Here is a 69,792-nt window from a genome sequence, read left to right as displayed (position 1 = left end):
CCATCCAATGTTGCTTTCATGGATGCTTTCTGCAGGGTGGATCTGAAGAGGATCTTGTTTCTGAGAGCAGATGCCCGAGGTCGCGGCTGGACTGGGTGTCAGACCCCAGTTTCTTGAATCCCAACCCACCGCCCTAATAAAAGTTCACCCCGGTTAGCTGCACCGCGGGTACTTTTGAAGCTGGACAGGGGAAAACCTCCAACCCCCCCACAGGTTTTTAACCTTAAAGCGGAGACCATCTCCCTCCACTGGTGCAGGGCAGCTGCAAGGACTTTCCTTGCCCACGGCTCTTTGCACCAGCCGTGGCTGCACCTTCCTCCCTTGACATCGCTGGGTTGAGCATGATTTTGGAAGGCAAAACAACAGCGATATCTGGCTGGCAGCACCTTTGGTGAGCCAAAAGTGTGACGTGCAAGTAAGATCCCAAATGATCATCGTGGCTTAGCCCAGGCTCTCTCAGCACGCCTGCGTGTCCTGTTTTTAGGGGCCTTAGAAGAGAAACCCTGAGACGATGCCAAATCCAGCGTGTTGGGTGTCTCGGAGGGCCACAAGCCCCCTTTCAGGTGGATATTCTCCCCACGGTGGTAGAGCGGTACTTGCGGCGTGCCTGGATTTGGGGTGGAAAACCAGCCTGAATATGATGCTTGTTGAAGTGAGGAGCAGGAGTCTGGCTTTCCCGATGCCTTCTGCACTTTTCTACCCCAGGAAGCACCTTCCAATGGACAACGTCCCCTCCTGGCCTTGCCTCTTTCGTGCGCACGGATGTTTCTGCTCCCAGCTCGTTCCCATCACAAAAAATGCCCAGGAACAACTTTTTTTTTGTCTGAAAGCAGGGCAGGTCCTGCAGGCGCCTGTAAGAAGGTGAAATTTCCCCGAGCAGCTGCGGGGAGAGCGCTCTGCCCTCCTCGCCTCAGCACCTTGCTCGGGGGAAGGTTTATTTGTTGGGTTTGCTCGAATAGCCAGATTTGTATGTGCCCCCCCACCCCCCCCGGCTCGGAGATCCGTGGGCTCTGCAATGCCTCTGTCTTGGCCGGAGGCTGCACATGGCAGCGGCCCCCGGGCTGGGGTTGGCGTCCGCAGCCGCCGGCGGCCTCCTTCAGGGGGACTTGGTTTTTTCAATGACTCGAGCAATAGCTAATTGGCTTTCTTAAACAGACCAACAAAAATAACTTGAGTTTTCAGCTGAAAAATAAAGGTGAAACTTTCTACTTAAAAGTGAAAGAAATGGAGGGGGGGGAAATGAGGTTTTTGTGGAAAATAACCAAATCTCAGCCAAACTGCAACCTGTGCTTTTTTTTTTTTTTTTAAATGAACTATTTTCAGCTAAAAGTTTTTAATGAAAAAAGAGGTCAATCTTATTTATGGAAATTCACATCTTTGTGAAATGCTCTATAAATGCCAGGTAATGATTCCAATTAAGTCACTTACACATTATGCGGAAATTCAAATATATAAATAAATATAACTATAACTGTAAATATAAATATAAATATACCCATGCATGTGTGTAGGTGTATATGTATCTATGCACTACACAAAGGAGCCGTGTGACTCCTCAAGGTCTCTCTTCCACAATTCCATGACTATATTAATATACCGGTATTTTCTACTATTTTGTGACGATACAGCAAAAGATTTCCCAGCACATCTTTGCCTTTTGATTTAGTCATGGATTTTAAAATCGGAAAGAATGACGAGCCCAACAGCTCAGATCCTTAAAGCAGGAGCGTGGGGGGCACTGGGATGAGCACGTGTGTGTGTGTGTGTGTGTGTGTTCGGGGTCCCCCCTCCACTGTCTCCTTGATTTACTGAGCGTTCAGAGGTTGCAATTTCCACATTTCCTCTGAAGTCCAGACTAATTATTTTGGTATTTCACATGAATCCGCCTCTCTCCAAGCAGCGCGGGGCAGACGGGAGGGCTTCCATCACCCGTGGCTGGGTGCTCCGTACGCACCGAGGCCGTGTCAGCCCATCGGCTCTGCTGAGCTCCCCCGTGGGTGGCGACGTCTCTGCATCTTGGTTTGCTTTTTCTTTTCTTTCTTTTTTTTCTTTTTTTGTTTTTAAATTTCTTCAAGGTGAAAAACATCTCCAAATCCACCTCTGCCCACAGGTTGTGGGGATAATACTCATTTTTCTAACCACTTCAAAAGCTCCCTGATAACGAGCTGCAGCCCACGCGTGCTCTCGCGTGCTGCCTGCTCACCAGCGGAGAGAGAAGCCGTGGCCGGCCGCAAAACACAAACCTGGCACGTCCTACCAAGGGCAGCAGGTCCTTCACAGGGGGCAGAGCCAGGATCCTGACCCTCCTGGGAGCCCCCATCTTCATCACTGCCCCAAAAAATGCCCTGGCTGAGCCCCAGCCTCCCTACCTGCTCACAGCCCAGATGATCCTGCTTCACAGGTGCTCCTTGAAATGTGAATTATTGCTTCTTTTTAATCAAGTAAATCCAACCCTTGCTCCTGGGGTGGGAAACAAGGAAGCTGGAGGGGGGCGGCAGTTTCCCCCAAGCTCTCCAGGTGATGGTTTTTCCCTATTAATGGCCAATCTTGCAAAATACACTCTTAAAAAGGAAAGCTTGAAGCCTCCCTTCATGGCCTCTGCTGCAGGACCTCCCCGCTCTCGGTGCAAGTCGTGGTGGGACCATAGCACCGAGCACAGTGGGGAACGGACCTCAGGCTGCTCCTGGTCTCCTCCGTGCCGGAAAACTCGGATTGGCTTCTGGCGCTGTCATCCCTGGTGGGAGATGTGTCAAGTGAGAGCCCACCAGCCACCATCTCGGCTTCCTTGGCTTCTGCAGGAAACTCTTCTTGGAGAACGTGCGCTCCGAGACCACAGACCAGACACAAAAATTCACTTTCTTTGCCATAAATTGTTTGTTTTTGCCTTGCTGTTTGTGAGAGGCAGCTGAAACGGGTGGGCAATCGCTGTATGATCCCCTGTGTATTTCAGAACAGGCAGATGCATTTAAACCCAAAAAGGAAAGCAAATTTCCTCGTGCTCTGTGGATGAATTGAGGTTTGGGGGATTTTTAGACTTTCTCTGTCTGTGTGGGGCTGGATGTGAAGTGGCTTCAGCCCCACGGCTGCACCCATGGGGACCTGCTGGCCCCACTACTTTTTTTGCTCAGCCTGCTTGCAAAAGCACCCTTAATGCCGGTGACGGACAGGGGCCGGCGCTCGCCGGGACGGGGCGTACGGCGGGCCGGGGCTGTCACCCCCCAGGGTGCCGCCAGCCCTCCCCGGCACCTGCCTGTGGTTCCCAGGGTCAGCCGAAGGGCGCTGGCGTGACAGCGCTCTGCCGGCGTGTGACTGCGGCATGACCCGGCGGTGGCGCAACCCCGGCCCGTGCGGGGTTCTCCCATCGCGTTTGCCCGTGCTGTCGGCTGAAATGTCTCTGCTTGGCTGTTATCTCCAGGGGGCCGCATGTCCCTCGCCCCATCAAACACCCCAGGACACACCAGGCGCCTGCGGAGGGTTGCCAACGGCTCGGCCGGTGCGCAGACGGGTGTTGCAAACCAAGGAGCGGCTCATTGTCCTGCGGGTCTGCTGGCATTGCACCCCCTCCCTGGCAGTCTCGGAGTCCCGCGGGACCGAGAAAGAGCACGGCCAGCCTGTCCCATCCATCTTGCCCTGCCAAAACCTCTGTCCCCAAAGCCCCTCCACGTTCCTGAGATGTCCAGGCAGGTGTCGGGTCTATACCCAAAGGCACCACCGAGTTACCTCAGACGCTTGGTCCCCTCCTAAATTTGCTTTTTTCATTTCTCTCTTTTCTTTCCCCCCTCATCCCAGTGCCACGGTCACCTCTGTGGACAATTCCCTGGACCTGCTGCAGAGTCCCTCCGCCTGTATCTCCCCGGCTGCTCCTCCAGGCACTGGCTGTCACCTTCACCAGACCGTCGGCTCCACCGCACCGGCTTCAACCGCTCCCTGGCTCTGGCACCACCAGCAGCTCGGCACCGGGGCTCTGGATCACTGCAGCAGCACCCACGCCTCCCCAGCTCGGGTGCTTTCCCTTGCACCTCCTGGGACGCACAGGGAAAACAAGGCAGCCGTGATGGGAGAGATCCCGTGGCCGGTCCCTGCTCCGGGGTCAGGAGGCATCGCTCCGCCGGCGTCGGGTTTATAACGCCGGCATTGTGCCGCTCGCCGCACAGCCGTGCCCGCACGGCTCCGCTCAGCCGGGCGCTGTGCGCCAGCCAGGGGCATCCCCGGAGCGCGCTGGCGCCGGTGGGGAAGGGCTGGGGTGAAGCTCGGACACAACCGGGAGTTGTTCCCGGGTTGTGGCAGTTCTTATGGAGCTGATCACATGCCTCCTTTCCCATGGCTTCGGGCAGAACCAGCACAGGGCTGGGTGCCGGGATTAGCGGTGGAGCAGGGATGTGCCCCCGTGGCCTCATGGCTCAGGCAAACGAGTGCTGGCCCGATCAGGCTCGGCTGGTCACTGCCCTCAGCCTGGGGTGTTGGGGAGGGTCACGAGCAGCCCCTCTGTTTTGGAACAGCTGGGGGAGATGCTGGTGCTGGGCTGGCTGAAATGCTGCATGCTGAAACGATACAGCTCATCACCGATGTGCTGGGCTCTGCACTGTTAAGGGCACGACTTACTTGCTTTCAGTCATCTCCCCAAATGAATGGACATTTTAGTCCCCAGGTGCCTCAGTTTCCCACATAAAAAGCGAAGCCCCATCCCGCCTCCCTGCCTTGCACATAGTGACGCCGTTTGGGACGCACCGAGCGCTGCAGCGGCTTTCCCCACGGAGCTAAAGCCCTTAATTCTTGCATTTCTCTGGTGCCTGGGTGCCGGCGCTGGGGCTGCGCGGGGCGGGGGGTGTGTGCGTGTACAGGGCTGCCAGACCCGCTGCCTGCACCTTTGGGAGCCGAGTTTGGCCGCCCCGTTCCCAGAGGTGAGGGATGGCGGTGCGGGGCCGGAGGCTGCACCCAGCCGCAGATTTGGCTGAGCTGTGGAGGAAGTGGCTGAGCAGCGAAGCCCCTCAGCCACGCCAGCACACGGTGCCGGCTGCACGTACAGCAACCCGCTTGCTGCAGGGACCGTCACAGCTTTCTTAGAAGCAGCTCTTTGCTGGGGGTAAAACCGGTGGGTTTGCTAAACCAGAAATGCCTGGTGGTTCTGCGGCTCGCAGGCAGCGAGAGTGCAGGCAGCAGGGTGAAGGCAGCTGCGGTGCAGGCAGCGAGGGCACAAGTGCTTGTCGCTGTACCTGCGCTTTGGTTGGGAGCGTGCAGCTGCAGCCAGGCTGGCTCGAGGCCAGGGCTGTGTTTGCAGGGGACCAGTAAGGCTTTTTGGGTTTGCCCTTCACTCGCAACGATACCCACAAAGTGAATCCAGAGCTTCGGGGCGGTGAGAGTACGCGGGAAGGTTTGGGGCTGGGGTAGCTGATTTATTTTTTTTTTTCCCCTATCAATATTATTATTGGCAGGAGATATTCATCCTCTGCAATGTGCACACTCGCCTCTAGCCGGCTCAGAGCTGTCCCTGGGCACGCAGGGAACAAACCCACCCGAAAGCCAGCCCCACACCGTGGCTGCGGGGGAGAGCTGTGCACCAGGCTCGGAACAGGGGGGACCCTCCCAGGGGTGGACTAATTGCACAAGAGCTTTTAATCAGTTATTTTTGAAATGTCCCCATTCCTGAGCCCTGGTTTGCACGTTCAGATGCCTTTAATCCCAGAAGCCGGGCTAAAACCAAAAGCTCCTTCGATCCGTTTATAGTCCCGGGCACTTTCTACGGGGTAGGCGCTTCACCTCATCCTGGCTCTATGGTAACACAGCTAATGAAAAAGAACCCATTTTTGTAAACGGATGTAAAAGGGCAAGAATTTAACATGGGTTTGGTCCTTAAATTGCTCTGGATCCTCGTGGGGCTTTGGGGAGGAATTTTGGACCTCCACGAGTACTGGCGAACACTAGATCATTGGGGATGCCCGTGACTCTCACCTAGAGCAAATAAGTGCGTGTAATTAAGTGCATTGCATGGGCTGGTCGTTAATCTCCCTGACGCATGCTGCCAGCACCACGCCTAGGTAACGTACGGAATACCCAGCAGGTTGGAGCCCCACAACGCCCCTTACACCTGACTGCGGGAACAGTTGGGAGCATTTCAATTTAAAGCCCCAAATGAGGAAAGAAACCCCATCATTTGAAGGGGCAGGAGGGGAAATTTTATCATAAATGTTGATTTTTGTGGATCACATGAGGATGACGACCAGGACCAGAAACCCTGGCTGTGCCAAAGGGGCTCAGGACCACGTCCCTGGGGTGGTACAGCCACGACTTAGGGACAATGGGGTGGCGGGAGGGTGATGGAGAAGAAAAGCCCCATCCAGAGCCTCCTCCAATTCGCACTGCTGATGGCTGTTTGGTCAGTGTGTAAATCAGCACAGCTGAAGCAGAGCTCCCATCTGGCACCTAACGATGTGGGGAGTGGGAGGACACCTTAAAAGCACCTTCCCCCTCCTTTCCTCTTCCTCTGCATCCTGCCTTTTCTCTCCATCAGCCCCAGGGGGACCTAAGCCAGGTGAGGGCTGGGACTCCCACCCCTTTTCTGCAGCGAAGGAGCCATGAAACCCAAAATCAGCCTGAAAAACCTGAAGATTGCTCAAGAGGCTTGTAAGGCTGAAGCAGGCAGGGGTGGCCAGCAGGATGCTGCTGGGGTGACCCACCCCGCTCCCCTCCGGACCACAGTGGGGGCCAGGTGACTGCGCTCCCCGCCGCTGGGGAGCGATGCCACCACCCTGGTAAAAATGACTTTGCTGTAGTAGCCACACATCCTGGGGCTGGAGCTGTGGCTGTGGTGGGTGTCTGGCGAGCGAGACAAGGCGATGCTGTTCAGTGCCACAGACCCCGCTCTGTGCAGCAGTGGGTGTTTGCTAGGCTGAGCTGCTTTTCCCTTTCCTTTTGTGCCAGCATTTGCACAACCTCTGTGCCCTTCACCGCTCTGAAACCACTTTCCCCCCCCGCCCCTTTTGCTTAAAAGCAGCAAACAAGCAATTTTCAGCTGTAGTAAATACAAGCAGCCTTCCCCCCCCACCCCAGCCCCTATTAGCACTGCAGGGATCTCTAACATTTCAGTATGTCTGATTGCCAACTTCCATCGGATAAAAAACTCCATGGAGAATGACAGTGGTGAGCAGCAAGGCGTGATGAACACCAAACTCTCCCAATACCCTGAAGTCGTACATTTGTGCCCTGATGGCCAGCGTTTTCTGCCTTGGGTCCTCTTTGCCTGTGGATTTTGGTTACTCAGGCTTAGTTTGCATTTGTTTTACTCCATCAGGGAGCTCCCTTTGCTTTTTTTTCTTAGGAGGAGAAAAAAAGAAAAGGACAAATATCATCTCATGTTTCAATTTGACATTTCTTCCCATTTAGGGAAAATTCATCTCCAAGGGTGATAATGGCAATTTTCTATGAGAAAGCCCATCAGCTCCAGGCGAGGCAGTGTCCAACGGCAGCTCCCATTCCGGGCGTGAGCACCCGCTCCAGCAGAAATGGCATCTTTAGGTGCTCCTGGAATTTTGCTGTGCCGGTATTACTGTCTTGACTTTATTACTTTAAAAAAAAAAAATACAGAAACTGTCTGCTGTTATTTGGGCAAAGCAGGAGGTCAGCCATACCCGCTGCCTTCCTCCTCGCCAGCCCTCTCCACCTTCCCCGTCCCCCCTCCGCAGCCAGCGCTGTTTATTCTGCTGCATGTGCTTCATATTTTTGCTTAATACTAATTCACATAAAATCCCTGTGAAGAAGAACCACCCATCTACACATATGGAAACAGTCTCGCCACGCAGTCCCCATACCCAGCTGGGAGTCGGAAAGCCGTGTACAGCTCAAAATTAGGATACAGACAAGTGGTGAATGTGGGAGAAAAGGCAGTTAAAAGGAGAAAACCACGGCATGTAAATGGGTTATTACTTCAATCACCCAATTAGGAATATACGGGCTCTCTTCTTCATTTCTTCTAAGGAAACAATATAACTAATTAAAGAGAAATGTCTCCTCTGCTCCTGTCTGTCACTCAACCGCGAGTCCGAGAGAGCCTCCCATGAACCACCAACTACAAACCATAAAATTATTAGTTTTAAAAAAAAACATATAGAGGGGGGAAAAGAGAAACCAACCCCAGCACCCCGAAGCCGCAGCGATATCGCCGGCCTGTTGACGCCACGGATCAGGTGACGCTGCTCTCCCACCCAGCGGATGCCGAGCCGGCGGCTCTGCCGTGCCGACCACAACCACCAGCCAGCCGGAGGCTACCTGCACCACTGGCGGGGTTTTCCTCTTCCTCTCCCTCACTGCTGCCTCTCCTATCCCTCCTCTTCCTCCTCCTGCCAGCCAGCGGCTCCTCCAGGGGAGCTGGGATACAGGACGAGGGGGATGGCTTCCAACAGCATCTTTGACTCCTTCGCCACCTACTCCTCCGCTTTCCTGCGCGGTGAGTACAGTCAGGCTCTTTCGTTCCTCGGCGGCAGGAAACGTTGTCGGGTTTTGCATTTATTTTATTTATTTTTTCGCAAAGAAGCAAACTGGCAGAGGGCTCTGATGCGGCTTTGCTGGCACCTCACTCCTCGCCGCTGCCTGCCGGGGTTTTCTGCCGGCTCTGCGACGCTCCGGCCCGCTGCTGCCTTGGTCGGGTTTGGTGGGTGGTTTGCTTCCATTTCCCCCCCCCCCCCCCCTTTTCCTGCGTGATTGCAGCCCTGGGAAGGGTCAGAGCCGCACGGTGCTGGGATTGGTTTGATGTTTGCTGCAGTCGGAGTCGTTAGCTGGGTGCTGGGCAGGTGCAGCCCGAGGTGCCAGGTGGGGTGAGCAAAAATCTGCCGAAATGTAAATTGCTTCTGAAGAGAAACCGGATTTCAAGGAGAGAAGAGCTGGGGGACATTAAGGCTGCATCAGGCTTAAAATTTTGTTTACTTACGTATAATCCTCTAAGCGTGAATACGCACGGCAACTGTATATAGTGCTTTACTAAATCTATAACTCTGTTGGGTGATGAATTTGTTCAACCTGCCCTTCCTGGCCTCTCTGCACACCCCGGGACACGATGCTCTCGTCCCTCCCGGCTGCCTCGGGACGGGCAAACTGCCCGCGAGAGGGGGTCGCTGCTCCCCAGGTTTCCCCTCTGCTCGATCCCAGCTCCCAGCAGGATGTCATGTCCCCAGAACTGAACCCGCCTTCGTTTCACAACTGCCGTCGTCTTGTCCTAACGCCTCTGCAGCTGTGCTGCTCGGGGTGAAGCGGGTGGGCTGGCGTGGGCTGGAGCTGCTGGGACCGCAGCTCCGAGGCATGTCCCAAGACCTCTTTTGGGAAGAAGCTGGGGGCTTGCTAATGCATCGGGCAGAGCGCTGCAAACCTCGGCCTTTTCCCTTCCTGGTGTGGTTCAGGAGCAAAAGCTTGAGCTCCTCGTGGCTGTGAGGATCCAGGTCCTGAGCAATGGCTTGGCGCGTTGTGCTGAAGCCAAGCGTATCGGGGAGGATAATCATAAACCCCTACTTAAAGAGCAAAATGCAGCAGGTCATCCAGAAACGCGTCACTCCAGACCAGCATTTTGGCGTATTTTTGAGAACACAAAAGGTTATGTGTCCTTTTGAGGCGGATCGGTGGTGTCAAGCTGCATCACCACACCTCCACGGCTTCGAGTCATCTTCAGGGCAGAGGGAGCTGGAGAAGCAGCAGAAAGAGCCGGGGATAGGGATGGGGGATAAATCCGGACTGGCTTCCCCAGCCCCATGCTGGAGATCAGAGTAAATAAGGAGAATAGCCATGTTCAGCTTATTTGCCCTCCGCTCAGGGATGGTGGCAATATAAATGTGTCCTTTGTACTTTGTGCAGCTAATTAAAGGCAGTTCCGTGGCAAGGAAATAAGAGAAGTTTATAAAAAACATTTGCATGGTTCTTTTTAATCTATACTTCTCCCTCCACAAGCCAGATGAAGAAATGCTGGGGTTTAACTGGGCTTGCTCATTTAAAAATAAAAAGAGAGTGAGCAACAGAAATATCACGTCTTGTACGCAATTTCCATACAAATAGGAACTCATAAAAGCAATAAACATCTTTGTTTCAGACATAATTTTTTATTAAATGGGGGAGAATTAAATGATTGCACCAAGGATGGAATATGGCCAAATGGTGAAACATTTGTTTGGTATTAGGACAAGAAATCCTTCTTTTCTTTAAGGAGCTCAGTGTGTCTTCTCCTGCCCGGCTAGATTTGGGTGAGTACTGCAAAACATTCACAAACGTTCATTTAAATTCCTCAGGGCTTTGGGGGATTCAACCGCATTCATAGTTTTTGTTTGCTTTTCTGGGCACATCCATGAAAATGGGTGTTTGTTTGCACAAATATTTAAGGAATGAAACGAAAAATCCCAAAGGTATTCACTAGTTAGTCTGGAAACGCTTTTTTTTTTTAATAGAAAAGGGATTTTTTGGCTTTCCAGTGGGGTGGGCGAAGGAGCCCCACGTGGGAGAGCGGCACCAATCCCCGCTTGCACATGCTGGATTCACAACCGAGTAAAATATCTGGCAGGGACTGAAATAAATCTGCCTCCAGCCAACAGTTTTGGGGATATAAACCCCATTTTTGGCAGCTAGTGCCAGCTTGGCCCGGGGGCTGCCTTTGCGTCTCCTCGCTTCTCTCGGACACCGGCCAGAAGCTGTAAGGTAAACTGGGCTGAACTTGGGGAGACCCTCCCCGGCCGCTCCCAATGGCCAAACGCCGTGGTCGGTGCCAGCCCGAGCTCCCGGTGCCGCTCCTCCGCAGGGCTGCCAAACACTGTTCTGGCCTTTTTTGTTTTGGTTTGGTTTTTTTTTTTTCCCAAGGGAAAAATAATTGTGTCTTTTTCTGCTCCATCCGAGCACCCTGCGGCTCGGCTCCTGGGTCTGGCCGTGCCCTCCTGGGACTGTCGGAGCTGCCATCCCAATGGCAGCTGGTTGCCTCTAAGTCATCAAACCTCAAATGTCATATCTGTGAGTCAGTTCTTCGTTACCGATGGCTATCAGGACTGTGGGGGGGCCTCAGCCACAGGGGCAGGGGCTGGTTTCTCACCAGCCACTGCTGTGTCTTCAGTGGAAATCTGCAGGGACGGTCTCGGGTGTGGGATGCTCTGCGGGGCCAGCCATGGGGTACGACGCTCTGCTGGGCCACCGAGGGAGGAGGAGTGAGGTGCTGGTGGCTTGGGTGCTTTCAGACCTTTCAGCTGAGGGCTGGGAGTTACTTTGCCTCGAGGTGAGCCCAATGAAGGCTTGCTGGTGGCACAAGCTGGCTCCTCTGCTCAGGATGTCATGCTGGGCTTGTTCACCTCTCCCGAGCTCAGGCCACCGATGCTTGACATTTTTCCTTGGCCTTTGTAAATCTAAAAGCACGCAGTAAAAAATTACAGTCCGTCCACGCTCCTCAGTGAAAAATAAACGGTGTCATATCACTCTTTTTGCCTCTTTCTCCATCATGTTGGTGTCCTTGTGGGCAGGTGCCCTCACCCCACCACCTTCCCCAGGTGGCTTCACGCCCTCGCACAGGATGCAAAGGGCACCGAGCCTCGGTCCTGGCATCCAAGGAGGGAATTTTACTATTTTGCAAATGCACGACTGTAGGCATGTTCTCAGCCTTGTCTGGCCGCGATGCAGTGCTCAGTGCTGCTCTGAAGGAACTGGGACGGATCCTGGGGTTTGGTCCCTGCTTTGCTGCTTCTCCTGGGCTCTCTGGGTCCTCGCCTCCGATCGATTGTCTCTGCACCTCCTTCCCTGCTTTGCTAAAGGGAGCAGGTGATCCATGTGGGCGGGGGCAGCCTGAGGGTCCCTGCTGACCCTTCACGGCCTCATTAGCCTAACGAACAGGCAGGGTTCTGCCTAAAGCGGGGGGTGTGGGGGCTCTGAGGGTCCCTGAGGAGCTGCTCTGTTCCCAGGCCCCAGGCAGAGGGTCTGAAATCCCCACCAAGGACATCATCCACCCCATAGGGGAAGAAATGAGCCATGATCCCATGGGGGACCCACCCCATCCCCAGAACGTGGCTGCTTGGGTGGACAAACCTGCTTCTCCTGGCCCTGGTCCTGCCCCAGCAGGTGCTGGAGGAGGAGCAGGAGGAGCAGCCCTGTGTTGGCGGATCCGGTGCCGGTCGCCTTTGGCTTCTGAAAGTGGGCGATGCCAACAGTCCTGGTGCGACAGGCAGCCGTCATTTCTTCTCTGGAAGGTCACTGCGTCCACCCTTTTCCCCTATTTGCCACAAGCTCGGATTAGTCAGAGTTTTGCAATCGCTGCATTGGGGGCTGTGGTCTCGGGCTGCCACCGCGTGCTGGCGCATCCCCCGGCGTGGGGAAGCCGCCCCGGTGCTCTGGTTGTGCCCCGGCAAGGTGCCCCTCCTCACTGCGCCCCCAAGTCACCCGCAGCTTTACTCGCCTGCCGGGGCGGACGCGATAGCCCCGGCTCACCCCAACTAGAGGTTTCTTTTTCCACCCTTCTAGTAACTGGCCACCGCAGGATTCCTGCTCAGCAAACTTCCTTTTAATGGATTTCTGCGGTCCTTTCTAACTACAAAAAACTGTAACCCTGACAGTATTTGGAGTTGTTTTTCCTCCTCCTGCCATGCCGTGCTCTGGGCAATGCCTCCGGTGGAGGCTGGGTGAGCGGGCAGTGAGTAACGTTGCACGTGTAACAGTGTCACCGAGCTTTGCCGTTGCGTTTCCCTAAAGGCGGGTGTTTTGCCTCATCCTCTATCACCGAAAGTGACTTTTTTTTTTTTTTTTAACGTACAGGTAACTAAGCTCCGCACCGGGCGCCTGCGGTGGGGTGGGAGACACAAGCACCGTGCCTGCCCGCAGCCGTGTACGTTATCGGTGCGTGCAGGGGGGAGAAGCAAGGCAGTGCCTGCATGCTGGGGCGAGGAGGGCTGCCCCTGTAGATGCCTGCATGCCTGTGAGCAGTGCGCTCCCCATGGTGTTTGCACACCCAGGAGCATTGCAATCCCCATGGTGTTTGCACACTCGTGGGCTTTGCACGCCCAGGAGCTCCCCTGCGGTCACAGCTCAGCCGGAGCCTGCTCTCACCCAGCACCCGGGTCCCTTCACCCCCTACCCCTGTGCAAACCCTGCCTCTGCCCACCCCCGCAGCTCCCCAGGGGCGGCGGGCACAGGGAGCCCCGGTGCTGCCCCGGCCCCACGCACGCACGCTTGCCCACGTGCCGGGGTTCCAGCGCGCAGCACCGCGTGGCCACGAAATCTGGTTTGCCTCCATTCATCCTCCCTTCCCGGGGAAGGCTTGTGCACTCGGAGCTCGCCGGCTCCTGATTGACTGTCAGTGGCTTTGCCTTCTCCAAGGGAACCCCGCTGACTGGTGGCATGTCTTTTTTTCTTTTTTTTTTTTTTTAAATTAATATATTTGTGTGTGTGTGTGAACAAGAATAAATCCATTGTCTCTCATCACCTTGTTATGATCTAATAGGGGTAGAGAGACAGTGGCGTTCCCCTTTGCTGAGCACTTTAATTCATGATGATTTCTTAGACTTGATCTCCTCCGATATGTCATCAGTGTTTGCGGTCCACTGTTTTGGCCGCGTACGGTTTGGGAAACAAAGAATGAGCTGTATGTTTGCAGGCTCAGATCCACACATGGTCGGCATTAGGAGCAAGAATGTGACTTCCCATCTGAAGCAACGAGCCCGAGCCACGGGCCACGCCGTAAATACTCCCCGAACGAGGCTGAGCAACGGAGGGGAGAACATTGCAAAACCTGCCAGGAGGTCTCCAGTGGCATTGGGGCACTGGTGATGGGGGCTCAGGGCTCAGCCCTGAGGATGCACATCCCCCTCCCTCCTGCTGCAGGGTGCCTTTGCACCCAATTTTTCTCCTGGGTGTTTCCAGGGTGGGAAGAAAATGTTGCTGCGGGAGTGACCTCCATTAGCTGTGCGAGCGTTGCGGGATCCAGAGGGCTGAGCCCTCCCCCAGGGCTTCCCATCACACTTTCATTTTCCTTGGCTCCAATGCTTCATCCCTGATGTGCAGAGGATGGAGGAGGCGCAAAGGCTGGGGCTGAATCCTCACTCCTGGCCCCTTCATCCCAGAGATCCCAGCAGCCTTTAATTTCAGTTCTTAGCCAAAGAACATCAACCTTGCCCTGGCGCTGGTATAACCTCTGCGGACCCCGTGGTGAGCGTGGGCTCCGTGAGACCCCCGCGCTGCCGGCCAGCTTCTGCTGACACCGCTCCAAAAGCAGGGCTGGGTGCCTTGCTGAACGGGGATTTGTGATGCACCATGGCAGGGGAAGGTGGAGGGAGTGGGGAGCCGAAGGAAGAGCTTCTTTTCAGGGTGGGGATACGCCCTGTGTTGCAAGAGAGGGGATCTTGGGGTGCACAAGGCTGGGGGTGCCGACAGCAGCACCCTGGGGTGGCGGCGCTGGGTGGGAAAGAGAAATAAGTGAAGCGAAGGGAAGACGTGCCCCTGGTTACATGCAGGCTATCGGCATTTGCCGGAGCATGGGGCAGCATCTCTGGCATCAGCGCCGGCTGAAACCACGGATGCTTCAGACTTTTTGATTGCAAACACAAATAGTCCTCTGCCCTCTGGACCTGCTGCTGCTCCCTGCCTTGTCCAGAAAGATTTCTCTCCATTTCCACCCATTTCTGCCTCTTCCCTTTGCTTCCCTGTGCCCCTCTGGCCTCGCCAGGGCAGCCGGTGGCAGATGTGGTTTCCCGGCCGGTGGGGATGATGAGGCCCTTTGCAGAAGCATCCCGGGGGGGTGCAGCTCCCTCCTGGGCCCTCTCAGGCAGAGACGGGCGCGTGGGATGGGGGAGCGGGGAGCACCCACCTCCCACGCAGGGCACCGGCATCCCACCTCGGCGCTTCTGAGAGGGCAGGATGTGGCCCTGGTGCACCGGGTGCCGTATGGACCATGGTGACACTGCGATGCACTGACAGCCTAAAGCAACACCCAAGGTGGCCACGATAGCAGTCTGCAGGGTGACAGGCACAGCCTTCAACCACAGCATTATCCTCCTCCTCCTCCTCGGCTCTTGTCTTTCTAAAAATGCTTTAATTTTTTTTTTTCAAGAAAGTGCGACAGCCGACGCGCTGCAATCTGGGGGTATTTTCCATAACATAAACATATTAAAAAGAAAAAGAAAAGGGAAAATAAAGAGAAACAATGATTTTCCATTCCCACTGGAAGCAGTGAGCGCGTTTGGAACATGAGGAACATATTACTCAAGCTATTGTAAAATAAAATATAAAAACAACCAAAATAGGAGGAGAAGGGAGAGTTTAAAAAAAAAAAGAAAAAAGGAAAAAAAAAAGGCCTCTGTTGGGAAGGGAGACACTGAAAAATGGGCGCTTTTTTTAACAATCTCTGTTGTGAAGGAGGGCCCTGTAGAGAGCTGACCTTTGCCTCTGGGATGGCCAGATCCTGGATGGGTGGATAAGCGGCTCCTGGGTTTGTATTCCCACTTGGGGAGGTGCAGCCTCCCCGTGACGGCTGGGAAGTGACCTCCTGCCACCCCGGATGGTCCCAGCCCCCCAGCGCAGAGCATCCCACGAGGGATTTGTGTCCCCGAGGTGCCACCAGTTTCATGGCCACGATTCAGGGCAGCGGGTAGTGAGGAACGTGCTAGCGGTGCCCCCAGTCACCAGCAGCACCAGCCACGCGTCCCCACGGGCCCGCCCCGCCGGGGTCCGGGGCACCGACCCCCCTGGCTGAGGTTTCACCGGTGCCTCGGGTGTCGTGGTGGGGTTTGGCCCCACAACCACGAGCGGTCGGCGTGGGGAAGCCGCGTGTCTGCGGGGAGCCCGGCTTGGAGGAGGCACCTTCCAAGGGTCTTTTCTCCCGGTAATGATGGGATTTAGGGCTCTGGGGCTGCTTTTTTTTCGTGTTTTTTTTTCAGCCGCCGTGTGTGTTTATGGCAGCTATATTGGGATGTGATTTCACAAGGCGGCATGGTTTTTGTTAAAACAGCTTCTAAAAAAATCAAAACAAAATGGTAGGAATGATGTTAGCGGCACAACCCTGGATCAAAATCTGCCCTGGCTCCTCGTACCCTCTGCGCCTCCTGGGTCCCGGCCAGGGCTCAGTCTGGCGCGGGGACAGACAGACAGACAAAGGGTGTCGCAAACTCTTCGTGTGCTGATGGAGAGCGCGCCAGTGCCCGTGCCTGTGGGACAGGGTGAGCTGGTCGTGAAAAGATACTCATTGTGTTAACAAACCATGGTCGGGGCTTTGCAAGAGGTTTCCCACACGGCGCTGGGTGCAGCCCCAGCATCCCGGGACGGAGCTGGCAGCACAGGGTCTGTTTGTACATTAGATGGGTGTTGGTTAAATAGTGTTTCTCTTGCAGCTGGAGGGGAGTTTTCATGGAGGAAAACCTCAGCAAGCAACTGGAGCGGTTGCTTTCTGATCTCTGGAGCGAGCACATGGGTTACTCCCGGGAGCGGCACGTTTCCTAACCAGCAACACAGTCCATGCACGCCTCCCATCCAGCCGCTGCCGCTAGCAGGGCTGTTACAGGAATATCCCCAGCTGTAGCTCAATTTCTCTCCCAATGAGAAGCCAAAAAGCCAGGGAGGAAGCAACACTCAATTACAAATACTAAAAACTCCCGAGAAAATTGCCTATTTCCATTCCTGTTCGTATTGCTTACAAAATATTTAAAGCAATATTGCTCCCTGCGTGCCACGCTCAGCGATGGTGGGTGCAAGCGAGTGGCAAGAAGATGCCTGAGCTGGGCACGGGGCCACGCATCGATGGGGTGCGCGGAAAAGCCAGGGAGGCTGTTTCTTCACAGCCTGGCAGACGTTAAATGCCAGACACGGGCTGCGCCGTTTCCCTTTAAACTGGAAGCATATGCATGGAGATAATTTAAGGACAGAGCACGGTGCCGTGATTTCAGTGACTTGAAGTCAGGAATAAACTACTTAGTGGGGATTTGTGAAAGGCCGTGCCGTTTTCCCTCATTAGGAGAGAGAAAGTGCCAGCCAGAGAACGTAAAGACTAAATCAGATGTTCTGTTCCAAAATTAAGCCCTTGTTCTGCAGCTCCTTTGCACTGCGCTGCATTTTACTGGCCACTTTTGTGCCCAATTACCTTGAACCCTGTAATTAAACACCTTTTTTTATTAGCCCTGGGTCGGTTTGGAAAAATCTCGCCGTATGAGCAAGCCTACCATTTTTTTTTCCATAAAACTCAGCAAAACTGCCAGGCGGGGAGGAGCAGCCCCAGCCGCGACTCCTCGTCCCTGAGCGGGGTGGTGGGACACCCACCGCATCTCGGCCCCGTTCCCCTGGGGGTTACAGGCCATGCACGTGCTTGCAACCTTCCTTCCCTCTGCAGCTAATAGGGGCCTCTAAGTGGCAAAGCCTTTCAGACCCGAGTTTACTCCGTGTTAGTGTTGTGCGTTTGCTTTAGTGCCTCGAGCCGGGCACAACGCTCCACTTCACTTGGTTTTTCCCGAAATATCACGTTTCTGCTCCCTGTTAGCTTTGCTTTCACCAAGCGTGGCAGCCCTGTGATCACAAGCAGGCGCTTGACCAGCTCTTGGAAGCCCAGGGGCTGCTGAAATCCATCACTGCTTGCTTTCTTGTGTCGATTTGGAGACGTTGGGTCTGTTGTAGGAAGGGCTGAGTTTGGGTTGGGATTATGCAGAGGTTTCGTGGTGGAGCGGGTGCTGGTGGGACCTTGGTGTGCATCAGGGTGTTGTTGGGAGCCAGAGCTGGGCAGTTCAGTCCAGAATCCTCCATCCTGCAGCTCTCCCCATCATCTTCCTCCCTCAGGTGGAAGTCAGTGGGATAATAGATGCAAATGAGATAGCTCCGGATCAGGCCCTCTTTGGTTAACTCTATCAAGGCCAAACTGTGCTAGCTGGCACCACCAACACACATTATTCTCCTGTTGGTTGCCGGAGCTCATTCCTGCTGTGATGCCAAAGTTCATCTTCATTTACTTATTCATTTACTTATTAATTTACATATTATTAAAATGCAAAGCCATTGCTCATACTTACTAGAAATATGTGCCTCTCCAGTCTCCAGGGTTTGTTTTTCCCAGGTAGCCCCAGCTGGAGGGGACGTTATCCTTGAGAAATGTGGCTCTACATGATGTGGTTGGATCTGGCTGAGCAGAAGACAAATGGGGTCGGTTAATGGTGATGAAGGCATCCCACAAAAAAAAAAAAATTGAACCTGTGATGGTGGGAGGGACTGGGACCCACAGAGTCAAAGCTTTGGGTCTGTGGTGGGAAAAGCAGGTCACCTGCGATGCTGGCTCCCAACATCTCCCTCCCAGCTGCACCGAGAGCTGGACCCCCTTCACAGGAGGGGTTGAATCCCACTGGGGTTCCTCCTGCGCTGCCTGGAAAGGCGGCACACGCTTAGTGTAGGAGGTGGATTAGCCAAGCCCTTAAGGTGGTATCTTTTAGTTGTTTCAAACCTCTGTCTACCTTGACAGCCAGCAGACACCAGTTAACCCAATGCCCTGCAAAAACCATTGCTTGGGTGGTCGGCCTCACCATCCCACCCCGATTTGGAGGAGGTGAAATATCCCTCATCATGTCCAATAAGAGCAGGGGCACTGGGGTACGCTCCTGAGGTGGGGAATTCATGATCTCTCTCCCCAAACTTTCACCAGAGACATCCCACCCCCCATCCTCGACCACCTCTGCGGTTCCACTGCTGCCGTTCAGCAGGCGAGCAAAGCCAACCCTCACCTCTGGGAGATGAAAAGACCCCAATCCTGCCAAAACCCAACCCACTTGAATCCCACTGACACCAGTGGAAGCAGGGAGCGCTTGCTGGAGGCAGGATGGGTTCGTCCCTGTTGTGTCTTGCGATGCCAAGAATGCAAATGCAAGCCTGCCAAGGCTCGCGGGGCTTTCCTCGGGTTAGCGTCACATCTAGGGGGGCTGGCTGAAATCGGGGGCTCCTTGCTGCCGGAGGTGGGATGCACACGTGGTGCCGGCTCCGTGTTGCGTGGCAGGGTATGGTGCGGGGGGTTTGCTGCGGCCAAGGGGTGGGAGATGGGGGAACCGAAGCACTTGCCGGGAAGGCCCTGTGGGGTGCATTCGGGGTCCTTGAGGACGGCTGCGGCAGGGCTGCGGATTGAACCCAGACACCTCGCTATCCCTTGCCAATGCGTTCTCCTGGGGCCCGCGCTTCCTGCCAGCAAGGGCCTGCTGCTTGGTTGGAGGAGAAAATGTAAAAACATTCTCGAAAACCACCAGTTTTGGAGGGTCAGGCAGGCGCGGAGCAGCTCAGACCCCAGGACACGGCTGAGGTTGCATTTCGCAGATAAGATCCCCTCTCTCCCCACAGACCTGGCTGCTCGTGCGAGACCGAAAGCCGCTACCGTTTTGTCTGGGCAAGTTCTCCATTTCTCTCGTCTCCAGCCCCAACCTGCTGTTGAACCGCTCCAACTTCCCGGGCTGCTGTCTGGGCTGGGGCGAGGAGCCTGCTCGTGGTGTCAGCCAGCTGACCCAGGCAGACAGGCCCCTCCTGCTTACATATGAACTTTTATAAGAAACTTCTGCAAAAAAACCAATGAGCTCATGCTGATGAGCGCGGGACGGGGGTATGATGGAGGCGAGCCGGCGCGGTTCCCTTTCCAAGCTGCTGGAGATGGATGTGGAGCAACCAGTGACTTAACAGCGGTCCCTAAATAACATCGCATTTGATTTGTCAGAGTTCATAGCCAGAAACCAGAAAAGTACCTTCTATGTCGGTTTTAACCTGTGACTAATTCCTCCAAGTCGGGGATTTGGTCTGTGCCTAAAGGGATGCACAAGTGCTGGGTGAATTCGCAGGCTAAACTCTTTTGGGGGCTTGTCTTCTGGAGCTACTCTACAACCACCAGACTTATTCGTGGGGGATGTCGGGGAAATTCATGCTAATGAGAGTCTTTACGGAAGGGCAAATATGAGAGCAAATGTTTGCACCGGAAAAAATAATCCGAGGAAGGAGCAGAAGCAATGCAACCCAGAGCCCATCTAGTCAAAGTGGCCAACCACAGCCCTGCTGTGAAATAGCATCACTCAGAGTTATTCACAGAAGTGAAAGCAGTGAATGATTGCAAAAAGCAAATGAACCTGGAAAAAAATGGTGTGGGCCTGCAGGACAATTTGCAACTGGAACCAGATGCTGGTTTTCTCAGAATTACTTTGCTATAGGCGAGTCATTGATGGCAGAGTTTGAGGTTGTTCCGTGTCGCTGCTGGAGGATCTTCACCGTTTCTCCTGTGGGTTGCCACGAAGTCTGGCGGAATTGGCAGAAATCAGGGATTGATCACATAGGGATGATAAACACCTCGCACAAGAAGAGCTGGTTCTTGCCCAGGACCTAATTTTTTGTGGAAAATGTCCAATGCATCGCATTGACAGAAATGTTTGGGGTGCAGTCATGGCACTAGCATTGCAAAAGGGCTGTCAGCCAGCCTAAACCTCGTCTGTATCTTCTGCCTTGAGCTATAAGGTAGCTAATGAGCTGTGCGTGCCGGTGATTTCATGGGCAAGCTGCTTGAGGAGCAACCTGAGCGACCTGGGGTGATGACTGACTGCAGAGATGCAGGATCTGCCCGCGAGGCTGAGCAGGCAGCTGCCCGCAGGCGACCTGGGCGCTGCCAGCCTTTTGCTCGTGCTCCAACCAAGCAGCATCGCAATGGGCTGGAGAAACGCACTGCCAGCCTCCGCTGGGCGCCGTTGCTGCAGTTATCGGTCCCGTTCTTCCCATCCCTGACCTCTGCCTTTAAATATCAGTTTTGGGGGCTTTTCCAAACCTTTCTCTTGCTGGAGAACAACCATCAGCCACCCTCTGCTGGCACCACTCTGCAAAGCTCATCTGCCTGCAGACAGGTGGGGAAAACCCTTGCATGGATGAAAGCTGGTGGATTAGGCACATTTATAAACCACACATTTATAAAGCACCTCCTGTGATCTGCCTCCCTCCCAGCCCGCCGGCTCTGCCTCCGTCAGGGCTCAGCCCAGGCAAGAGGAATGGGGTAACCACCGCAGGGGGAAGATGGGGAAAGCACTGGGGCTGAGGCAGGAAGGGAGGAGATGCCTGTGCTGGTGTCACCGCTGGCCGCTGCAGCGTGCTGGTGGCTCTCCCGGCGAGGTGTCGCAGGCTGAGGTTTGGGGGGAGAAACTCTCCACTTCCAGCAAGAGAGTATTCCAGGAAGGGCTTTGGAAATTTAGCAAAGCTGCTGTGAGGCATCTCTGCTGCCCTGTGGTCAGCCAATGTGAGGTGGCACGACCCCCGCCATCCTCTTCAGGGCATGATGCATGATGCACAAGGCCACCGTGGAAAGCACATCTGTGGGCTGCCTGGTTAAAGGGGTGTCTGTGTCTCTGAAATAGTGGGGCACCCTCGGGGTGACCAGGCTGGGTTCCCTTTGCAATGCTGATGTCCTACAGGGAAGTTAAACAGATATAGCTTGTTTGCACTTGCCTGTAAAGCTGCTTTTGCTGAGATGTGACCCTAAGATGCTCTATCAGACCTGAACCAAAAGGGAAATTGGAGTTCCCTGTCTGACGCCAGCACCCGTTGCAGGCAGCCACCAGCCCCCTCCTGCCCTCCTGGTGCGGGGTGAGCACCCACTTCTGTCCCACATCCAAGGGGTATTTGCAGACATCGCAGCCCTGAAGCAGCTAAACCTTTGGCCGAGGTTTGCTTAGAGCCAGGTGCTCTTCTCAGGGAGGTAGGTAAGTGTGCAGGAACGTGAGCCGTTCCCAAGGTTCACTTTCTCTCTCTTCACGTTTGACTTCCCCTAAGGGATCGTGTGGCAGCTGGAGCCCAGCACAGCCTTGCTTCACCCCACCAGGGCTCGAGCACCTACCCCAGCCGCTGTTTCGGTGCGTGGATGCAAGACCCTTCCCTGCAGACTCCCTGCTGCCCCACAAGCCTCAGCATAACATGGGAGCACTGAGCCCCCGTTTGCTAGCCAGCATCACCCCAACATTTTGGGCCAGGCTGTAGGGAACAGCAATGAAAAATGCTCTTTAGGAAACCCCACAGCACATTCAGCTGCTGTACGAGGACAGGAGGTCAATTTTCCCACCCCACCAGGGACGGGGACAAGCGATGGGGCAGTTTTGCCAACGCACAGCTATTTTTCTGAGGCAACAAACAGCTTTCTGCAGCCTTTGCATGTTGCAATAGTGCTTTGCTCAGCACGTGCAGGAGGATTTCCCTGTGCCCCGGCCCTCGGCGCTCTGCCCGGGAGCCCTTCCGTGACAGCAACTCCTCCGAGCACCTCTCCTTGCAATTAGAAATCATGTTGTGTTTTTCTGCATCCATCCCGTTGTACTTTTCTCGTCGTCATGTGCCTTTCAGTTCCTCTTTCCACCATCCAGACGTTCCCCTTTTTCTTTCCTTTGGAATTTTTTTTATTTCTCCCCCTGTCGCGTTTTGGGTTTTGAAGGGCTCGGCACCGCCCTGGGCTCTGGCGGCACGGCCGCGGGACGGACGCTGCCCGGGGCCCCGGAGCTCAGTCCCTTCCCTCGTGGTTTTGGCTGTGCCAGGCTCCCGGGGCGTGGGGGAAGGTCAGTCCAGGGGTCCCAGGAGTCCCATGAAACACTCACCATGACTTCAACCATCTGCCTTCCAACATGGGGAATGGGCACATTGGGGATGTCTCCATGCAAGAAAAGTCCTCAGTCCCCATCGGGTCTGGCATGAGGCATCACCCCCCGCTAAACTCCTCCAAAACCCCCGAAGAGAGAGGAACTCCCATGAACTTAAATAGCTCTGAACAAAGCCCGATGTTTCCAGTTGTGCTATCCACCTTTGGGCATTTTTGGAGGAGATGGGATGTCCTTAGGTGCTCCATAACCTTTGCATGAATAGTTCCTTTTCTCTGCATAAGCACATTCTTAAAGGAGCATTGGGCTTTCATTCTCCACTTACTTCAACCGTCGCACTTCTCTGTTCACTTGTTTAAATCAAGCATAAAGCTCTAACTGTTCTTTGAATATTTATGACTAGTTTTTATCTCATGCCATGCATACAAAACATACTTGATTTCTTTCCTAAAAGTTTTTTCAAGTGCAAAGTTTTAAAAACATGTGGCTTTTATTGCAGGCAGGAATGAATAACAGCATTCCACCAGTAACCACATTAAATGGAACAGTAATATTCATATGCGTAAGGGCAAAAGCTGCCTTGTTTCCTATTTGCAGTTGAACTCTGAAATTAATTAAGAACTAAAAGGATCTGACAGTCATTAGGATCTTTTAAAAAGGAGTGGAAGTGGCAGATGGGACCCACGCTCCAAAAAGCTCGGCCACGCTATCAATAGCACAGAGGATGTGAGCCCTGAACATGCTCCTCATTGTCGGGCCGTTGCGGGGACAGGAGAATCGCGGTCCCGAACAATGAAGAATGGCACTTTCGTGACTTCAGAACCACAGGATTCACGTCAATCGCACTCGTGCTCCTAAGTCACTTCGCAGCTTTTGAAAACCCCGTCTCATCCCGTCTGCGCTGCACACGCCCGGGTATTTGTGCTACGCCTGGAGCGCAGGGTGCCCGCCAAAGGCTGGTGCCGGGGGAGCGGCGGGTCCCGGCTCCCCTCGCGCGCTGTTTAGGGAGACGATAAATCCCCTGATGACAGCGGCATCGCTCCTGGTTCACCCCGGTGCGTGCGCTTGGGGCTCACTGCTCTGGTCCCCGAGTGGCCGAGGATGCGTGCGTGGGTGCACGCATGTGTGGAGTGTCTCCCTGGGGATGCTGATTGAAATGAGGACCAGTAATTGAATGTGCTGGTTAAAAATGGGGAGAACTGGGAGGACAGGCAAGCCCCAAAGCTGTAGGGAGAGTCAGCAATAGCTTCTCTGGACGTGGCCATTTCTAGTCCTTCAAATGATGGTGAATGAAACCTGGTTGCAGGCAACTGGGTGGGAATCTCAGGGAATCCCAGGGGACAGCATTTCATGCCAGCATCCAAAACTCTTGCTAAAGTCTTCCTCCTCCTCCTCCTCTTGCTGTCCCAAGCAAGGATCCTGGATACCAGGTGCCAGGGCCACCTACACAGACAGCAAGGTGAATTTGGGCAGCCGTGGCTCCCATGGGGTTAATGGATGTCCCAGCTCGGGATTTGATGTCAGGCTGCAGCCCTGGCGCTGGAAGCGGGTGCTGAGAAGGGTTTCCCCCTCCACGGGTATCGCCCAGCCCCGGGGCACAGCGGCCGCAGAGCAGAGCCCGGCCCGGTGCAGCTCTGCTGGAGTCATCAACAGGCCGGTCTCGCAGCTGGTCCCTCGCCCAAGCGCAGGCTTCCCCCAGATTTATGTCTGGGGCAGCCACTGCTTTTTCTTCCCCCCCTCCAGTTCCCCCTTATTTCTTCCCCTGAGCCCCACAGCTTCCTCCCGCAGGAACCTCTGCCTGCAGCGCCTGTAATTGCCCCGTGGGAGCCCGTTTTAGCGGTGACACTCAGGGGTTAAAAACTGTCACCATCCTGCACCCCATTGGACCCAGCATCTGTTGTTTGATTTATGAATGAATAGCACGCTCCCTCCCTGCATGCTGCTCTCAGATCCCCTTCCCTTAACTACAAAATAGATCCAGACACCCGCATGGCCCTACCCAGTGCCGTGCTCCTGAGAGGTCTGAGGCAGAGTTTGCGATGAATTTTTAATAGAAAACTTCCTATAAGCCTCTGCGCTCGCTTCCTTGCTGTCTAAACAAGTGGGTCTGCTGCTAAATAGCAGCTCAAATGAATTAAAAACTGCAGAGGAGCCTGTAAGGGAAGTAATTCCAGCGAGTAATGATTTAAAGCGCCGCTGACCTCCCTGCGATGTGAACAGTAGCTTTTAAGTATTTGAAAAGAGGCCCATGCAAATCCTGGGTCTTATACTCTATTAACCTCCTCTGGAGTGCAGGGAGGGTGGCGGAGGAATAATCCCCACATGTTGATGTCTCCTGGTTTGAGGAGGACCAGAGCAGTGGGAGATTTTCCCCCTGGTCAGGACTCTGAATCCTGCCGTGCTGAAAAGGATCATTCGAATGAACGATAATTCCCGTGAGAGCTCAGGGATCGCCGGTGCCGTGGCTCCCCATAGCTCTGGGATGGCTTTGCTCACTTGGACACCTCTTTGCAGAAGAAGCCGCTGGGTTGCTTTGCTGGGCTCTGTGCCTCTGGGGGTCACCAGCTGATTTGGGGTTGAGGGGAGCCCAGCTGGCCGCTGCCCTGCCACTTGGGTCTCATTTTCTATTGCTGCAAGTCGTCAGCTGGCTTTGCCCCGGTGCAGCAAAGCGCAGGGCCACGTAGCGGGTTATGGGGGTGAGTCTGCACCCCCTTGCCCTCAAGTGCAGAACAAGCCAGGGTGAGAGGGCAGAGGGTGCCGAGAGCTTTTGGGGAAGGAGCAGGACATGGTACCCCGCACACCTGGAAATACCCACCCTCGGTGACTGTCTGGGGGTGTTTTTGGGAGGCCGTTGTGTGTTACCTTGAGGACACCGAGGTGATGTCATCAGGTGCCTTTTCTAACAGGTTGCTGCCAGTATGAGAAAGGGGCTGGTGCAATGGGTGGCTGGCGGGGCTGTGAGCGGGCACTGAGGGGACAGAGCAAAGAAACCAGGAGAGGCAGGAGCTGGGAAGCTGGAAAGGAGTATCGTGCTGCAGGGGAGCAGCTCTGCCCTGCTGGGGCCGCCTGAAATCACCCGATGGGGGTTTGCAGGAGGGGATGCGCAGCCCCGGGGGGGCTCTACCTGCAGCTGGGGGGGACACCTGCCCAGCAGAGCTCTGGGGCTGCAGCTCCGGGGGAGGGGTTGGCCAGGAAACACCCCCAGGGCTGTGCAGGGGAGTGGCTGGGGCAAAGGCAGGGTAGCCCCAAGTGGGGGTCAGCAGGCTTGGGGGAAGGTCAGCGGGCCTGAGGAGGGGTCAGTGGCCCGGGGGTGGTGGTAAGTGGACGGGGGGAGGGGGTCAGCGGGCTGGTGAGGGGATGTCAGCCAGCTGGGGGGGGGAGTCAGCGGCCCGGGGGGTGGGCGGCTGGGGGTGTGTGTGTCAGCGGCCCGGAGGGGAGGTCAGCAGGCGGGGGGGGGTCATCGGCCCCGTCCGCCCCGTCGCGCCCGCCCCGTCGCGGAGCCGCCACGGCGGAGCCTCGGCGCCAACTCGCGGCCGCGCGGCCGCACTGCAGCGCATGCGCCGTGTGCCCCCCCGCGCCCCCCGGCAGGTACCGGGGCGGGGGGTACCGGGATGGGGACGTGCCGAGCCCCGTCCCCCCCGCCCCGGGGACAAACCCCGGCGTGGGGCCGCGGCAGCGCGGCCCGGCAGGTCCTCCCGCCCCCCCCGGGGTTTGTGCGCGTCCCCCCCGCTGCCGAACGGGGGGCGAAAAATAGAACTAAACACGGCGGCCGCTTTCACCTAAAAAGGGCAGAATTTCAGCGCCGGTAACTGCGGGAGACGGCCCGACACGCGGGGCTGGCGGCCGCCCCCCCGGACCCCGCCGCCGCCCCGGGCCGGCCCGGCTCGGAGCTGCCCCCGGTACCGGCTCGACGGACCCGGCCGTGCCCCCCGCGGGAGCCGGCACCGCCACCCGCGCTGCCCCGGCCGCTAACGGGGCGCTGCAGCGAGGCAACCTCCGCTCCCCCTCGTTAAAAAAAAAAATACCTTTTTTTTTTTTTTTTCACGTGTTTTGGACAAACACGGGGTTTCTCTGGGTCCTGCGAGCAGCGGGATGCGGAGCCCGGCCCGGGCTCGCCTCTCCGGCGCTGCGGCTTGTGGAGGAAAAGGTTTCATTAGATTGTAGAAAGAGTTCGGGAAAAGGAGAAATTTAAATTTTTTGTGTGTTGGGTTTTTTTGTTTGTTTGTTCTTTTAAGGAAAAATTGCGTTTCACCCCGCGCAGCGCAGAACCGGGACCGGTGCGGCCCGGCCGGCTCCGCTCCGACGGGACGTCCCGGTTCCTGAACACCACGGGCTCAGCCGGAGCTCGGCCCCGCCGGGGAAGAGCCGGCCACGGCGGGCAAAGAAACCTCTGCCTGGCTCCCGGTCCTGCCCCCCGCCCGCCCCGCGGTTCGGTGTTTCCGCGGCCGGGGCTCCGCGGGCAGCCGCGGAACGGAGCGAACCGCCGCCTTCGTTGTGTTCCCGCAGAACCGGTGGCTTCGCCACGATTTTTTTCTCGCCAACGATTCCGGCCGGAGCCACCGGCCCCTGCCCGCAGCCGCAGCCCCGGGGGAGCTGCCGGGGACGCCGGAGATCGAGGCGGTTTTCAGTGTTTTTGGAGGAGGGGAGGCAGAAGGCGGAGGCGGGGGGAGCAGCGGTTTTCAGCGCGGGCCGTGGGGGCAGCCGCCGCCGTCGGGGATGCGTGTGCCGGCAGCCCGCGGCCGCGGTTCCCGCCCTGTCCCGCCACGGCCGAGCCACGGGAAGCGGCGGGGGACGTGCTGTACCCCCAGCCGCTCTTCGCGGCGGCGGCTCTGGCCCCAAACCGGTCCCATCGCGCCCCAAAACCCTCCGCCGGCGGCGGCGGCGAGAAGCCACCGGAGCCCCGACGTGTGCCCGCCCCGCCGGGCCGGGGAGGGGGCGTGGCATTCCGCGGCCACGCCTGTTTTTAAGTAGAAACCACGCCCCCTTCGCCCCGCAGGAGACGGGTGGTGGGCGGGGAGCAAGACCCCGCGGTCCCCCCGCCATTGGCGCGGCGCCCCGTCCGTCAGGGCGCGTCCCGCCTCCCCCCGGGGCCGGCAGTAAATACGGTACCGGGCGGCGCGGCTGACACTTGGGAGCTGGTTTCGGGGCCGCCCGGCGGAGGGGACCCGCCTGCAGCCGAGGGCACCCGGCCGCGACGTGGCTCTGCCGGGGTTCCGAGCCGCCTTTCCCCGGGCGGGGCAGACGGGACAGCAGCGAAACCCCCGGCAACGGACCCCGGAACCGGGTGGGAGCGGATACCCCGCACCGTTCACCCCGCGCCGCCCCGCCGAGGACGGCGATCTGCCGGGACGGAGCGAGGCAGCGCGGGGCCCGGCCGCCGCTGCCCCCGCCGCGCCCCGCCACCGAGCCCCGCCGCAGCCGAGCGGTGGGCGCCGGGCCCCGCCGGGTCCCTCCTTGTCCCCCCCGGCCGCGGCGGCTCCCTGACGCCCGCCGTTGTGATGCGTATTCCCGTAGACCCGAGCACCAGCAGGCGCTTCACACCCCCCTCCACGGCCTTCCCCTGCGGTAAGATGGGCGAGAACAGCGGGGCGCTGGGGGCCCCCGCACCGGGCGCCCGGGCTCGCCCCGAGGTCCGCTCCGTCGTGGATGTACTGGCCGACCACGCCGGCGAACTGGTGCGCACCGACAGCCCCAACTTCTTGTGCTCGGTACTGCCGTCCCACTGGAGGTGCAACAAGACGCTGCCCGTCGCCTTCAAGGTAAGCCGAGAGCCCCGGGACGGCGGAGGGGGGTGGGTGGGGGGGTGGGGACTGGGAGCCCCGATGGGTCGGGGGGCACCGGCTGGGCTTCGGGCTTGCCCTCCGCCCAGACCCGCTCGCCTCTTTTCCTCCACCCCTTTCGCTTTAACTCGCCCCTGACATCACCTTCAAGAGAGCCCGGTTTATTATTTTTAATCAAGTCTCCGCATTGCCCCGCGGTCACAGCATCTTAGATATTCCGTACAGTTAGGAGCTCTCAGGCGACTTTGAAGTTTAATGAGAGTGGAGGTTAATTACCTTCCTGGGAGAGGGAGAGAGAGCCAGGGAAGGGAAGATCTAATCTGCAAGAAGAAAGCGAAGAGCTGAAGCACCAGCGCCGGGTTGCGCTGCCCGGGCTCCCCGCGGCCTCCCGGCTCCGCTCCCGCGGGATGGGGCGACCCGACGGGGCACCCCCGGGCCGGGCATCTCCGCTGCGCCCCCGGGGCGAGCAAAGCCCAGAGCTCGGCGCGGGGAGGGGCTGGGGGGAGCCCGGCGGGGGTGTCTGCAAACCGGGGTTCCCCCGGCCGTCCCGGGGCTCCCGGACGGGGGGGGGACCCCTCTTCTCTGCCAGCTGGGCCGGGCGCGGGGCCCCGAAAGCGGCCCCTCCGCGCTCGGCAGCGTTTTTATATTTTTTAATTTATTTATTCCCCACCCCCCCAAATCAAATAAAAGCGCAGTTCGCTCTCGGGGCTACCCCCGCTCCCCGCCCCGTGGAAACTCCCCGCTCCTTTTAACCCCTTTTTAATCTCATTTTCCCCTTCCCCCTCCGATTTTCCAGCCTTTCTCGGGGGCTCCGATTGCTTTTGGTTTTGCTTTGGTTTTGCAGAGTGTTAGCGGTGGGGGAGGCAAGGCCGGGGACCGTAGGGCAGGTTAGGTCCGACCGCAGTGAATTTTAGTCTTAAAAAAAAAAATCCTCTCGTCCTGCCCTAGGTCGTAGCCCTCGGAGATGTCCCCGATGGGACGGTGGTCACGGTGATGGCAGGGAACGACGAAAACTACTCGGCAGAGCTCCGCAACGCCTCCGCCGTGATGAAAAACCAAGTAGCGAGATTTAACGACCTCAGATTTGTTGGGAGAAGCGGCAGGGGTAGGTACCAGCTGGGAAATGGTTGGCCTTTTTATTCCCCCCCCTTTTATTTTTTTTAAGAGATAGGATTAAAAAATTTTATTTATTTTATTTATTTTATTTATTTTATTTATTTTATTTATTTTATTTATTTTATTTATTTTATTTATTTTATTTTTAACGGTGTATTTCTCGCGGGCCGGTGGTTTTGTTGCTGCGGGCTGGGTTTGTGGCACAGGGAGGAACCCACCAGCCCCAAAGCGGTTCCCGAGCGGGCGATGGGAAGGATGCAGAAGGGATGCGGGAGCGGCTCTGCACTGTTCGTCCCGGGGGTTCTCCTCTGCTCAGATTTCGGTGCAGGGAGGGGGAAAAAAAAAACCCAAACCAAACCTCATTGTAAAACCTCCGCGGTGAGTGAAGCACCCCCTGCCCAAACCCTCCCGAATTCCTCCCACGGGCGAGGCAAGGGGGGGGGCGCGGTGCGGCCCCGCCGCAGGTGGATGCGCTCAGGGGCAATAACCCGCCTGGCAGCTCGGGGTTGGTTGTTTGGGTTTTTTTTGGTTTGTTTTGTTTATTTTTTTTAAGTGGTGAAAATCAAGTGGTTAAAGTAAAATAATAACGCGGTGCTCGGCATGAAGGGCTGCGCGGGTCGGGGTGCGGAAAGGCTGGTTCCAAGGGCAGCGGTGGGCGCAGGGCAGAGCCGGGGTGCTCTGGGGGGAAGGTCCCCTCGGCGTCTCCACGCTCGTTGCATGGTAAAACGGGACGGAAATTTTACTTTCTGGCCGCAGAGGTGAGCTCTGGCATTTAGCCGTAAACGGATCACCCTGCTGGGTTGGCCTTTTTTTTTTCTTTTCTTCAAAACAAACCTTCAAGGAAATCGGGCTGTGCCATCCGAGGGGAGAGAAATCAAACCCCTGAAAACCCGGCGCGCCAGCGGGTGCCGGGGCAGAGCCCTGCCTGCCCTCCCCTCCCGCCCCAACCCCTTGCACCTGAATTCCAGAGAGTATCCATAGAATTTCGGCATCTCATCACCAACAGACACAGCGGGTCGAAGCACTTAATCGTTCATTTAAACAAAAATAATAACCCCGTATTTTAACGGCCACATGGCAGCGTTTTCTCAAAGGCTTCCAATGCCTACACACAATGTCAGATATATTTTTGACTTCTACATTAATTAAAAGCAGTGCTGTTAGGAATTATTTGCATGTAATAACTGTTTACTTGTTCCTCTTTATGAAACTTGAATAGTTTACATTCTTTCATACATTTCCTTTTTCCTGCTGGCTCCTTCTCCATGTTGCAGTTTCTTTAAAACTCTCCACTTAACTGGTTGCAGGTTGATGGATGGAAAATGTTTTTCTTTTATGAATTAAGCTTTCATTTCTGTAATCAATTATTCTCTTAGGCTCTTTTTGGTTTGTTGGTTGTGTGGTTGGGTTTTTTTTTCATCCTCCTTACACAAATTTCCAAACTGAATGCAACCCAATCGCAGCTTGACTCTTGAATTCATTATTAATGTTCCTCCTCTGTAGTCCCAGGCTCTGAATTAACAGTAGTTTACAGCTGCAGAAAGCACTTGGGTGAACACTCGCCTTCCTCGGGCAGAGTCCTGGCAAATACTCATTACAGCAGTGGAAACACCTCCACTGCCTCTAACAGGCTCCAGAGCGAGGAGCGTAACTCAAGTGCTGATTTTTATTTTGTTTTAAAGTCTATTCTTGTGGGATGAGGCTTTGTAATGCTTGCAGGGAAATAACCCCATCGGGGCTCTCTGGGGCTGGCGTGAGGGTGGCACAGTGGGCTTTTCTAGTGGCATGAAGCGTGTGCTTAATTCCTCATGTACGGCCGTGCTTTCCCGGCAAGGGGCTCTTTCAGACCTGTTTAGTGTGAAAAATCGTTTCTATCGAATTTTTATTCTGGGTGTTGCACTTGCTTTCCCTTGTTTGGCTTATTCTCTGAAAGCCCGGTGCTGGTTTCTTTTATTCTGGCAGAGATTTGGATTCGCTGCAAAACCGTCGGAGCAGAGCTCTGCGTGTCCGTGTAAACGTTTGTGTAAATCCGATGCGTGGACGCGCGCATCTGTAAACGCCCGCAGCCCGTGCGTGAGCTGCAGGAGCCCTGTAAAATGAGAAGCAGCGAGGCTCTCGGTTTGAAAACATGATTTGAAATGGTTCAGAATTGGGTATTTTTAATATTAACGCGTCGGGGATCATTCCCCAGCACTGTGAGCTGGGAAGAGCAGGTCCTTACCCTGCTCCTCCCCCCCCCCCCCCGCCTCCAAAATTACCTTCATGTGCAAGACAAAGGGAGGGGAGAAGGAGCAGCTTCCCTCTTAAAAAAAAAAACCAACAAACCACCACCAAAAACCCCCTTCTCTGCTCAGATTGCGCTGTATAAAATGAAAGCCAAGGCCAGCGGGGCGCTGCGGTGCCCGCTGCGCCCCACCGCCTGCTCTCCCAGCTGGAATATCCCCCCGGCGCATCCCGCAGAGCCGCGGGTGCTCCCAAACCCACCCAGGAGCTGGGATCTAGCCCCGCACAGCCGGCGAACCCCAGCTGGGGCTGGAGCGCGGTGGAAATGAGTAACCTCAGCCCGGCTTCCTGAGAAGGCGGGAAATGAGTAAAAATGATGCTGAGTAATAATTGTCATTTTCGAGCTCATGGGAGGATTTTTGAGAGCTGTTAAGAGATGCTAAAACGGCCCGGCCGGCTCCGTGTTGTGGCCGTCCTCCCTGGAGAGGTATTCCTATCTGCGGCGACCAGAGGGGGAAACCAAAGTGCAGGGAAGTTATTTCACATAGAGAATATAAAATAAATAAAAATAAATAAATAAGAGCCCCCGGCTGCAGAAGTAAGTCGGGGAGCCGGGCACGGAGCTGCTGGGCTGAGCTCGGCTGTGCGGGAGGATTAGGCGTCTCACAAGCCGGACTTGCCTGCACACTGCCTGATCCCTTGCGTGCAGACCCAGGGGCTCCCACTCCTGGCCTCTCCTCCCGTGGAATTTCCTAAATAATTGCTCCTAATAATCCTCGTCCCTGAACTCGGGTCCTGCAAACGTTTTGCCAACAAATACCCCACGTCGGTTGGATTGACGTGGCCGTCGTGCTCCGCAGGCTGCGGCAGCCCGGCTCTTCCGCGCAGGTTGTCGGTGTGGCCATTTCACTGAGGTTTAAAATTGTATTCGGGAGGGTTAAAAAAAAAATGTATTTTTGTGTAGAAAATGAGCTAAAGATTTATACAGCCTTTAGTCCTGTTTTGAAAGCTGTGGTGAGGCATGGATTGATGCTTGCCGTCTGCTTTAAAGCCAGCTTTTCCCCCCCAACACACACATATGTCCCATAGAGAATCTCTCCCACCTGGGATAATTGCAGGATGTTCTCTGGAGGAGATAATTTAATTTTTCTCTTTATTCTTTTTTTTTCCTTCTAGCTGTATAAATACTGTTTTGTTTTGCTTTGGATATTCTCAGGTCCAACCCTGTAGATAGATGATGGTTGGGACCTGAAAATCCCTAATCCCTTTAGGGGAAAAGAGAAAGGAGGAGGTTTCTTACTGGATTTATTCGTGAAATAAAGGCTGGAGGAGCTAAGGGCTATTGCACGGGCATTTTCAGCCTGATTCCTGCTGGGCTTTATACTCTAAAATACTCGATACCTTTGAAATCCCACGGTGATTGCTCCGGGGGGGGGTTAGAGCAGTTTGCTCCCTTGTACGTGTAACCTCCCCCCTTTACCCAAGGGGCTCCCGGGTCTGGGGGGGCTGCGGGAGAGCGGAGGCTGAACATCAAGCGGGTGATGGCAGCCGAGATCGGGCGAGGAGCAGGCAGAGGCTCTGGGATGAGGATGCCAAGGCTGCAGGAGGTGAATGGGGTTGGGGTCGGGGTGGGTGCTGGGAGAGGAGAGCGGGGCGGTACCACGGTGCAGGTGCGATGACACGCTCCATGATGCCAAAAGCATTTCTGGGTTGCGGATGGAAACATATTCTGCTGGGGCAAGGGGGTCACTGCTGTGTTCTTGCAAAATTGGGTTCCCAAGAGCTTTTCACTGCTTTACCTGCCCCCTCCCCCCCCTTTTTTTTTTTTTTAAAAAAGGTGGCAAGCTCGGTAGTTCAAAAGCATTCCTGAAAGTCCCTATGATGATGTCTGACCCCTTTCCCAGGAGCAGGTTTCTGCTCTCTGGTCAGGGCTGGGAGAGGGGGACAGTCCCCACAGCCGGTGGGGCCACCTTCTGGTGGCTGCTTCTGGTGGCCAAAGCTGGCTGGATTCATTTTCCAGTTTCTGGCCCTGGCCCCGTGCGTGTGCCGTGGGTGCCCGTACGGCCGAGTGCCTGGCACAGCTCCCCTCCAAACGTCCCTACATGGGTGCAGCCGCAGGGCCAACGCCACCAGGTTCCCCCCGCAAACACCAGCACCCACCACCTGCAGGCAGATGCCATCTCACCGGCTCGCTCCCGCAGGAGCATCCCGTGAGCACCACGACCCAAATCTGTCCCTCGCAGAGGGGGGTCCTGTGTCCAGTGTGCGTTTCAGGGCTGGATTCCCATGGGAAAAGGGGAAGCATCTGAGCGGGAAGGCACCAGGAAGCTGCTGTGGGTGGAGGGGTCGATATGGGGACAGGGCAGGGGAGGCGGGGGACAAGTGACTTTTCCATCCAGGAAGGTCCTGGCTCCCGCTCTGAACCGGGTCCAAGCCTCTCCCTGCTGCAGCCAGCTGAACCCCAGCGGGAGCCGGCCGAGCTTTGTGTCTCGGCAATAATGTCTCATAAAATTAAATGATGTGTGTGTTGGAGTTTGGATGTGGATATTTGTGTCTGAGCTTGCTCCAGGAGGAGCCTTTTGCTCCCACAAGAGCTGAACCCATGTGAATATCCTCATTTCTCTTTTTCTTTCCCCACCCCCCCCCACCCCCCCAACCCTCCTTAGGAAAAAGCTTTACCCTGACGATCACCGTGTTCACCAACCCCACCCAAGTTGCTACCTACCACCGAGCCATTAAAGTGACTGTAGACGGACCCCGGGAGCCACGAAGTAAGTGATGTGTTTTATTTGGCAGCTACCGAGAAGCGCGGGGGCGGGAGGGGGGTGCAGGGTGTGCAGGGGTCCGAGCTCTCCGTGGCCGAAGGACGCAGAACGCCTCTGCGGCCAGGCAAAGCCAGGCACCGCTGGCAGCGCGCAGGGCTAATGAGACGGCATTGCTGTGGCTGAGCGAGCCCCGGCAGTGCGTGCTGCGGCGGGCTTTTATTTTCTCCGCACGACGGAGCGTGGAGTGTGTCCCTGCCCGCTGCTTGCTCTCGCCGCGCTCCGTATCGCATCGTTGAGGGACGGTTTTATAGCTCCAGTCCTCGTGGTGGTTAGGGCGTAAGGAAAACGCTTTGGGCTTCGACAGCAAAAATACAAAGGACTCAAATCCGGCGGTGCATGGGGCATTTCTGGGTGGTTTACAAAGCCAGAGACGCTACGCCTGGCTTCGGAGGCTGACTTGCTGATTATTAAACTAAAAATGTTTGCAGGTTTCCTCCGCACCGTGCTTGTATTTGCCTGTCTGTCCGCATGGGCCCAGGAGAGCTCGGAGAGCACCTTCCCCTTTTGGTTAGTGGTGGTTTCGCTTTCGGGTTGTCAAAGGCTCTGGCTGGCAGCGCCCACGGCCGGGGGCTGCATTGCTTGAGAAAACCAAAGAGACGATTCAACCGCAGAAACGTCTTTCTGTTTTGATCGAGTAGGCTCTCCTGGATGCAGGACGGTGCCTCTTGCTTGGCTGAGGGCGGCTCTTTGCAAAGGCGGCCGCGAATCGCCCTCGCGGGTGTTGGTTTTCAGTGTTGGGCTGGTTTGAGCTCACCTTGGCGTCTCCCGTGATCCGAGGAGCGCAGGGAAATGCTCCGGTGCCGTCAGCTGGAGGAGCTTCATTCTTCCATGAGTATTATTTGCATTGTGGGACACCCTGTGCAGTGGGACCTCATCCCCAGGGCCTCCGTCTCTGGCTTTTTGCTTCAGCTTCTCCTTCCTGCTCACTCAGCACCACCCTGGGGACTATAAAGCAGAGTTTGTTCCCTTCGCGTGTAAAGCTGTCGGTGCCCAAATTGAAGGGAAACAGTTTGATCCTTCTAAATATGCTTTAGAAAATATTTTCTGTTGATGCTGTCGTTGGGCCATCGGTGCCCCTTGATGTCAGGCCAGGTGGAGGCTGTTACCTCAGCGAGGGGGTTTTATTTGCATCAGGGTTTGCCGGATTTTCTTCCCCCTTGGTTTTTATTTTGGAGCGTGAGAGGCTTTACGGGAACCTTGTTGAGCTGCCGGGCTGGATTTGCAAAGCTGGCACCCAGGCGATGCAACACAGTTGGTTTTATTTTTTTCTTTAAGCCAGAAACACAAGGCAGGTCCCTGTTGTGGGGCTGCGGCGGCGGCGAGCAAACGTGGGTCGTGGAGGGTGCTGCGGCCACCGGGAACAGGCTCAGCCCGCGGCTGGGAGGGGAAGGCAGGCAGGGCTTGGGCAGGGAGTTTCACAACTCTTCCAGGTCAGGAATAGAAACCAGGTCTCCTGACTCCTGGCTCAGCCCCTTATCTACTGCATCAGATCGCCTTTCTAATAATAATAATAATAATCAGGAATACATAAATAATAATACAAGGTGAGATAGTTACTACTCTTAGCGTTTGGTTTGCTCTGACTTCACCGATAGCCAGCGCTCGCCCAACCCCCGCTGAATCATACCCGCTCCTCCTGAATTTCAACACCTCAGTCGATCGCTCCCCATCTTTAATTTAAATGTTGTGATACGGAGGCGAAGGCTGTGCAGGCAGGCGGGGAGCTGGGGGGCTGAGCCGTGGGCACGTTGGCCCTGCGCTGTTTGGGTTGGGGCTCTGCCTTTGTTTGGCGGAATTAGGCAAAACCCGAGGATGGAGCGGCTTGCCCTGGCTCTGGCTTGGGGTGCCCGAGGGATGCCCTCCCTGGGACGCCGTCCCGGGATGCAAGGTCAGCAATTTTCTGCCTTTTTTTTCCTCCTCTGATTTGCGGACCTCAAGATGTTTGTGCTGGAGGTGTAGGCTCCTTAAGGAGGTCTGTGTGGTGTTTATTCGCTGCTTATGTCCTTGCCTTGTATGGACCCCAAAGGTCAATCTCTCCCCCATCCCTGCACCCCACAGCCGATACACTGCCAATCTAAGGAGTTTAGACTCAAGCTGTGATTTTCTTTTTTAAATATTTTTAGACGGTTGTAGATTTGTTGGCAGTAAAGGTCATATTTTGACTCCCAGTTTGACCCTGGGGCTTAGATTCATGATTGATCAAAATCCAGTCTTGCACTAGAAGAAAAAAATATTTAAAAAATCTTTTCCTGTGCCACACTTTGGTTTGCATTTTCTAATAAACCTGACATTTAAAAAAAAAAATGCCCTTTGCCCTTCCCTCCCTGCAGTCCTCTGTAGAAACCTTTGGTGTGGAAATACCGGCTGCAAAACGATCCGAGCTCGCTCGTGGAAACCCAGCGTGGTTTTCCCGGTTAACCTGCCACTGGGTGGCTCTCCGGCATAGCACCCCTCGGTGCGCCGGCACCCGCCGGGCTGGCCGGACGGCAGTCGGAGCCGGTAAAGCCCCGGTAATAACCACCTTTGGCCAAACACGATGGCTTGCGCTGCCTTCCCCTGCTTGGCTTTGGGAGGTGAGACCTGCCAGCAGGAACCGCAACTTTTATGCGTGTGTATATATATATGATATATACGTTAAAAAGCATATATAAATACGTGTATATATGTGAATGCATAAAAATATATGGGTTTTTTCCCCCTTCTTGACTGCTGTGTTGCAAATGAGTAGGACATGGTGTGTGTTGGCTCCGGTTGTGCAGGATCAGCGGTGGCCGGGGCTGCAGGCTGGATGTGGGGCTGGCGTGAGCGGGCAGAAAAGCACCCTTAATGTGGAAAGAATTGGCCGTTTGTCTTGGTATCCTGGGAAAGCCCTGGGCATCATCTTCTCAGATGGAGCGAAATTCCTCCAGCAAACGTTCTCGTGGGGTTTTTGGGTCAGAAACGCGGCTGGGCTCCACGCCCCACCTCTGAGCATCCCATTCATCTTCCACCCCTGTCCCATCGCTTCATCTCAGCCCTTGAGCAAGTGTTTTAACTAAAGCTGTGCCCAGAAAAAACTTCTGAGGAGTCTGAAATCGAGTCAAGTTGGGTGAGAAATCACAGGGAAGCGGGTGACAGCCAGAGCCCCTCGTGGCGGTGGGGGACGAAGCCTGGCTGGGGGGACCAGGAGAGCTGGACCACAGTGCTGAAGACACCCAGGCGTGCTCGTCTGAAGGACCCGCAGCCAAGCGAGGAGCAGCACCAGGGCCGATGACGGCCGAGGCTTTGGCTGAGCCGCTGTCTCGGCTGCTCCGCCGCAGTCCCCGAGCATCCCCTACAAGCCATCACACAGGCTCTGAGTGCCCTGCTCGCTCAGAGATATATTTTTATCTTGTGCTCAGGCTCTTTCTGGGTTAGATCTAGAGAGAAAAAGGACATTTTTTCAAGCTGACACCTTAGCTCTAAACAAATGGCGCAGCGGGTGCCAAGTGTTGACATACTTTGTACAAACAGGAAGTAATAAAATATTTGAACTTCCTGTGGAATTTCCTTCTTTTTTTTTCCCCCCTTCTCTGCAGCTCTATTTAGCAAGGGCCTGACTCGGCTGAGCGGCAGCCCTGATGCAAAGCCCTCTTGCATCTACAGCTGCTTGCAAAATAATCCACAGGAGGCAGAACATAGAAAAATGAATAGCTGGAAGCTATACAGGGATGTTTAGTCTGTTCCTGGGTACATGGGAGCATCTCCAGGGCCTCCCCCCTCACACCCACCTGCTGGCTGCCTTCCCTTCCCCTTCCCTTCCTGCTGCTCTCACCTCCTCTCTGCTGCCACTTTTGCTCTCCTCCTCCCAGCTCCCCCTTGCAGCACCAGCCCCTTTCTGCCCATCTCCTGGGAACTCTTGTGCAAAGGCCTTTTTTCTTTTCTTCTTTAAATGCCTTCCCCCCCCCGCCTTCTTTGACTTTTTCTTCCTGCCATTCAGTCCTCCTTAACCCCTCTCCCCACCTTTCTAAATCTCGTTGCCTTTAACCCCTTGTTTCTGATTTCCACCCCAGCCCTGCTGGGCTGGCCACTGTGTCGAGGAGGAAAAGGAGACCAAGGTCCTTTAATCTCACCCACCATAACCCTTGCAGGGAAGCACGTCTCTACCCAGCCGTGCTTGCCCGGGGTAAAAGCCACCCCTGCGGCTGTGAGTGTGCCCAGGGCCCCGCGTGCCGGTGCCGGGGAGGTGGGAAGGGGCGCAAGGCAGCCATGCCCGGATGTGTAGAGCCTCCTCTGCTTACATGGTGAGAGCTTGGACTGCTTTGAGTGTAAAATTGCTTTCTGAGGTTTAATGCTGTGTAAGTTTGGGTTAACGGAGATGGTTTTCTCTTCCCCTCTGCCCCACCTCAGCAAAGAGAGTGAGTCGGGGAGGGAGCGGAGCTGGAGCCAGGCACTGGGCTGCAGCCCTCACCCGGCAGCGTGGAGCTCCTTGCTCTTACATTGCAGTTAATTTTTCTCCTGTCCTGGGCTGAATGATGAAATGGAGGGTGAGGAAGAGAGGATAACAGCTTGGGCTTCCACGCCTGAGGAGTGAGGAGCAGTAAGGTCCCTGTGTCCCCCCCTTGTTGCCCACTTGGCCACAGCAGCAGTGTAAATGCTTGTGGAAGTGCTGGTGCTGGTTGTTGGTGTCTCCCGCCCTGCTCGGTTTGGATGCGTGTGTCAGATTCAGTGCTTTCGGCCTCGTCCCTGCTTGGTGTGACCACTTTTAGTGCCAGAAGTGTGTCCCCATCCTGCAGCGTCTGCTGGCTTGGCTCAGGAGGAGGAGGGAGCTTGTGGCTGGGGTCCCCCCAGCTAGGCAAGACCATTTCAAATCCCTTCTTCCCACCATGTTGTCCCTGCAGGGTCTTTCTGGCTGGGCCCTGTCCTGCACAGGCTCAAATCCCCTCTGTGGCCATTTTTCCTCCCCAGAAGGCTTCTTCCCGCCATGTCCCTGGGGCGGGAGCGATGGGGCCATGCCGGGAGCAGTGCCATCCTGGAGGGGACAGCCCGGCAGCCGCTGCTCCAGCTCACGCCGAGCACCTGCTCCCACCTCGTGCAGCACGTAGCTGGTGGGAGGAAAGGCTTCTCACCTCCCACAGCTCTGAGTCGTTTCCAAGAACTGCTGCTTTTTGCTTTCATATTTTCAAGAGCCTCAGCTGAGTGAGGGTTTCCCTCCCCACCTGCCCCCGTGTACGACGTCAGCCTGAGCCAAAGCCATGCTTTTGAATGGGAAATGAAGAGTTTGGGATCTGCAGAGGGTGGAAACCCCCTTGTTCATGCCTGTGCAAGGTGTTAGTGGTGTCTGTCCCCCCAGGGTGCTGGCGGCCAGCGGGTGCAAGGCTGCGGCTTGGGTGCTGTCTGCCCTTGAGCACCCCATGCATTGGGGGTCTTGGCTTCAAGTACGGGGCAAAAATGCAAAAGACTGATAAAAAGATTGACTGTAGAGGGGAAAATCATCTCTGCAAATCCATCCTGAAGACGGCTTTGCCACTGTTAACAGTGGGGTGCTGTGGGAGGAGGGTGACTGTGGCCCTGGGTGCCCCCAGCCCTGCTGTAAGGGCATTTCTTCCAGCAAGCGCTTGTGCTGCCCAAGTGGCAGCCGGGAAGGAGAAAGGGTTGTATCAGCACTTGCTGGGGATGACACATAACTCGCTGTGGCTTCTCTATCCACCTCGAAGCTGCACTGATAAAAGCAGTTCTCTGAACCACCCTGTCCTGTGTCGGACCCGCCAGCCTGGACACACCTTGGCACCGCTGCCCACACCCCCGTATCTCACCGCCTGCATCTCGGTTCTCATCCCACGCCCAGCGCCTCACCAGCCCCAGCTCCCTGAACCCCGGCGTGTCCACAAACCACCCTGAAAAAGCCTTTCTCAGGTTTCTTTTTTTAATTTAAGGTGCATCTGAATCCATTTTTTTTTTCTTGAGTCTGGAGGAGTCTGTGCTGTGGATCTTTTTTTTTTCCTTTTATTCCTAATGGATGCTCTGGTTTGAGGCTAGAGACAAAAAGGATGTGCAGGACCACACTGCTTTCCCCATCTCTCGTGGCTGCAGCTGAGTCTGAGATTTACTAGCAGAAATAGCAAAACTGAAACCCGTTTTACTCAGGGAAGGGAAAAGAGGTGCAATATTCCACCCCATTAATCAGAATAAGCTCTGTAGAGGCCCCAGGATGATGCTAACCACTAGAAATCGCTAGGCATCCCCTGTAAGATGGCGCTGCCCTAATTTGAGCCTCGCACCCTGCCCGATTTGACCTGCAGATTTTGAGCAGGGGGGTGGGAGGCCGAGCACCCGGGATTTGCCTTCACCGTGGGCCGCGCTGGGAAGCCCCAGTGCTTTAATTCAGATGCTTGTGTGCGTGGAGTCGGTCCCTCCCTGCCGCCCTCTCCGCTCGGCGCTGGGCTCGACCCCCAGACCAGCTCCGCTCCCCCACAGCCCCCAAGCGCGGCGGGGATGTGTTTATTTGAAGGCAGAGGCAGCTTGCCCAGAGCCGAGGCCGTGCCGTGGCTGGGTGAGGCCGAAGAGCTGAGTCAGCCCCTCCGCGCTCGCTGGCAGCAGGGCTTGGATTTGGAGGGTTTCGGCAGCGGGAGCTTCCCCATGGCGCGACCTTCCAGGCTCCTGTTTGTTTTTCCTGGGGTACAGCAACCCTGTGCAAACTGGATTCCTTTAGCAGTATCATATTTTCACGTCTTAGTGGCTTGAACGCCATCAGAAGTACAAAATGATGTGTTTAATATATTGCAGGGTTGGTTATTTCCGTGCTAACCTTTGGGTTGCAATGTCTTTAAAAGCATTGATGGTTTTCTGGTGAGGTTTCTGACTCCTTGGTAATTGCTTGTAACAAAGAGCATCTCTTTAGGGCTTCCCTCATTTGCATCATTTTGGGTGGGGGGAAAAAGAATGAAAGATGGAGCAGAAATATTCCCATTACCTTCAAGAAAAGTGGCTGAGCGGGGGTCACACAATTATCTTAAATGGTCTGTAAAGTCACACATCACACCCTGCCTCCGCTGGACTCTGTGCTTCATGGAAAGGGAATTGCTGGTGCTTTTGGCAAAGGCAGAACCACCCTCCGGGAGCGGGGCCGATGCCGGGAACCCCATGGCAAATCTGTCATCTGCCCCCCCCGAGCTCGGTGGGGATTTTGGCCGGTCCGTTTTGGGGTGCTTTGTCCCATGGACCTGTGCTGCGGGAGGATTTGTGTAAATCCACACTGTGCTTCCTCCACACAGCAGGGAAAAATAGGTTGTCTCATGGTTTTGTTAGGATTCAAAGCAATTTTGAGGGAAGATGGGGATCTGGAAGAGCTCTGCAGGGCTCGGGTGCGCTGCGGGGAGGCTTGGGGTGATGCATCGTGGCCCTCCAGGATGCCACCTCCATGAATCTGGATGGTGAGATAAAATCTGTAGCTCTCCCATTCCTGGGACACGGGGAAATCGGAATCTACCGTGTGGTGGGTACAGGTCAGTGAGGGACAGCCAAAAATAGCTGAGGATGAGGAAGAGGGGCAGCTGGACAGGGCTGCAGGATGGGAGCCGAAGGGAAACAAGGGCTAAATGATCCACTATTGCCATATTCCTAGGGGTGATTTTGGGACCCAGCGGTGTGCAGCGTGCCCAGGGCGGTGACACCCCGTGTTCGGTGCGCCTTCTACCCTCTGAGGTTTGATAGGGGTTTGCCAGGCGCTTGGAGAAGAGCTAGTAAATTATTACAGGGTCTTGCGCTTCTCGGAAGCTCGAATGGAGACCCAGGACGGGGGCTGTGTCGTGCCAGTATTGTATGATTTTAGATCTTTATCTTGGCAGAAAGGCTTCCTCGTGGGGATGCACAAAACTTGAACTTGAGATGTTTCCATAATTAAAAGCAGGCTCATTGCTGAAGTGCTCCCATGGGATGATAGTTTTGGGTATTATTAGGGTCTTTTGTTTTATTCCCCTGCTTGTCCTTAGCTAGATATAAATACACAGACATTACCCAGTTCGTCCGGGAATTAAAGGGGGGGAAAAAAAATGGGAAATGGTGAAGAAAAAGGAAAAATAAGGAAAAAAAACCCACCAACTAAATCAATGAAACCAACAAGATCATTTAAATAAATGACCTCACCACTTCCTGGACAGTTGTCAGTCTAAAATTGCTATAATCTATTATAATTTAAAATGCAGTGCTTAAAATATGCTGATTTCCTACTTCTTGAGACCTGTCCCCTTCCCTGGGGAGGAAGAAGAGGAAATCCTGAATGACACTTCGCTGCTTCCCTATTAACTCCCTGCTCTCGATGCGCTGCAGCCGCCTGAGGTGAACGCTTAAAGAAACCCTGCGGGCTCCGTACGAGCACCGGGGCCTTTGGCATCGCGCTCGCAGGGATGACGCTGCCTGGGGACATCAGGCTAATCCCAGCCGTGCTCCAGCCTCCTGTTTTGGAGGACAGAGCTGGCGGGTCTCTGCTTCTCCCTGCACTGATCCAGCCCTGCGGAGGGTCCTACCTGGAGGAGCGAAAGGGTTCTGGATGGGGTGTAGGCTTTCTGGGGTGTCCTGAAATAAGGCAGACATGGGAAATCCTCAGGGGGACTGCAACGTATTTTAATCTTTTAGTTTTATTGGTGTTTTCTCTGCTGTCCCCCAGCTGCTGTTGGGGTTGGGGATGGGGCACTGGCATGGACAGTGCCCAAGAGCCCGGACCAGCCTCCTGTGTGGGGACTGTCCAGCTCCATCCCACCCTTCCCTGTCCCATTTTGGATGGAGACAAATGAAAAGCAAACGCTGGCCAGGGCAAGGGGCTGGGAGGATGGCATGGCATTGGTGCCATCACTGCACACCCCACCAGGCAGCTCGAGTGGGGCACCACGCACCCCCCGCACTCGCCCTCCATCTACCAGATCCCTTAAAAATCTCCCTAACGCCCCGTTAACCAGGGCCTTTGCAGCAAGCAGCCGGGCAGGAGGCAAAGGACGAGGTTGAACCCGCATCTCTCGGAGCACGGAGGAGGCCTGCGGGCAGTGGGGCAGCAGCCGGCCCCCGGGGTGGGGAGGGATGAGGAGACGCCTGCTCCGGGCTCCCGAGTTCATGCAGGAGCCCTTGCAAATCGGTACTTGCTGCGAAGGAGGGTTTCTCTGTTTGTATTCCCATCGCTAATGTGTTTTGATCCCAGCGGGGAAATTTGCACCCTTTGGTATCTGCCGAGACCGTCCAGGGCATTGTTTTCTTGCAGAGGCAGTTCGGGACCGCTGTTGATACATGCATCGCAAGCAATTATGTTAAACTACCTCCTCCTCTAATTTCTTATAGGCGCTGCTATTCAGTTAACCCCTTCGGGGTCCAATCCTGCAAAGACGAGGCGAGGGGTAGCTGGGGCTCAGCTCTGGGGGGGTCTGGATAAAAATCCCCGGGGCAGAAAAGCAGCCCGGCACTGGGTTTCTGTAGGTCGTGCTGTGCAAGACCCCCAGCCCCGTGTGGGACCCGCTCACCCCGTGGCAGGGCGCGGGGATGCCCCGGGGGGACGCCCGGGTGCCGGGGGCTTGCAGAGCATCGCCCCAGGAGAGCAGAGCGGGGACAAAGGTTGCCCAACCGCGCTCAGAGCAATGGGTTTGCATCGCCTGGGCCTTTGGTGCTACAGCTTGAGGCTGTAATCCCAGCCTCAAAAGAAGTGTTAATAGAGCAACCAAAATTATATGGGCTCCAGTAAATTCACTCCTTTAATTATTTTATTTGCCACATAGAGTAAATTCCACTTAGCCTGGCGCATAATAAGTTCAAAATCATTTCACTTAAAAATGACCAATATTTTCTAAGCGAAGCAGGGTTGGGAGTCAGAATAGGGAAATTATTTTTGCTCGCATTGTACAAAGAAATCTTTGTTGAAATCGGTTGCAACACCTCCCGCTTTTGAAAACTTCGGGAAAACCCCAGGGCATGATTCTCAGCTGGGTGGAAGAGGCATACCTGCGCCTGCTTTGAAAATAAATCAGCATCAGAGAGGTGGGCATTGATAGTGTAGTTGGAGAAGATTAAACTGGAGCAAAAGGATCCTTTGGTGGATGGGGGGTGTTAGGAGAAATAAGCTTCATCGAAGGCTTCTTGCAGCAGGATGTCGGTGGTGTTTGGATGCCGTGAGCGGGGGCGAGTTGTGCCAGGTGCTGTACAAACAAATAGCAAAAGAAACTCCTGCGGGGGCCAGTGGCATGGCCCAAAGGGACGAGCGGCTGGGCTGGGGTGCTGGTGACGGGACCGGTCGGCGCTGAAAAGGAGTGTTTGGGAGCATTGCAGCAAGGATGTTGGTGAGCTTCGCTCCTTCGCCAAGGTGTTTTGCCCCGTGCCTCAGTTTACCCATCTGTAAAGTGGATCGAATAACCTGCCGGGCAGCAGGTGATGCGGGAGCATTGCATGTGTGTGGAGGTTGTCGCCGGTGAGCATTTAGTGAGCGGTAGCTGGGACTGCATGTTGCAGGGATATTCATGCGACGAGGCCCCTCTTCCCTCGGGCAGGATTTGCAAGCTCAGGAGGACATTGTGAAGGGTCACAGATTGGAAAAGAGGAAAAAAAAAAAGGTCAGTGCTAAAAGGCAAGTTTCATTTCAGGGAAGACAACAGCTAAAGGACCAGAACTATCAAACAAAACCACAAGATCACATCAGATGTCAGGGCAGGACACATCTCGTTTCTCTCTCTCAAAAGGGTTTATCAGTGCAACCAATCACTTTAATGATGTGGCGGGGGGAGGAAGAAGATTTGACTCAGAATGAGATGAAATTTAGTTCCTAAGACCCTTCTCTTCCGCTGCCGGAGACCAGTCACCTGTTCTGCAGTCAGCCAGAGATAAATCATATCCTGCAGCGGAAGGTGCTTAGACATGATTTTGCATTATTTTATCTTACTCTTTCCAGTGAATCTACACATTGTAGTGGGAGAGGGGGAGAGAGGGGAGGAAGAAGAGGGACCCAGCAAGTGGGGAGCAGCGCCGGTGCCCAGCTCCACCTCCGAAGCTTTGCACTGAGGACAGCGGCAGCGGGAAGGTGCTGAGCAGCCGAGCCCCGTGCTGCCATGCCGCCCCGCACGGAGGCTCCCAGCCGAGCACGTCCCAAAACCACGTGCGGGAGCAGGCGGCCACGGAGCCCAGCGCAGCCCCCCGCCGCCTGCAGATAGACCATGCGCAGCTCCGTTTTTTTGGCTTTGGAGGAGCAGCGCTGCAGAGACGATTAGGGGTGCCATGCAGGTAGCGTTGCTCTGGGGCTATTGCTTATAGCATTGCGCTGTGTGTGCTGGCAAAGTTCGGCAGAGGCTGTAATTATCCGACATGCCAGCCGGTCTCTGGAGATGGAGCTTGGAGCTCAGTCCTGGGATCGGGAGGTATTAACATTCAAATGTCAGGGCTGAGCTCCAGCTCTGTCCTAGGGCAAAGGGGAAACCCACGGCTCTGCATCCTCAAACCTTGGGAAAGTTTGGGTCTGGTCTGGGTTGCGCTGTGTTACCGAGAGCACAGGACCGGCTGGCAAAACGCTGCTACATCCAGTCGGCTGCTGCGTGGCCCCGCAGCATCAGATACGGCTCCCATCCATTAGCTGTGCCACGGCACATTCCTCGCACAGGTCTGAACCCAGCAGATGGTCCTTCCCATCCTGGGCAGAGTATCCTTAACCAATGTCACCCAAAGGAATTTGATGTGCTTGCCCTAATGGAACAGGTTATAAACTGGGAAAAACCAGCTACACTGGTACCACGCAGGTCCCATTTCAAGTTGTTAGATAGCAGGCATTAACTCACTGCAAATTGGCATCGCTCCACTGATCTACGTAGCGACAGCTACTATGTGCAGTAGAAAATCTGATCTCAGACGTGACTGAGGCAGTACCAGCTGGATGTGCTTGAGCTCTGCCTGCTTCCTCCCAGGCACCCAGCTTTGAAATCTTTGAATCAGGGGTTTTGCCTAATTCCGTGAGAGCTGGATCACAGCCCATAAATGAATTTTGCCTTCCTGGAAATGGGAGCAACTGCAGAGAAGGCAGCAAGGCTCGTGGTTTTTGCACCCTGTTACGAAAGCTGCTGTATTTCCCGCAGTTGTGCACCGATCTGATAGTTTGTGACACACGAGGTGAAATCTTCAGATCTGCCAATCAAAACTTTTAAAAACCACCTAATTCACTGTGCAGCCTCAGAGCCAGATTTTCAGAGGTCTTTAAAGATGGGAAGATGCAGGAAAGCATTCGCGAGGCTTTTCAGCAAGGCACGAGTGGGCTAAAGACTTAAACCTGATGAATTTTACCCAGTCTGCTGCCGAGACTGCCCCCAGCTTTACCTGTGCTGTAAAGTGCTTTAAATATTTTTGCAATCTAGAAAGACTCAGTCTCCTCGCTGAAACCCTGGGAATGGGGAGCCTGTGTCTTTCAGGGGTTTGAGCTGGAGTTGCATGGAAATTTGGGTGTGATGTCCCTTTTGATTTGAACAAGGGCCACGGCTCTCGCATCCCAGGAGCTCTTGGAAATGCTATCCTAGATTTCTGTTTAAATTTCTCAATTAATGCCCCGCTCTGTTTTTCTTCCAGAGGGCTTAGTTTTGAGATCTCCCAGTGTAATAAAAGGCCACAACAGGATTTATCAGAAGCTGCCCTGCTTGCAAGGCCTCCCATTGCAGTCGGGCAGGGAGAGAGGCAGAGGCAAAGTCAAGGGACTAACCCATAAATGAGAGATTAGGGGCTTGCAAAGCCAGCTAATCAATAGCAGGCTGCCTAGAACGAACATCTCTCCTGCTTCTGGAGCTTCAGAGAGTAAAAAAAACCTACTGTAAATGCAACATATCTCTGTGCTTCCTGCCAGCTGGCCGGGAGCCAGCCTATTTCCTTCAAAAAGAGGGATATTTATTTTCATCCTTTTAGAGGCAGCCAATTCATCTCAGACCACCACCAGCTAAAAAAGCTTTATAAATTAGCAGCCTTTTTCTTTTTTTTTTTTTTTAATTCTCTCCCCCACCCCCTTAAATATTATTTTCCTTTCGTTGTTCAAGTCGGTGTAAATCCTCTGCCAGGACATGCGAGCCGAGGCGCATTGCGACACACTCCCCTTTCTCTCCAAGCTGGAGGAAGACAGTAGCGGTAGTGTCTCACGAAAGCCAGAGGAAACCAAAGCAAAGCCTCGCCGTGACTGATTCTCTTTCCAAATGGCGTAAGCAGGCCAACTTCAAACATGTGAATAATGAGTTATCTGTGCTTGACTTTGTTCGGCAGCAGAAGAGACGGTTCCTTCTAACATTTTCCTCCCGCTCCCTCCTGTGAACTTCTGGGCTTTGACTTTTAGAAGTGGGCTGAAGTAGCACTGGCACTTGCTGGCTACTGCTGCTCACTGGAGCTCGGTGGAGATCTCCATCCTTCTCCATGGAGACGTCATGTTTGAGTCCCTTCCAGCTGCCGGCGCTGCGGGCAGCCCGGTTCCCGTCTCCACGCTGTCCTCCCCTCCCTCTCTCGCTGGCTCTGGGGCTCCACCAAATTCTTCTTGGCTGGGAATTTCCCATGGCGAGTCTCGAGCCAGAGGTGGGATTCCAGGCAAAACCTGAGGGACGTTCATGCCTTGTGTTATAGGTGTGCAAAGATGAAACCACCCCAGCATCTGCTGTAGGGGACAGGCCTGCTGTTCCCATAACACAGGCGTTTCACATGTGGCTTGTTTCTGGAGCACATGCTGGGACTTGATAGTCTAGCCGAGACTCAGACTGGGAAAAAATTCAACCCTCTGTAGAGGATTGGCGTGTCTTTCTGAAGTACCTATTTTGAGGGCTACAAGAGGGATTTGAAAGGTGTTTTGCGCATTGAGCCGGAGTTTTATCCACTGCCGATTGCTTTCTTGTGGTCCACTCTCACGGACATGTAGAGACTAAGCCACTGGGCTGTGTGCGGCGTGGCTGCACGGGCTGCTCCTGGTGAGCTCCTTCTCGGCTAAGGCGTAGAGTTTGGCTCTTCATAGTTGAGCAGAGCCTTGGCTGAAGGATGGTGGGAGCTTGCCGGCGGGATGCTTGGAGCCTTGCTTTCAAGGTGGATGAGCGGGGGGCTCTGCAGCCACCAAAGGGGCGGCTCGAGCTGCTGCCCCAGCCCGCACTACCATCTCCTGGTTCTTGTCTCCGCCTCAGTGGAGCTGAGGAAATGATCTGCAAATGTGTGTGTTAATGAACATCCCCCCCGAGCTGAAACGCTCCGCGTTTCCTTCGCTCCAGCTTGCCGCCAGTGTTTCACAGCAAGACGCCTAGGGAGGGCCAAGCCACTTCCCACCAGCTGCTCTCCCGTCCTTTGGTAGCGTGGGGCTACAGCAGGGGACGGGGACGAACGTGACACCCAAATCCCAACCCGCCGAGGGCAGAGAGCAGGCTGTGCAGCTCCCTGCCTCTCCCGACAGTAACCCCATATGCATCTAAACACAGATACTTCAGGGCTCTGGGACCCCCAGGCACTCCAGAGGGTGTTTTTTCAAATCAAATCTGCCAGCTCTGAGTTTTTGGTAGCACTCAAGCCACGGAGCTCCTGCAGCCCCTTTCTCCTTTTGATCAACTTTATATTCTGCATCTGGGGAAATAAGCTGCTTCTGGTGAACACCATGGACACCCCCCCACACTGCCTGGAAACCCCATCTAGGTCCCAGCTTCAGAAGCCACATCAGGTTGCGCACTCCTAGAAGGAAGAGCTGGGTCTGTTTGGTCTTTGAAATGCTTTAATGCAGAAAGCATGTCTTTAAATCATAGCTTTGAGGGCCTGAGCTCCAATGCAGCACACACTGTTTCGCTGTCTGCATTCCAAGAAAACACCCAAAACTTCCAGTATGCTTCTTATTACTGGTCTAAAGTGTCAAATTCACATCAGCTCTTCCAGCTGGGAAGTGTTCAATGGGATCGTTTGTCTGATATGCTGATACAGATCTTGTTATTACATCAGGATCGTAGGTGATCTGTCAATGTTTACATCATGTCATGTTCAATATCTGCGTTAACTGATTCGGAAACTCGATCCAGCATTAAAACCCTTGCGCTGGTGACATGAAGTGCCTAAGGTCAGTAGCTGCCATCGTTTTATAGCGCTAAGGACTGTTGTTTCCATAAATATTGACCTGCAAGCCAGTGCTAGCCCAGCTGGAAGCGCAGTGCAAAATCTCCAACCCAACAGCAGGTTTCATGCCCCAAAAATTCACAGGTCAGGGTGATTAAGACTTCTCAGACAGATTTCTTGGGATGAGGTCTGGAGCTGTTTGAAGTCGATTGAAAATCCACCCACTGGCTTCAGGAGGCTTTGAGTCAGTCCTCGGGTTAAACTAGAAACCACCTTCTTCTTCTCTAAGGTATGAGCTATTGTTCACTTGACGGCATTGGTTTCCTCTCCGTGACAGCTGCGGGTAGATGGGGAAGGGCTTTTAATGAAGCCAACCGCTGCAGAAATTAAAAAGCTCAGGTTGTTCTGATGAAAGAAACCCATTAATAGCAATTCTCTCTTGCGTGACAAAGTCTGACGTCCCTCGCTCTAAGTGACAAGCGGCAGGAAGTCCTGGGGAGACAGCCTGTACCAAAGAGGGTTGGCAGTCCAAGCTGGTGGCTTTTAACTCATTCACTGCCTTGTTTCATTCAGTTTAGCGCTGCCTGGTCCCACCCATGTAGGTGGGGTGGGATATGAAGTGGAGAGGGTCTAGGAGAGCTGGGAAGGGTCCTGATCCCACCACCGCTCTCCTCTGGGCTTTCACTCCTAAATGAGTCCCTGTAATTGCCTTGACTTCTATTTGCATCAAGTTTTCTACTTTCTTTTTGTCAGGATAGTTTTAGGTTTTTGGTGGGTTTGCTGGTAATTGCTGGGTCTCCCCACAAACCAGTGCCTTTTAGAGGGTGTAAGTACAGCCCTGCTATTTACTTGAGGCTTAAAAACCCCACGGGGCTGTGCCCGCATTCAGACAGCATGGGGACCAGAGCAACCACAGTGCAGCATGATGCAGCCACATGAAGCCCTCGGTTAAGTCGTACGGCTGAATAATCTTTAAAAACATTATCAGCAAAGAGATCACTTGATTTATTTTTCAGGATTTTCTGCATCACATGCCAGATACTACCGCAGGATAGGGTTTCAGCTGAGATAGAGGCAGAGAATTTAATTTCCCTTAAATTTCTGTGGAACTTGGTCTTTGAAGTCCTTTTGGCTTCTCTGCTAAGCTCTGCCTGAGAAAACTGGTTAAAGAAAAAAACGTAAACCTATTTTTCTTCTTCCGTGCTCAAATGTATACTGAAATAATAAAACGTGGACCAAAACAAGACACCTCGCTGCACACGCTTTGCCCCTTGGGGAAAGCACAAATACCATGTGACAGATGCTGCTCGCGTCTCTGAAGGCCCTCAGATAACGCAGAGACGCCTGAGGTCTAGGGACGGACAGAGATTGGAAGAGACCATTTATGGTGTTGATTTGAGGTTTCCTTCGTTTACTTCACACAGCAGGAAAAATACATTTTCAAAATACCGCTGAGTTTTGCTTTCTGCTGGGAGTTCGTCCTTACCAAGTTCTGCTCTGCCGTCAGCACGTTTTCATTCCATTTGGACTTTTACGCACCCGGGAGCCTGGGGATTACGGAGTTTGGAGGGGATGGTGGGGCTCACCTGGATGTGGAGCTCGCACAGGAGGGTCAAAGCCCCTCAAAAACTGTGGCTGGGGGTGGTTTGCTGTTGGCATAGCCGTGGGGCGCCGCTGTGGCAGGGACCTTAGCTGGGAGCGTGAGAACCCCTCCGGAGTCGATGCTTTCCCCTCCCGCCTGAGCCATGCAGCATCTCTGCAGACAGCCTGGCAAGTGCAGCCTGAGCACGACGAGCCAAACAAGTGTGAGATCAGAAGATATCAGACATCAGATTTAAAGAGGGGGAAGTCTGGGGACTTTCTGTGACTTTGCTATAAATTGACACCGAGCTCACACTACACAGATGTGAGGGGGGGAGGGAAGGGAGGGCGCGAGCAAGAGGTGGCTGCGTTTTTCACCTTTCAAATGCATCAGTTTTCTTAAAAGCCACCGAGAACTGAGCTTGACTTGGTGGATGTTGGCCATAGGGCTGGATCTGATAAGGCTCAGCTCTCAGAAGAGCTGCAGAAGGGTTTCTTCCCAGCTCCTCTCCTACCTTCCTGGCGTGCCTGCACATCTCCAGTGCCCCCGAGCTCTGCTCTCGATTATGCCGGGATAAGGTGTTTGCCACCTTGGGAAGGTCCTTTCATGACAGGTGCAAAGAGCTGGGGGTGTTGCACGGCTGTCTGGCTGCAGCAGGTAAAGAGCAAGGAGAATCCAAGGTCTAAACCCGGCACTGATGTAAAACTGAAGCAGCTCCAGCTTCTCTGGAGGCCCTCCAGCTTTGTGCGGGTGTAACTGAGACTGGAATCCGTCCCAGAGAGACTGAAGCTGTTCAGCGATGATTAATATAGTAAAATGCGAAAGTTATGTATCAAGTGTATTTCATGCGCCTCTTGCCTCGGGACAATTAGCATAAATTTAATAATTATTGCCCTGTTCTAGCAGCTGCTACCTAGGGAGCTGGGAGTGCTTTACAAATGCTCATTAGTTGCTGCCCTGCCTGGGGGAGGTAGGTGAATAGTCTCCCCATTTTATAGGTAGGAAAAGAGGAACAGAAAGAAAAGTGAGGTGGCCAAGGTGCAGTGCTGTGGCCAGGCTGCTCCCTCCCCTCCTCCTGCACCCTCTCCAGCCCTGCTTGGCTCTGGCCCCGTTGGGTGAGCAGAGCTGGGGAAGGGGCTGGAGTAAGATGACAGTTTATTCTTTGTGCATTGAGCAAATGCTGTGGAAAATACTTAAAATTCAATGTTTCCTTTGCTGGTTCCCCAGTCACCAGCCTGCCAGGAGATGGGGTTTCTCCTGCCTTGCACATGTTTCCCCTCCTTGTTCGGAGCGAGCTGGCGTAGGGCGGCCGCTCGGGCACGGCACGGGGCATCCTGACCCTGGCGCCCACATCCTGCTCCCTGAGCGGACACTGACTTGCTGGGCAATCTGGGGCCTCCTGCAGGGTTTAGTCTGTGTCCCTTCTTCAGCAGGCTTTGTCCGTCTGAACCACGAGCTCTTCTCGCATGTGTGTGCGGTCCGAAGCCCCCGGGGAGCCGATCTCCACCGGGGCCGCCACGCATTACCCCCATGCGAATAACAGCAAGCCACAAAGATGGAGGCTGTGCTGACTTTGTGTTTAACCAGGGTGCTCTAGCCAAAGGGTAACTGATTAGATATCAGACTCTCTTATCATGTTCCAGGGCACAGACAAAAGCTAGAAGACCAAGCCAAACCCTTCACCGACCGCTACGGGGAGCTGGAACGGCTGCGCCAGTCCATGAGAGTCACCCCAACAACACCCAACCCCCGCGGATCCCTCAGCACCCCAAGCCACTTTGGGTCCCAGGCTCAAACTCCAATACAAGGTAACTGGCTGGGTGCCCCAGCCTGGCGTCGCACCCCAAACCCTCGTGATCCCGACACGGCCAGGCGGGGAGCGGAGCCGTCCCAGCCGAGCAAGCCTCCCTCTGGATGGTATTTTAGGGCTGGAGTCCAGATCCCCCCTGGGTAAGGAGCCCTGCCTGGATGACAAGCCAGGGAGGGGTTTGGTTGGGTTTCTTGACCCTGGAAAGTTTTTTGCACCCATTAAATCAGTAGACGGCGGCTGAATCATAAACCCAGGCGATTTCACCCTGTGCACCGTTAGATATGGGGTCTTAGGGAAAACTAGGCAGTTTCAGCAGGAGCGCGAGGGAGATCAGAGCAACGCACTTTGAATCCAGTAGCTTCTTTGACATGAAGGCGCCCGTGTAGACGGTTAAGCATCGACTAGAAAGGGTGTATTATACTTTACATGCTAATCCAAATGGTTTCTTATCTTGTTGCATTGTGTTTATGCCAAGTCTGGTGATCCATCACCCAGCTCCAGCATAATTCCCCACACGTATGCACACCTGCATGGGTGCACGCGTGCGCACACACACACGCACACAGGCTTTGCTCTTCCCATATTTGCCATCGGCAGAGCTGAGCCCTCGGGCGTTCCCCATGATTCTGCATCGTAGCTTGTTGCCAGGAAGGAGGTAGGACTCACCACCACGGTTACCTGAGAGAGATCAGTCTGCTAATTCCCATGCACCTGCATTTCAGACCCAAACTAAGCACTGCATTTGAAAATACCCAGCTGCCTTGCTGCTCCCGGCTCGCTGCGCTTCTTAGCACAGCTGGATGCCACCAGGAGGTATTAAGAGAGACCGTTCTCTTACCATCACGCGAGACGTGCTCTTTTCCCATGCGTTTTTAATCTCGGTGGTGTTTTCCTTTGAAAATCAGCAGAAATACTAACGGGGATTTAAGGGATAGCATTTAAGCTGTTTGCATTTTGAGTTTTGGTGAAAAGCAGCCCTTTTGGGAAGGTTTCATGTGAAAAGTTCCAAAGGCCTTTGTGTTGCGTTTTCAGAAGTGACGTAGATCTTTGAAAACCTCAGTGTCATTGGCAAAGAGGGTGTCTTGGGCACAAAAACATGTTTGAAAACGTTACCTGAACTGTAAGAAGCTGCCCTGCTCCTCCCAACCCAAAATTACAGTGAAAATTTAATTTCTTTCTCATTGAAATGCAAATCTTTATGCTTGGAATTCTCATTGATATTAGCACAGTTTATGGGAAGAACCTGGGTATTTTGTGTAGGATTATCGTTTGACTTCTGTTAAAAAAAGCAAGAGGCAGAAAGTTTTATAGGCTCGTCCTGTTGGCTGCATAATAAAGTAAGAGATTCTTGGGGGCAGAAAAAAAGATGCGTAGTTTAAATTAGCACAGTCCCCTGTAGTGCCAGAAACCCAGAGAGTGTTGTTTGGAGCAAAGAATCAGGTGATGACACAAATTCAACAAGAAAAAAAATGAAACTGGCTACAAGCTACCATCCATGCCAAATTCCCAAATGTCAAGTGACAGCAGGAGTGGAGACACACAAAATTAGCCATCTAAAATCATTCCTGCGGAGTGAATCCAAAGTACCAGGAATGCTGCGAAAGGCAGTTCGTGCACGCTCTGCTCTTGGCTCCCTTGTTCCCAAGTTGGAGGAACTGTCTTAAAATTACTGTGGGTTCTTACCAGCGTAACTGGGAGCAGAATCAGCTCAGTAATTTTAATCTTAGCCCTGTCCTTTTGACACAACGCTGACTATAACCAATCATAATAATAATAATAAAAAAAAACAACCTCTTTCTCTCTCACACACACAGCTTATTCACAAAGATCATAATTTTTACCCAAGCAAGTGGAGCCTGGCTGGTGCCAAGAATAACACAGGAGTTAACAGGCCTGTAATTCTCACGACTTGGCACGTTCTAAGGTAACACACACGAGAAGCCGATTAGCAAAAAGCATAACGAGATATTGGTTAGGAGGGACGAACGGGGCAGGCTGGAGTTCGTCCGGCCCCTGCTATCCTTTACCTGGGTGCTTCCCAACCTTAATGTTTTTAGCATCTTTGCATCCCTGTGGAGGGATTAAAAGGGGGCCAGCGAGAGGCAGAGAGGCAGGTTTTCCCGCTGCGAGCACCGACGCCCGGCAGCCCTCCGCTCGTGTGCCGGAGGTGGTTGGCCTCCCGGTTCTGCTGACCGAGCAGTTTGCATGAGTGCTTCCTAATCCGCTTCTGGCAAAACCAGGCTGGGGAGCTGAGATGCTCAGCAACAGCCTCGGCCACCGAGGGGGGATTCAGGCACCTCCAGTCCCCGAACACGGCACGTGGAGTTTGTGCTCTGAAGCAGATAGGCACGTAGGAGAGAGCGTTGATCTTTGGGAGGGATTGGGGTCCTTTGGAGATGTGTTTGCTCTGGCCCAGCCCAATCTTTCCTCCTCAGGAGCGAAGGCTGTGGGCGCCATGGAGATCACAGCAAGGGCACTGGTGTAGATGGAGGAAGAATCTGGCACCCAGCCATTTGCAGAAGACTTTCAGTAAAGCAGCCCCTGGAGGTTATAAATAGCCCCCATGTAAAACGATCATCCTGAGGTTAAATGGTCTCAAACCAAAAACCTCCCGGTAAGAGAAAACCGATCGTTTCTGAAGGGCATGCCAGGAAACATGGGAGGAGAGAGTGCTCAGCACCGTGGGCAGCAGGTCAGATCCTGCTCTCGTGCTGGTGGCCCACTGCCCAGTGTCAGTGCTATCGCAGTGCCTTCAGCCTTGCCTCACCCTGTGCAGATGGGCAGAGAATCAATCCCTTCCCATGCCTGTCTGCAAAACAGGACTGACTTTTGCAGCCCTCCACACACCAGATTTCATTCCCATTTCCACTACTTTGGGGGGGGAAATAGGGTAATTCTGGGTTCACCCAAGTGTAGCTGTGATGAGAACCTGGCCCGGTACCCGGGCAGGTGGGACAGGCAGACCCTTCTCTAGCATCACAGTGCTGCTTCCCTGCCTTCAGCAGAGCAGAGCTTTTGCCTCCGTTGAGGATTTGGCCCAATACTTCTCCAGTGAGGTCTGGAAAATCTGAGGTTTTGAAATCCCGGCTCTCCCGTCTCCGCAGCGAGACACCAAGCTGTCATTAGGATGGCTTGAAATGCTTCCTTATTACGGGGCATGCGGAGCCAGACCTTGCGTGCTTGCTTCATTTTGTGTTTTGTCTTTTAGCTCAAAAAAAATCAAGTAGCTCTCGAAAGTGAAGTAAGATGTTAAAGGAACTTGCTTCTGTCCACCTTTGGCTGCTGCTCGGGGACCCCTTGCTCTGGGGAAGCGGGATGGTGACAGACACATGTCCTCCCGGGGAGAACTGGGATGGTCCTAGCAGCCCCCAGTTCTCCGCGCGACGCTTTGCCCTTGCCCATGTTTCAGCAGTGGTTCATGCTGAACCATTTTATTCCCGTTGCAACAGAGGAGGACCGCCCACGCAGCCGGCTCCTGTGTTCTAGCTTTGTGGTGGAAACATCTTCAACCACTCAAAAGCAATTGTGTGCATTGTCCAGCAACATGTAGGGGCCTTATGTACACGAGGACAATTGCAAAGTGATTTTAAATTTGATCTACTCAGCAACAGAGCAAGCTGTTTTGATTAATGCACTTAACCTCCCCTTGCACACTCTTCATATTGCTCCAGCGAAACCAAATTCCCTTGACTTCACAGGGAGAACAGTTAACGCTGGATCCTTCTGCAGACTCCCTCCTGTCTCTCCCAGCCTGAGTGTCTGCGGAACGGTTTGGGAGACATTGTCTTTGCTGGTGAAGAGCTTTCAGATCTCCTGATCTGGAAACTGCTCAGCTTTAACCAGCTTCATTTCCAATTACTTAAAGTCAGCGCGACGTTTTTAACATAGGCCAGTCATCAGCAGAATGCTTCACCATATGCATTTAAAGTAAAATCTCTCCCTCTTTTTCTTTTTAAATATACATTTTTAAAGTATTACATTACTTTTAAGAAGCCTCTTGGCATAGGCAGTGAGTGCCCTATTGTTTCCGAAATGCAACGTGGCTGCTCTGAGGTTAAGTCCTGAATTATGGGCCCAGCAAATACACTGAATTGCTGCTTCCTAATCCCTGTCCAGATCGACTTATGGTTTCTTTAAAATATCCGTTTCTTAATGGATAAAAACATTCTACCATGGGCAGAGACTAAATTGTTTCCAAAGGAAGCTAGGCAAGCATTAGTGGGAAGAAAACATATTGTGGGATTCAGCTTCAGCCTCAAAGGAAGGAACACGCTTACGATGGGTTTCCTGCCTGCTTTCAGGCTCCGCGGGCTTCTGCGCCTATCTTTAAACTGCTTTTCTGCTCCTCTCAATTACATTTGCCCACTGTGCAGTGGATGTCCCTCAAATTAATTTGGCATGTAACAGTCAAAGCTGAACCACAGGCCAGTGCTGGACGGGAGCGTCCCCCAAGAGAGAGTCCCAGCACCCGCGACCGCTGCCTTTGCCGCTGACGTGCAGCCGCCTTCATCTCTCAGCCACAGCTCAGGGTGCCAAAATGCTGCAGTTCCTACGAAACAGCAGACGAGCGAAACAGCAGACAAGCTTGCAACGAGCCCTGCTGAATTTGCCTCGGGCTCCAGGGATGCCATCCTGCCTTTGACGTGGGATTTTCACTATGCTGGGATCCTCACTGCCAGATTCAGGCTGCCGATGGGGAGCCTCCAGCCCGGGGTCCCGCTGCAGGAGGGCACTGCCTGCGTTGCCGGGCTGCTTGGCTGTGGTGCAGCCCAGGAGCGGCAGAGCAGGGCTGGAGGAATATCTCCTACCACCTCTATCAGCCTCCCCTATCAGCCTGCCGCTCCGCAGTGGGTTTCCCATGGCAGACTTGGCCTGGTCCAAACCTGCTCAGCAGGCAAGGTGGTCTAGCTGCAGGCTGGGTTGTAAATTCAGCAACTTCCTTTTATGTAGTCAGGGCTTGTTAATTTTTTTTAATACCCTTTGAATACAGGTAAAGAGCAAAGCGCAGGCAGGCCAGAGGGAGTGCCTGCAATCAAGGGAGCGTTTCCCTTTCAGCCCACCCACCCGCTCCAATTAGCACCGTTAGCTTATTCATTAGCTTTGCGGGATGGAGCGGCAGGGATTGAGCCTGATGGGGTGCGTGCCGGGCAGGGGGATGCGGGCAGAGGAGGGCTTTGGGGATGGCAAGGGGAAGAGAGAGGCTCTCGCGGGAGAGGAAGCTGGGAAAGCCTGGCTTGTTTAGTCTAGCAAAAGGCAGGCTGGGAGTGGAGCTGATTGCTCTGTATAAATACATCCAGGGGGTAAACATCAGGGAGGGAGCGGAGCTAATGTAAGCTATGAAGGACAGTGCTGGCACAGGGGATGGGGCTGAGCTGGCCCTGAATAAATCCCGGCTGGATGTTAGAAGCAGGGTCCTCCCCAGAAGGGCAGGATGGGTCCAGCAAATGGCTGGGAGCATCCCAATGGACGCTGAAGAGTTTGCAGAGGAGGTTGAGACGTGGTGCAGGATTCACTGAGCCAGAATACGTGGGAATCGCCCTGCCCACCTGCATAGACCGGGAGGCTGTTGCCCAGCGTATTTGGGGTCTGACTGAAAGTACTGGGAGAGAACCCGGGAGAGCAGGGTTAAGGTTCGCAATGCTCACCGGGGTAGGTCTGGGGGCTGTGAGTGCGTGTGCATGGCAACTCATGCTATTTGAAGAGAATTAGAAAACTGAGCAGTAAGAGTGCAATTTGAGGTGGTGCCTGGCGATCCTGTGATAAGCGACGTGTGTGTTGTTGTGTTTTGGTTTGGGGTTTGGTGTTGTTTTGTTTTGTTTTTTTTTTCTTTCAAACTCTGCAGAGGAAGTACTTGCACCCAGTTCGTGAGCCGGTTATATCAGATACAGAACAATTGCTCCATGGGCGTGTAACAACGGATGCTGTTCACACCCTCATTTTTTTTCAACACCTCCCCTCCTCCCCCAAAATAAATTTTGCTCTATTTTTCGTGGGGTGGGAGGAAGGGGCCGTTTTCTTTTTTAGTTGGCTCTGACTTGGAAACGGATGAACTTGTTCACATATGTGGCAGAGGCGTGAGAGTGTGCCTGCATGTGTGGGTGGGGAGGAGAGCGGCGCCTTCTCTAGAGATGAGCAGAGATCAAATGCATCTCGTGCACCTTCCCGTACAGAGCAGTTTCTCTCCATCATGGGCCACCTGCCTCTCCGTGCTCCCAGATGGAGCCGTAATGATCAGGGGAAGGAAGCGGGGAGGAAGGAAGGTCAGAAAAATGCTGAAAGACAACTTGGAGGTCCAAGCATCATAGAAACTAGTAGAAAAAAATAGCCAAAGGTATATACAGAGAGAGAATTTCTGTCCCCACTCCGTCTCGCACATGAACGCGTATTATATACATAAGCATAAAGTATCATTAGTGTTTACGCTGTCGTCAATCATCAGTACAGGAAAGGAGGTTTTTCTTCCCCTGGGCTAGATTTTTCATGACAATTTTGCAAGGCACGTATATGCTTATAAATAAAACGGTGATATATGGCCAGGCTGAAGATATTTATATATTCTGTATACTTGGAGAGTTCCACACCATCACGTTCCCTTTAAATTGCCTTTATTGTCTCTGCACGTACCACACAATTTGTGTGTGTTGTGTAATGTACACACATGCTTAGGTTTATTGCTGACTTTATTCAGTAAGCCACTGCATGTTCCCCACATCTCTAAAATGGGGACCAGAGAGGGATATCTGGGGTGCCGTGGAATTGTGCAGGCTCCTTGCGTCACTGCACGGCTCCACATGATCAGATAACCTCCTGCTGCTGTACCTCGAGCCCCACTGCTATGCTCTGCGCACACGCCCTGGGTGAGCTTGTCCTTGAGTTGTCCCTCAGAGCCCTTTCCATGCTGGAGCACTGAAGAGGTCCTCATATTGCTTTTGCTGCCTTTCCTCTCGTCAGGCAGAACAGCTGTTTTCCTGGGTTAGGAGGCAGTGGAAGCCCCCACCACTTTGCTGGGATGAATGCACATCAGTGCTGTTAGTCCCTAAAACCTCTTGCAGGGTCCATCGCCTCAGTTCCACAAAGACTTCCAGGGAACTCAGAGCAGATCCACCAGTCCTGACCCAGCAAGGGTGCAGGGACCAGTTCCAATCCATCCATGGCAGCTCCCAAACCCAGCACGGTCTTAAGGGAGGTGACTGAACACACCCAGAGATACGTCTGTGGTTGGCAGCCTCACGAACCAGCCTCCCCACCTCGATGCTCACGACCAGCCCTCGCCACCCTGCCCGTCTGTCTCTGCCACGACCCAGCCGAGGTTTAGCTCCCATCGCCACGCAGGCGCTCAGAGGCAGCTCTTTGCATTTATCTCCTTGCCATCCACCCAAGAAAAGACCCATATTGTCTCCGAGGCGAAAAGAAAGCTGCTGTGTCACTTGAGTGCGGTTGTTTTATCTGGAAAGAGGCTGAGTGGCTTTGAAAGCCTGTTTCTATCTGGCTCCATGTGCGGGGGGGACTTGGGGGTCGTCAAAAGGTGCAAATTGCAGCTGCACAATTAAATAACGGGGTGTGTCCCGGCCTCCGTGGTCCCCTGGGCAGCACAGCCCTAACGAGGAGACAGTGGCATTACTAATCAGGGCTTTGACCTTTACATGGCTTTTATTTAATACACATTCCACACTTCCCCAAACTCCCATCCAAAACATTGACATTTCCGCTGATAGATTGGGTCAGATTTTGGAGTAGTTGGGGGACTCAATTCACTCTTACAATGGTTAAATTCTTACAGCTAAATGGGCTTATTCAGTTAGTGCAGCAGCTGGTGTGATTTCGAGAAGAAAATAAACATTTCCTTCAAATATTTTGATTGGCAACTGGACAACTGAAATACTCAAGCTCAGATTGCCAGGGTCCAAAAAAGCAAATGGGGGCTGGACAGTGAGTAAGCGAGGCAAACCGTAGTAAAACCTCGGAGGCAGCACTACTGCGCAGATGTGTGTGTGCGATGCGCTGGGCTCGGCTGGGGAAGGGGCAGCAAGATGGGATTTTTTAAAGCACATTGTCAACTGTGATTTCGAAGGATGCACCAGGCCCGAGGGTACAGCTTCACCTGCTCCTTTTTCCCTGGCATTTGCTTAGTGCGTTGCTTGCTCCAGGTTGCCGTTTGATGGCTGGCTGGGCGTGATGGAGGGTTGCTTTGCTGCTGAGTTAGGTGGTTATGGAGGATATTAATGGCAATGTTTTATTTGGACCTTGCTGGGGCTACTTCCAAGGGAATCTCCTCGGATGCAGGGCAGGAGGGCTGATGCCCCTGGGTGGAGTGGTGGGCATGGGGCTGCATGGCTCCCACCCGCATGGATCCATGAGGAGGGGCAGCCCTGAGGTGAAGGAGGTGAGATGGAGGGGCAGCCCTGAGGTGAAAGAGACAGGATGGAAGGCAGCCTTGAGGTGAGGACTGAGATGGAGGCACAGCCCTGAGGTGAGGACTGAGATGGAGGGGCATCATGTGATGAGGGCGCTGAGATAGAGGAGCATCTCTGAGGTGAGATGGAGGGGCAGCCCTGAGGTGAAGGAGACAAGGTGAAGGGCCAGCCCTGAGGTGAGAACTGAGATGGAGGGGCAGCCCTGAGGAGAAGGAGATGAGATGGAGGGGCGGCCCTGAGGTGAAGGAGGTGAGATGGAGGGGCGGCCCTGAGGTGAAGGAGGTGAGATGGAGGGGCGGCCCTGAGGTGAAGGAGGTGAGATGGAGGGGCGGCCCTGAGGTGAAGGAGGTGAGATGGAGGGGCAGCCCTGAGGTGAAAGAGACAGGATGGAAGGCAGCCTTGAGGTGAGGACTGAGATGGAGGCACAGCCCTGAGGTGAGGACTGAGATGGAGGGGCATCGTGTGATGAGGGCGCTGAGATAGAGGAGCATCTCTGAGGTGAGATGGAGGGGCAGCCCTGAGGTGAAGGAGACAAGGTGAAGGGCCAGCCCTGAGGTGAGAACTGAGATGGAGGGGCAGCCCTGAGGAGAAGGAGATGAGATGGAGGGGCGGCCCTGAGGTGAAGGAGGTGAGATGGAGGGGCGGCCCTGAGGTGAGGACTGAGATGGAGGGGCGGCCCTGAGGTGAAGGAGGTGAGATGGAGGGGCGGCCTTGAGGTGAAGGAGGTGAGATGGAGGGGTGGCCCTGAGGTGAAGGAGGTGAGATGGAGGGGCGGCCCTGAGGTGAAGGAGGTGAGATGGAGGGGCGGCCCTGAGGTGAGGACTGAGATGGAGGGGCAGCTTTGAGGTGATGGCGCCGAGGTGGAGAAGAGACCCCGCCGCGAGGGCGGTGGGAGGCCGCAGTACGCCCCGCCGCGCCGCCGGCCCGGGCCCGCTCCCGCCGCGCCGAGTGTCGGTCCCGGCCTGGCGGCTCCCCTCGCCGAGCGCGGGCGGCAGCGAGGCCGGCGCGGCCGCGGCTCCCTCTAGCGGCCGCCTCCCGCCGCGGGCCCGGCGGCCGTTGCCCCCTGCTGGCGGCGGGACCGGCTTCGCCGAGCCTCCGCGGCGGCCCGGGCCCTGCACAGCACGGCGGTGGTTAGCGAGGAGCTCCGTCCCTCAGCCCGGCGACGGCCGCCTCAGCCCCGTGCGGCCAGGGCGGCTCTCCCGCCTGGGTGTCGCGGCGGGGAGCGGGGGTGGACGGGCTTTGCCTCCCCGGGGTCCACGGGACAACAGAACCCGACATTACACGGTAGAGCAGCCTGGAGTCTGGCTGTCACTGCCTGGGGAGGCTGAACCCCGGCCCCCCCGCCCCCCCTCAGGTTCAGGGACAAAATACACAAGTGGGGTTTTTTAGGTTGTGGGTTTTTTAAGTCTCAGACTGGTCAGGGGAAGCTGGAGCTTTACTCTGGGCCAGACTTTAACCCCAAGGCCCAGCGAAGATGACAGCGAGCTGGTCGTGGTTGCTTGGGTGCCCCACTCGCTCTGCGGGGCCGTGATTTTCCCTGGCCGGGGCAGGCACAGCCAAGGGACTTGTTTTCTAAGGGATTTGTACCCCTGCACACTCAGGCCAGAGGGGCCCAGCCCTGCAGAGTGCTGTCTGTGGGAGCCCGGGGGTTCAAAGCCTGGCACCTGGAGAGCTCGCCCGCTTGCAGGCAATAGCCGGGGTGTCTCTAGACCCAAAGGTATGGCTGTGCTGTGCTCGCCACACACAGCCTGTAATTAACACTCTGACACGCTTGTGTCTGAATTAGTAGCAAGGACCCATTGCCAAACGTTGCAAGTTCAGGCCAATAAAACATAACCTTTAAAAAAAGAAAAAACATTTGAGTGCATTATAGAGGAAAGGGGAAATGTGCCCTGAGCACTTCCGTTTTATTTCAATTTGAATTCAATGGAATATTATTTATGGACATGTGAAAGCTAGGGAAGGAGCGCAGTCTGATCGCTGGAGATTGTCATCTGTTCTCAGGAAGGCAGCAGCAGTCTGGGTTTTCTGGGGGCTGAGGGAGACATTTAGAGACTGCTTTCTCTCAGTGTATGGCAAAACAGTCCGGCTACTTGGACCGCAGTGGCAGGGCTGTGTGCACTAACGGAGGAAGCATTCAGAAAACGGCACTTTTTCTCACCAGTCCAAGTTCTGCCAGGATTTTTGCCCCATAGTCCTACCTTTTCCTGTGATGCTGCTGGATTGCTAAAGCTATGGGCTCTGGTCAAGCTGCTTCTGGCAGAGCTGGTCTCCAAACCTCGGCTGACAGCGCCTGGTGGCAGTTTTGGTGCTGCTTTTGCAGTGGCGTGGATTTGGGATGGAAGAGAGCATCCTGCTGGCAGGCTGAGATATGAAATCAGGTTGGTTTGATCAGTTGTGAGCATTTTTCACAGCATTGTGCTTCTCCAGCCAGCCCAAGCACACTAACCCTCCACATCATATGCAAGAGGGGCGGCCCTGCGGCCAGACAGCCTCTTCCACGCTCGGCTCGGCTGCATCCAGCCCCGGGTGTGTGCACAGCGGTGTGGTTCGTGACAGCTTTGAGCAGCTCCTCTCTTATCTCACACCAAAGCCACAGCCACGTTCACAGACCAGGTGCTCCCCCGCCTTTCTCCTCCATGGAGCCTGCGTGGGAAGGCAGGCACCACTGATCGCCCGCAAAAGGGCTGGAGGGGAGGGAGGAACCTCCCCTCCTCTTCTCCTTCCAGCGGCCGATGGCTGAAGGACTCACCTGGGATGAGAAAGAGGGTTCAGATCAAATCTCCTCCCTGTGTTATCCTCCAGAGCATGCCCTTGCCACTAGTTAGCTGGAAGGAATTATCGCAAGTATTTTTTCCTGGGGAAATGCTGCAGGGCCTGGAACACCAGCCCTGAGAAGTTAAAAATGCTTCATCATAATAAATATATATAAAACATGCATCTGTCTGCATGCATAGCAAATATACAGTTATATGAATATGTGTGTGTCTGTCTGCATACGCATATCTAAAACCAGTAAGCATGTTTATCACACTCATCTCACACATTTTCTTGCTCTCAGTCAATTCAAAATCCAGCTGATGTGACAAAAAAAAGCCACTGAGGCCAGGTGACATCCCCTACCAAAGCAGAGAGGCGCGATGCCCCTGCTTTTAACAAGGGAAAAATAGGGGTCTTGGGAGTAAACAGAGAGGATGGCCAAGGCTTTGAGCTCAGTGCACCAGCCAAGTGTTCTGGGCTAGAACTGCCCTTTCTGGAGTCTGTCGGCTCATGAGGAGTGTTAGAAGGCTGAGAAAGGCACAATCGCAGCATTTCTAGCCATGTCCTCCTGCATGACCAGTGCCAGAGCTCGGTGGGGGCCACGGAGGTCTCGAGGACAGGGGTTTCGCATCTCTCCTTGGAAAGCAAAGCTCATTTCCCTCTGTCTCAGGTGCGCCAAGGCCAGAGGTGTGCTGGGCCCTGTAAGGAAACGGCACCAGCCTTGGGACAGCTGCGGTAGCCACAGAAAAGCCTTGAAGTCCTCAAAGGATCTGCTGGTCTGGATTCCCCTCTCTAACCTGTGGTCCCCGCGGGACGATGGGACCTGGCAGTGCCGGGCAGAGGTCCCTCTCCTGGCTGGCTGGCTACGACCCCTTTTGGATTTAGACCCCCCCAAGAAAAGGCATGGGGGGCTCCAGCATCCGAGGGAGCCGGGCAATGTCCCCACCATGCTGACCCAGGTCTCCCTTCCCCCAGCAGAAGAAAGCCTGAATTTCTCACTCTCTTTATCCTCTTGGAAGGAGAAAAATACACAGAGAAATCAAGCAGAGGGATATTGTGGCTCCTAGCTTGGGAGTTTTCAGCTGTGTGTTTATCAGCTCCATCCCCTGATGGTATCAGCACGAACAGGCCACCCACAAGAAGGCTTAGCAGGCTGGTCTGGGCTCCAGCTTTTCCTCTCTGTCTCCGTGTGTGTGTATATATACCACCGACTATCTCAGGGACCGGCCGTCTGGGGCCTGCATCCATTTATTTACTACACAGCTGATGTAATGGCTAAACATTTTTTTTTCTGTGTTTATGGGGTGTGTTTTTTTAGTCTGCCAGAGATGAATAGAACCCTAGAGAAGTCAGCTTAGTCGAGTCCCTTCTTGGGTAGGAAACAACAAATTTTAGGACAGGAAATGGAAGCAAGTTAAACAAATGGGGTTAAGATTTCTGTATTTAAGGTCCCCAGCAGTCTTCCCTGGCAGATCCAAGAGATGCTTTTCCCTCTGACTTCAGTTCCTTGGGCAGGGGATGGCCCAGGCTATAGGACAAACTCTACAAGCCGCAAGGCTAGTGCTCTAACCACCCACTTTCTTCCTCCACCTCAACAGGCACGTCAGATCTGAGCCCCTTCTCTGACCCCCGGCAGTTCGATCGCTCCTTCCCGACGCTGCCGGCTCTCACTGAGACCAGGTTCTCCGACCCACGGATGCATTACCCCGGCGCCATGTCCGCTGCCTTCCCTTACACCGCAACGCCTTCCCCCACGGGCATCGGGGGCATCAGCATGACCAGCATGCCCACCACGACGCGATTCCACCACACTTACCTGCCACCCCCCTACCCCGGCTCCACGCAAAACCAAAGTGGACCCTTCCAGGCCAATCCCTCTCCCTACCATTTGTACTACGGCACATCTTCGGGCTCCTACCAGTTCTCCATGGTGGCAGGTGGCGAGCGCTCGCCCACCCGGATGCTCTCTTCTTGTACAAGTGCCTCAGCGGGGAACAGCTTAATGAATCCTAACCTGGGCAATCAGAACGACGGGGTGGATGCGGACGGGAGCCACAGTAACTCGCCAACGACCATGACGACTACTGGGAGGATGGATGAGTCTGTCTGGAGACCCTACTAGGAGGAACTCAACTGGGCACCGATAGCTTTAACTTAATCAGCCACCGTTATGTTACTCCTTTTGGTAGTCAATAGAGCGAAATGATGCCTACAGAAAAGGTAAACCAAAGTCTCCCAAACCAAAAGCAAACCAGGATCCTCTGCATGCAAGCATAGGCGAACATCAAGCAAAGATGGAACAGGACCTACGTTACATTTCAAGACGAACATCCACGAGGCTTGAATTTGGTCGCTTGGTGGTTCCTTTCACATGTTTTAAGCATGTGGAATGTACATAGGGAAAAAAATTTAAAATAAGGGCATGTGGAATCCGATGTTTGTTTCTTGCAGAACACTTCTCAGTCATCTCACTTGCACCCTCTTCCCCACACAAAGCATTCAAAAGTTACGAAAAGCTCACCCTTCCTCTGCAAAATGTTTCAGAGAAGAGAAAGGACCAGGGAATCGTCCAAGCCATCTCTCTGCCAGGGCAGGAAGACTGGACTGAAAAAAAAAAAGGAAAAGAAAAAAAAAAAAAAAGAAGAAAGCCCTGTTGTCTCCTCTCCTCGCCTCCGCCAGTGTAGGGCCCCTGACCACCAAAGAGCTCCGGGACGACGCCAGAGCCGCACGCGGCACGTGAGAGTCTGGTTTACAGCACAACCGCGGGGACTCGGGCACGCGCGGGGGCCGCGCGCTCCTCGCGGGTCGGCCGGCATCAGCCATGTGAACAAGAGCTGTGATGTGATTTATTATTATTTGTTGTTGACGACAGAGGTTGTATTGTTCATTTTTATCATTGTCGTCATTTTTAAAACAGTAACGTGGTTGATCCCGTGCCTGACAGACCCCCCCCTTTCCTGTATGTTTACATATGAGATGTACTTTTTACGAGATGTATTTTGTTTTGTTTTGTTTGCTCTTTTGTCCTGACCTCACCATTCGATTCTTTGCTCCTCTTAGCAAATCTCAGCGATGGTGGCTGAAGCGAAGGCGGCGTTCAGGACAATCCAAGATGTATGAGATGCACTTCCAAGCGCGTTAGCTGCAAAAAGGGACTCGGGAGCCTTTGGCATCACCCTGCCACTGGTCGCTGGGTCTTCCTTTCATCCTCTCTGAGTGGCGACACATGCAGCTGGTGGCAAAGCATCATATTTCTCTTATGATTCTTTCCCATGTTTTCACCCAGAGCGGATTGACCATGATGACTTTTTTTTTATTGAGAAACAACTTACACTTGTCAGTTCATACTGAAAGCTCTAACTGAGATTTGGAGAAAGGAGCAATTTCTACCCCGTCCCTTGGTGGTGGGAATAGTGCAAAGCAATGATATCTAGCATTTTCCATCCCCTCACCCTCTGTTCCTTTCCCCCAAGTGACCCAGAGCACGGCTATCTTGCTGTAGCTGAATAAGCTGAAGGAGGGGCACTAAAGGCACCACCGGCCCATCAGTACCGGCTGCATCCCATGGCACTCGGAGGAGCCGGGTCTCCCGGGCACCGCACACCCTCGCAGCTGGTACCAAAGGGTTTGCAACCCGAACGGGACGGCGCTGGGAGGCCGTAGGCGGCCGGAGAGGTGGCCAGGGCTCCCCTGAGGCCGGGATAGTGGCCTGGCTCTGACACGCTGAGGGGTTACGTCGCCCTCACAAGCCGGCTGTGCTTTCTGCTGGCGTGGGAATTCGGGCTGGATTCGGGATTCCTCGCACCGGCAGGGCTGAGGGTGCCTGGGCAGGTCCCCGGGAGCGTGTAGCTGCGGTCCCCACTGCCCTCCGCAGCCTCCCCTGTGGCGAGGGGACGGGGACAGTCCCCAGCCCCCGGTACCACCAGTAACCAAGCCTTTTGGTTTTTTTGCATGAGCATAAGAAAATCAACACCCACCCCCCCAGCTGCCCTCCCAGCCCCTCTGCCTCAGTTACACCATTGCAGCCGCGCCGCCTATCGCCAAATCTCAGTTGGCAGCTTGTCAGCACTCGGTTGAGGTACAGAGCGTTGTAATTGCACTACCACGTCAAGACTGGAGCAAGACATCCTGGCTTAATTGGAAAGCTGCGATGACCACTCGTGAGTTAAATAAGCAACAAGAAGAACAACTCTTTTTAAGTAATAATGATAATAATAATAAAAAAGCCCTACCCCAGCAAAACTGCAACCTTCACTTGCCTTAGCGACAGCGAGCACCGGGCCGGTGCTTGCCAGCTGTAGAAACTGGACCACGGCAGCCTGTGTTTTGATGCATTTATGTTTTATCATCCGATCGCGCCACTGATTGAAAGCACAAAGAGAACAAGGCATTCGTAGTACTAGGTTAATTTAAGACTGTTCGTAGTGAATTTTAAAAAAATGAAAATAATAAAAAGAATGGCAACGATGTTATTTTTATGACATATTGTCATGTGAAGGTGTAAATATATGCACCTCTATTGTATGCAAATGGTCGCAAGACAGGCCGACGTTTTTTTGCTTTGCACTATAATTTGCTTTTTTAAAAAAATGCACAATTGCTTGTACAGTAAAACCCCTTTGTCTGGCTCACAGAATATTTAACTATAAAATCTAATTTTTGGTCTTATTTGTTATAATAATATAATTCTTAAATGTGTTGAAGGATCCGATTCTTAATAATGCTTCTAATACTTGTATGTGCAGGGTAAAATAACAACAAACAACTAAGGAGATGAGAACAAAGATCTTTGTAGATAAAGAAGGCTGAAGTTGTTGGTTTTTTTAATGGTGTCTTACGATGGACATTAAAAAAAGATGCTAGTGATACCAAATAATGTGGTTATTTGTGTAATATACCAGCCCTACTTGAAGGTAATGCCCTATATTTAATATGTAGCCCATCTTTTTAACCTGTAGCACTTGTCACTGGGGGGGGGGGAGGGGGGGAGAGGAAGAGGAGGGTCTGCTCCTGTTGAAGTCATTGGAAGAAGCTCTTGCTGGAGCCGTCTCTGCTGCGCTGGCTTCAGTGAGAACAGAGCTGGGCTCCTCCGTGAGCGCGCGGACACCGCGTTGGTACGAATCCAGAGCAAAGTGGTCAGTTCTGCTTTTCTGTTACTGGTGTCGATGTTCTTCTCCAATGTACGTGATTTTATCGCCAGGCCTCCGTGTAATCATTTTAATGACTTTCCATGTGGAATAATAAACATACGATTACAAGTCTCTCCGGTGCCTTCTGCCTGCTCACTTCTCGCCGGGGGCAGCAGATCTGTGCCCCCGTACAGAGGACGGTTCCTCACGCTGCTTTGTCTCCAGGGTCTAACTTGGCACCTCTCCGAGCATCCTGGTGCCCGGATCCGGTGTCTGGGGGGCTCGCGGCTGCTCTCACCCACATTTCGGGCAGGTGGGTGGGTGGGATGGGGGGACACACACACGACCCCGTGCTGTGAGCCCTGGGAAAACCCCTGTAGGCTTTTCCAAGGTGGGGCTGAACCACTCGGACTGCGCTAAGCTAGACCTGGCAGGTGATCCCTGTGCCCCCGGCCAAGCACCCCGCGCCCCGACCGCCGCCTGTCATCGCCGCGCCGCTTCCCGAGACACAAAAGCTCCAGCGCAAATCCTAAACAGGACCCAAATTCCCAGGCGGTCCAAGCCCAAACCCCTTAACACTCACCACTCGCC

General features: G+C 54.2%; 1 protein-coding gene across 1 annotated transcript; it reads left to right on the top strand.

The window, feature by feature from the left end:
* The first annotated feature begins 27,576 nt into the window (after positions 1-27,576).
* On the top strand, positions 27,577-69,335 carry RUNX3 (RUNX family transcription factor 3). Its single transcript, XM_064471316.1, has 5 exons — positions 27,577-28,306; positions 29,276-29,432; positions 34,333-34,437; positions 52,732-52,896; positions 65,671-69,335. Exons 1-5 carry the CDS (start codon positions 28,046-28,048, stop codon positions 66,192-66,194), a joined length of 1,212 nt encoding a protein of 403 aa, XP_064327386.1. The 5' UTR covers positions 27,577-28,045; the 3' UTR covers positions 66,195-69,335.
* Positions 69,336-69,792: the final 457 nt, after the last annotated feature.

This window comes from Phalacrocorax carbo, chromosome 22 (assembly GCF_963921805.1).
Source record: "Phalacrocorax carbo chromosome 22, bPhaCar2.1, whole genome shotgun sequence".
NCBI classification, from domain to species: Eukaryota; Metazoa; Chordata; class Aves; order Suliformes; family Phalacrocoracidae; genus Phalacrocorax; species Phalacrocorax carbo.
Note: the sequence above shows the minus strand (reverse complement) of the source record. Positions and strands in the feature narration are given on the sequence as shown.

Coding starts and splice junctions, on each gene's coding strand:
- RUNX3 (XM_064471316.1), top strand. CDS start 28,046: ATGCGTATTCCCGTAGACCCGAGCACCAGCAGGCGCTTCACACCCCCC. Junction 28,307..29,275: donor CGCTGCCCGTCGCCTTCAAG/GTAAGCCGAGAG, acceptor GTCCTGCCCTAG/GTCGTAGCCCTCGGAGATGT. Junction 29,433..34,332: donor TGTTGGGAGAAGCGGCAGGG/GTAGGTACCAGC, acceptor AACCCTCCTTAG/GAAAAAGCTTTACCCTGACG.